General features: G+C 41.9%; 1 protein-coding gene across 1 annotated transcript; it reads right to left on the bottom strand.

Annotated features, from left to right (window-relative positions):
- Positions 1 to 23,288: 23,288 nt before the first annotated feature.
- LOC311204106 (chondroitin sulfate proteoglycan 4-like) lies at positions 23,289 to 61,202 on the bottom strand (the record flags this gene model as incomplete). Its single annotated transcript, XM_084278979.1, has 10 exons — positions 23,289 to 25,348; positions 25,796 to 25,979; positions 29,452 to 29,612; positions 34,127 to 34,258; positions 37,726 to 37,924; positions 42,269 to 42,445; positions 43,271 to 43,741; positions 45,974 to 49,540; positions 50,092 to 50,255; positions 61,115 to 61,202. 10 exons carry the CDS (start codon positions 61,200 to 61,202, stop codon positions 23,289 to 23,291), a joined length of 7,203 nt encoding a protein of 2,400 aa, XP_084135105.1.
- Positions 61,203 to 72,089: the final 10,887 nt, after the last annotated feature.

Here is a 72,089-nt window from a genome sequence, read left to right as displayed (position 1 = left end):
GCCAGTAAGAACTTCACTGGACTGTCATGACTTCTCAAATATGATGGATAGTAGCTTAGCCACTTTATCTGCCAGCTCCCTCAAATGCATCTCTGACGCGGCTGGATCTCAGCATGTCCCACAGGCTTGTACACCTTCTGAGTTCTTAGATATTCTTGACCATGATCTTCTACAGTAGGCAGTTTTTAATTCTCCCAGTCCTTGCCTTTGCCTTCTGTGAAGTTAGAGCCCTTGCTGATAAAGGCTGAGGCAAAAAAGGCATTGAGTACCTCAGCCTTCTCCATATCCTGGGTAACCTGGTCTTTCTGGATTGCCTGTGCCCTGCTGTGTTGTCTCTCCAATAGATATCAGGGTGGTTGAAGACCCCCCCACAAGACCTGGACTTGTGAACAGCTCCTTTCTGTCTACAGAGGACCTGCAGAGGAATCTTTCTCTCTGGCACCTGGAGCACATCCTGCCCCCTTCTTCACTGACTTTGGTGTCTGCAGTGCTTTTTACGTCTTCTCACTTCCTTCTCTGGTGGCAAAAAGTGACTGCTTGCATCTTTTTCCTCTTAAATGTGATTTCCAGAGGCACTGTGACCATTGCTGATAGGCTCGGCTTTGGTCAGCAGTGGGTGCGGCCTTACCCCAGCTGGTGTTTGTTTTGTCAGGCCTAAGGGAAGTCTCTAGCTGCTTCTTACAGAAGCCACTCTGCAGCCCCCCTCCTCCACCAGAACCCTGCCATGTAAAACCACAACACCCTGTCCTCTCTTTAATCCTGATCCATAAACTCTCCATTAGGTCCTCTTCCATCCCCAGGCAGAGGTCCCTGCACTCCAGCTGGTCACTGACATAGAGGTGACATCCCTTCTTGTCTCCCTTGCCTGTCCTTCCTGAAGAGCCTGTACCCTTTCATCCCAACTCTCTAGGCACAGGGACCATCCCACCATGTCTCCATGATGCCAATAAGATCACAGCCTTGCAGGTGTGTACGTCTCTAACTCCTCATGTTTGTTCCCCGTGCCACATGTGTTTGTTTAGAGGCATTTTGGTTGGGTCCCTGTTGAAGGTGACTGACTGGCTGGAGTCCCTTTGAGGAACTTCCCCAGTGTTTCCCTGTTGGCTCCCATTACCCCAGGAGCCCCTTTTTCATCTCCACAAAGCTTCAAGTCTGCCACGTGTCCAGCACATCTCTGATAAACAGGCTGAAGGCCCTGGCTGGCAGCCCATTCTGCTGACCGTGGCATGACATCCCACAGCTTGGTACAGGTAAGCCTAATGATGATGATGATGACAACACTAATAATAATTAATAATTATTAATTAATAAATAATAAACAATTTTTTTTTAATGCCTAAATTGCAGCTGCTTCTCAGTAGTTCATGGTATGACACCTAAAGGGGCTTTAGACCACCCAAGTTGCCATCAGGGTTGTTAGCTCCTTTCAGAAAGGAAAGCAAACTAGAATTATGTTCACATATCCCCAGCATTCAGCAATCAACACTCTGTAACAAGACAAGCCTGAAAAAACAGATCTGCCTTAATCTACTGCTTTGTGAATGCATTTTGAGAGAGACACAGAAGAATGCTTTATCTTAGAAAAAAAAGACACATAATTTTCAACCAGTGATCTGTGGAGTGTGCATGTTTGTATGGGAATGTTTGTGTGCTTCTCAGGGGTCCTGAAATGATGACCGAGATAGCAAACTCATATATGTTACATATTATATCTCCTTACACATCTATAAAATTTCAAAGGGGTCTGTACCCATTCAGGAAAAAAGAATCTAAAGCTCTGTGCATTGAAACAGGCTGAAATAAAGGGACTGGCTGACTTCCCATTAGGGGAAGGGTGATGAGCTGGACATGGTTTCAAATGCCATCCCATATTCATGTCTGTGCTGTGACTTAGAATTCCTGGGCTGTAATTGGGATTGAAACTGAAAAACTTAAATTCCTGTTGGCTTAACTATCTCAGAAAGTTCACAGTGCAGGAAAATGTCACTGAGTGAAAGTGGATGTCTGTTTGCTGTCCTTTGTTTTGTGGCTGGAACCAAAACCCCTGTTGGGAATTTTACCTTTGGACTCAGATCAATACTGAACAGGTACAAAGCACAGCCTGGGAAATGATTGCACCAGGTTAGGGCTCAACTATGTTAAAGATGTGCAAATAATCTCACTGCTTAGGACCTTTCTTTATTTTGTTCACTCCAGAGGTGGCCTGTCACTGGTACTACATCTAATGGAGAAGGCATGGTTGGTGTGCGTTGGTTTTGCAATTGGTTTAAAGGCATTTTGGCTTTAAAATTCTAGTCTTTACTTGTTTAAATTGAACCTTGTGTATTATTTTAATCTATATGGCACATCTTCATACCATGCAGGTAAGTTGAAAAATCATTGGCATGTTTTCAGACATATCACTATGAAATAACATCTTCTCAGGTGTTATCCGTTGCTTTTTAAATGACATTCATTCCCTTTCCCCAAAGCTTTGATCTGAAGACACATCTATGCAATTGGATGAATTTTTAGAGAATGTTTGATATCTATGCCAAGTCTCTTCTTTACTGAATGATCATTCATTGGAAGTGAATGATGCATGCATGGCATGTAATGTTAACCAAAATATTAACAACTATGCAGAAATTTTAGATAATGTTATTACCTACACTAGTTCAAAGAGCAACTTTTCTGGGCAGGAAGCTGAAGCTCAACAAATGTGCATGATAAATGAGGAAACATTTTGGTTTTAATTTTAGCATTCCAGACTGTAAATGTCTGGAGGAAGTTGTCAGGAATGGTGATCTAATCAAATGAAATGATGTGTGTTGTCTGTTCCCTGACTCAGTTTCCTCAGCATAAGACAGGAATATTCATTGTCTGCTTTCACATCCTACAGATTCTACTAGATAGTCCTAGTTCCTGAGCATGATGGCACACCAGTAGCCTCTAGCTTGTGGCAGGGTACAGTCATAAGGGTCAGCCAGAGATGATTTCTCTGCAGAACAGGGCCACATTTGCAAAGTCTTCAGCCAACCATCCTGACCTTACAACCTTTTTCATGTGAGAAAGAGCCACAGAATCAGATATACAAGATCACGAGTGACCATACCAGAGGAAAAGCATATCCTGGAGGGGTTCTCCAGCAGAAAGCACAGGCAGGGTCCACAGCTGCTCAGCTCCAGCCTGGGACAGAGTCAAGTTGTGCTGCACTGCTCAGGTACCTGGCAGTGCTGGGCTCACCACATTCCCAGCACCACCACATCCCTAGGCTTGGTTTGTCCCATTGCTGAGGACAGCAGCACAGCCTCATAGTCAGGTAATCAACTGAGCCCTGGGTGGGAATCTCACCTGAATTGGTTGAGAGGTGAAAATGGCTTAGGAGACAGCTGTGGGCCTCCCCCGTTCCAACAGAAGGGCTTCTATATTGGCTGCTCAGTACCAGAAATAGAAATGGCTGTTTATCTTAGATGTTAAAAATAGCAGATGCTGGGTTCACTGGGTCATAAATAGAGAAAAACCCACGAAGATGCACAAGTTAACGTGCAATGTGAACCAGATTTCCTTTCAGATTATATCTTCTTCGCATGGTCTGGGCTTTTAAGGTCATATGCACTGGGGACACTGGATAATTCAATTAGAAGATTCACTTTGACTCAAAAGATCATTTGTCTTTTGGAGGTAGTAGAATAAATCACAGCTTTGTGAGCTGCAGTACAAGACAGTTGCTCTGCCCTCCACCTTGCTCATTGATCAGACTGACAAGAGCACATCTGTCTCCAAGATCTGGAGTTGGTCTTTGTTCCCCTGGCAGTCTGGCTCCTGGAGTGTGAGCAAGAGCCAAGGAATTGAAGCAGAAACAACACCAAGAAGGAACCAAGTAATTTCCATGCCATTGGAAATGCATGTGCAGAGAGTAACCATGTGTAGCCTGAAACTGTGTTTGTGAATAAATATTTCAGAGTCTGAGTTTATTGCTGGCAGTGGTCCTGTGCTGAACAGTGCTGTTATTGAAGCTGATCTTATTATTCAGGCTCAGTTGAAAAATGGCAGCAACGCACGTTTTCTGCCAGTTTTACTGCAAGCTTAGCAGTTGAGCGTGGCATTCTATGCACATACTACACGTTGGGGGTGGAGGGATTGTTTTGCAGAGCAAGTCAGGCAAGCAGTATGCCAGCAAGGCATCTCTATCAGCAGATTCTCTCTTACAGGGACTCCCCAAAGGACAACCCATTTGAATTTGTGAGTTTGTGAATTGCTGTGTCTGCATTGTCTTGCCATGGCAAGGACTAGCATCTTTGAAGGTGGCACAGAATTCAACATTAATATATTAGACAAACACAGTAAATAAGATCCTGATTGGACTCAGAAGCCAGAAAGTACAGAACAATGCACACCGTGACTGGAAAGAGGCAGATCAGAAGAGATAGTACAGCCATTGGTAGACTCATGAATACCATGATGAGGTGTGGGGTTATACTGTTTTCTTCTCCATAATCCAAACTAAGTACTTTTAAGTTTTTGAATGTCAAAACATAGGAATTTATCAATGCAAAAACACTACATACATTCAAGAAGCAATGAAAGAAAATCACAACAGAAAAATCACAACAAAGCAAGCCACGACGGGCTATTGAAAAAAAACCAAACCAACAACCAAGCAACAAAACCACTCCTTCTTAAACTGGCTCTGGAATTATCCCACTCTTCATAGGTATGTACGTCATATATGAGCCCAGTGTTGAACAAGGCAGCTTAATGAATTGGTGCTGAAATGGAAGAAATGGCTGTCCTTTTATGCTATCAGTGGAAACTGTTCACACAAATATCTTAAAACTGTCACCCACGTGAGAATTTTTTAAAACATGTTCTGATACATTTTCTGCAAACAAGTCTGTTTACTCAGAAGTAAACAGGTCTAGACTAAGAAAGGCCTTGTCAATTTTAGAAATAATGTGACTTCAGAGGAATACTTACATTCAAATGTCATGCTCTGCTTTGTCAATTTGTGTAATGCTCTAAAATCAATACGCCACTTTGTCTTGATAAAGGCTAAGTGCAGATAATGTATTAATCAGATTATCAGCCTGTAATGAAAATGGTCCCAGGAGGGCACAGATGCCCACAGGTGCATGCAAGATTTGGGACTACACAGCGACCACTGAAAATACCTTGATCTGACTTCCTAACATAAGGGTCCAGCATACAGTTTATAGTTGAGTTTTGGAGGGACAATTTGTTGGTTTTTTGCTTGAATGACAAAGCAGATACAGAACTTTCTCCGCTATCATTCAGTGTATGAATATTTTGGCTTTCCTGGATTAGCACCTTAGCTTTACTGGTGACATGTGTGCCACAGTGAGCAGCCTTTTCCTCACTTTCAGTAATTCAGACATTGTATACTGCAGGTGAAATGTCAGAAGTAATTTTAAAGTATTTTCCAATGCTTTTTCCTCACTTTTTGTTTCTAATTTACATTCTGTGGACTGTTTCTGTGGGATTCACAAGCCGCAACAGAAAAGCAAGTAAACTATCAGCAGGCTTAATGAACTGCACTGGAAAAGACCAGAGAGACATGCAAATCGAAAAAATCACATAGGATCGATTGTCCCATCACAGATAGAACTACACATTTTCCTCAGAAGCAGCCCAAATTTTATGAAAGGGTCAAGAAAGTGATTTACCAATTAATTCCATACAACTCTAACTGCAGAGAAGCAGGAAAGCGTGCACTGTGCTTCTATTAAATAGGTATCTGCATACAGAAATTGATGCCTTCCCTGTGTTTTAACTGTTAATGTTTAAAACAGCACAAATGCTCATGACCTAAGGTTTGGATGAGGAACTTTCATTCTCTTTCATTTCTTTATTTTGGTTTGGAACTTGTGGGGAGTTTTGTTCAAACTACCTCAAAATATCATAAAAACAAAGAGAGGGGAAGAAAAATAAATTTAGGCAGCCAGTGTAGTCTAAAAGATCTTTTTTTCATACCTTTTGACAGGCCAAATATATGCAGGGCCAAATTCCAAGCCTTGTTAAACATACAGGCAGATTGAATAATAATTTTAATTTTTTAAAAAAATTATGAATTATTTATATGCAGAAAAATTTACAGATTGGGCAGATTAATTACTCATAATGAATAATTCATCCAGCTCCATTAAATAATTTTAAAACATTGAAACCTCTGTGCCAGGCTTCTCAGATATCTCTTCTAAGATCCTGATCACTCTAAAATGATGTAATCATCTGTGATACTAGTTCTGAATATTTAAAACATACATTTAAAATTTGGACCCTATTTAAAGACAGAATAGGCCAGTATGGAATAAAAAACTGTATGTGTATAAATGATGCTCTTTCCATTGAGATGAAATAATCTGAATTCCTCAGGAAGTGAAGAACTGTCTTAGGTTACTCCTCTTTAGATGTGGGTCCTCATCTGAATCACCAGAACTGACAGATTATAGTGTGCATTTACTTGGTCATTCAGTTCAGATGTGTGCAGCTGAAAGATGAACCTTTCCTTGTTTCTTCAGAGTGTGACCCTATCTATTTGCTCCTGCCTAAGCAAAATTACCCTGGGAAAAGTGTTTAATACACTGGCAGGTTAAGGGACATCTTGCTGAGAAGCTGAATTTAATGTGGACATCCACATAAGCACTAGCATCAGGCCTTTCTTTCTGTCTGGAGAGCAACCAACCCCAAAAATTACAATATTTAATTTTAAAATATATCACAGCTAAGCCATTAGATTAGTTTGCTAGCAAAGGAGTCTTTTCAAACTTACTCAGCAGTTTGTAACAGATGCTGAATGTCTGTGGTCATAATCTCAAATTCCTGTTTATTTTCTGTGAGTCAGCTGTTTTTCTTTTTGGTTGGTTTTTTTTTTTTTTTTCCACAGTAGTTTCCCTAAACCTTGTACTTCTCACAAGCAACAGGGCTTCTTGTCTTCCTCAATGCTGAGGTCATGAAAACCACTCTGACCACTCGTTTCTCCCCCATCTCCTTCACACTGAATGCCCTTGAGAGCATGCCTGGCTATTAATGGCTTACTTCAGAAATATAAAAAGTGCTAAAGCCCTTCCCTTCTTGTCTTGCAGTAGAATTCAGTTTGAAGGAAATCAGTAAGCCAAACAGTACATTGGAACACATGTATTTTGGAAAGGTTGGCTAGCACAGCTCATTGAAATAAGCTCTACATGACCGTGAAGCCACTGGGATGATATATTCTCCTATCATTCTCTATCAGTTTGAGCATTTTGTCTCTGCATTTTGCTGGTGAGAACAGTCTTTTCTCCTTTTTGACAATGAGCAGAGGAAACCTCCCTGGAGACGTTGTAGAAGATGGGGTTATTGTTTGCTGGGAGGTGACAATACCAGACCAGTGGAATAAACAGCTGCCAGCCACAGGGCACTGCCATTCCTCTGTTGCAATCTCCACTGGGTTTTAAAAAAAAAATTTTCAAAGAGGCCTAAGATTTTGGAGCTTATGTATTTATTGAAACATATGGCCTAAGAATTCAAACAGTGCCAGAAAAGTTATGTGAAGTGCTCCCATCCTATGCTTCAGCAGCTGTGTACTGAGGGTTAGCATTGTATTGAAGCACAAGGCATACAGGTCATGCTACGGAGACCGGTGCTAATGAATTAAATAGTGCTATGGGATGTGCCTAGGTGGTAGCACACGATGTTGTGAAATGGTTGGAATCATCCTCAACAAGGTGTTGGTCCAAAAGAAGAAACAGACTTCCAAAATTTCCTAGACATGGCAATTTCTAGTTGTGGTCATCATGTTTGGGAGCAAGTAGACTTAAAAGGCTATGGGGTCTCCTAAGAGAATTGGCTTCTGTGCCAGAAAAAGATCTCAGTTATGCTTAATTTATCAGCACAGATGTAATCACCAAGTTGAGCTCTTACCTCAATGATTTCTGTAATTGTGATCTTCAGGGGTTATAACTACGATAGCTGGCATCTACAAATGATATTGTGACCCCTAAATCTGCTTCAGAGGATGCACAGCACAGCAGGCTAGAAGCCTGAGCTGTAATGCCTTGCTGTCTGCAAATCTCCTGATTTAACATGGGCTTAAATCCAACTTTTCCATCTTCCTTCTGAGGTTGACGCAAACGACATTAGACCTTCTCTCTCTACCAGCACCTTCCAGTGGAATACCAGAACTGATAACTGCAGAGGTGGGACTTGGGAGCCCCAGCACACAGGTTTCTGGACAGCTAATACAGGAAAGCAAAAGTTTCCTTTGGAAAAAAATAGAAGCACTGACAAGTTCATGTGCTTTTGGAATGAAATTTAAAACTCATTTTTCCTGGATGGGAAGAGAGAATAAATGCAGTCAACACCAGTTCAATACAAGCCAACAGGAGTTTCGTTGTTGATATTTTTATGAGCAGACTGCATATATGAAGTGAAACACTCTTAAAAAAATTGGTTGAATGGTGGTTTTTTGAAAAATATTTTGCTCTTTCCATACAATTGTAACACTCTCTTAACTTGTCTTATGTCAGAATGCAGCAAAGGAGTGCAAGTTTCAGAAAAAGTGAGTAGCATGTAGGCAGTGCACTTTGAGAATGCCTTGTTATTTAAGCTTTTGGACAATGACGTTTCCCACTCTCATTTTTTTCCCTGTGTTTCCCTTCCAGTCTTTAACCCTACCTCAGACCATGGAAAAATAAATTTGAAAAGGAGAGGTTCCCGTGGAACAAAAGGGAAAACAAAACCCCATGGGTGTAGAGGACAGAGGGAATCTGCAACAGTGGATTCAGCTGTAATTTAGTGCAGTTTGTAGCCTCATCTTTCCAGACTGTCCAGCAAGAGCCCACATTGCCCAACGCGTCGTGTTTCAATGAAAGAGAACCCATGACTATTGCAACAGGAAATGTTGACATAATGGAGAAAACCTGAATGTCAGGCAGTCTCCACATTAGACACATTGCAGGCAAGGTCACACAACCTTTATTCACATTAATGCCACCAGTTTTTTTTTTTTGTCTTGACAGTGCCTATTACAACCAGGATAATGTTTGGTTGTTTATTTCTTTTGTCAGTGCATAAAATGAAACAGCATTTTCCACAAATTGAAAAGAAACATGCTGAGCCTGTAGCATGGTTGTATCCTGCAAATAGAGAACAGATAAGGAAGGGGACATCGCAGAGAATTGCCAGAAGGACAGATTCACACATGTGAGTATCTCCCTCCTCCAGTCACTGTCAATGTTGCATTCCTAATGCCCATGAAGATACATTAATCCCATATTAAAGAATTCTCTCTTAACAATGAAAAAATCTGGGCAATGAACTGTCTGTGACACTATATCAAAACTACACCACACTTTGAAAGAGTTGTTACAGGAAGTAGTAACTACTGAACCCAGATAAATTCTATTAAAGGGAGTTGTTATCTTAGGTGAGGGTTCAGTGGCAAGAACCAAGGTGGAGAGAGGCAGAGTCAAATGAAGGATGAACAAGCCAAGGAGAGGGGGATAGACAAAGCTACGAGCTGGTGTGGGACCTCATGCAATTGTGGTGGTATGGGTGGGTTCTTCCCCATGGTGGGACAGGAGGGGATGCCACTGGAGGCCACGGGACCACCTGCCTGCTGCACGCCAGGGAAGTGACAATATGAGTTACAAAAGCAGTAGAGCTTTTGCACCTGCCTGTGCACCTGCCTTTGCACCCCAGACTGCTGCGATGTCTCTTTCAGGGAACTTTGCTTTCAGACCACTTTTTATTACCACTCTTAACTTCTGTCCGCAGCAATTCACTTCCCACGATCTGTCACTTTCCCAAGACTGGAATATGGCTGAATTCCATTACTCAAAATAAGAACTCCAAAATACTTTTAAAAACTTTAATATATAAATTTTTATGTCAGCTCAGTGAAGATGAAGATTATTGCTCAGAGCCAAGAAATATCAGGCAAACAGAAGATAAGGTATTGATGTTTCTTTAGCTACTGTTTTTTGAGGCCCTAAAGATGTGTGCAAACAGCCCCCCACTAAAGCACTTCACCTACAAGCATTGACTAAATCAATGCCAATTAGGCTTAGAAGCCAGGATTTCTAGTTTCTTGATGTCCATTTTTAGCTACTGCTTATTATCTATTTCCTCCTTTTCAGAGGACTTCTCACAGATGAATCATCAAAGGACACATTTTGCAAATTATGTTTAAATTGTGAAAATATTTGGGTTTATATTGAATTGATATGTGAGGAGTGCAGACAAAATTTGAATTGTTTCTCTTAAAGTTTCTGCATGCTGCCAAGCTTTACTCCTTGAATACTCTGTGCTCTTACTTGATACTAGAATAAAGAATGTCCCTTTTGTTTAAAAAGTCACTGGTACATCAACTTCAACTGAAACAAGGGCAAATGAAACAGAAACTTGTATTTTCCTGTGAAATCAAAGGACCACCAGTAATTTCTGGGTAATGAAGTGGGTAGGTTTCTGGTCAGGGAGATCTCAGACAGAACTAACCACACGTATGTGTCATTCATTATTCACTGCAAAGTGGAGAGGGGAAAGTGTGCCTGCCTTTCAAACTTGAAAGCTAGGGGTCACATTCAAAATGTTTTCAAGTTTTAGTAAAACTAAGGTTCTTGCATCTGCCATGACCCCCACAAAATATATAAATACTTTGCTTTGAAAATGTACATTGAAATATACAGGTTTTGCCATTGCCAGTGTAATCCAAGTAATTCAGGGTGTTGCAAAACCACGCCATTTGGAGTCATTTAAACTGCCAACAGGTTTCTGCTGGGATGGTATTATCATCTAATGACACTAAAAGCATAAAACTACTAAATTATTGAATCTAATTTAAATTCCACATGGAGAAATGGTAGAAAACCCACTAAAAATCTTGCCCATAATTTTTTTTTGTTCTTAATTTGTGATTTAAAAGTTAAAGGAATTTTCTCAAACCTGATTTTATTTGTGTTGCTGACGAATCATGCTTATTACGACACCACATATTCCCATCCTGGGAAAGGCTTGCCTATTTTATGCAATCTAATAGTGCCTTTCCTCTGTTATTTCCCCTATTGCAATAATTTGCATTGTTATCACCCTAACAGTTTAACTATCACAAATCAAAGTAGTAGTGTGAGCTTTTTAAAAGAAATCAGCTTGCTTTTATTTGTATTTTGTCTCATTTAATTTGACAAGTGCTTTCATTTCTAGACTAAGAATCTTAGGACAGACACACAGCACCCATCACATGGGGCATAATATTAGAAATACAGCAATACTGAAAAACTTGACACTGAAGAGTCTCACAACACTTTTTTTGAAGTGGGGGGTGACGGATGGGATGGGACCGACAGGAGATGACCCACACCCAGAAACCTTCCACAGTTTAATGATCTAAAAAATTTAAATTAAGCCCATTCATTATGGAAAGGTTACTTAGACTGCATATCCCTGGAGATTCTGGCCTCTTTACCAATTACTTTGGTAATTTCCAATGATATGGACACCTGTTCCCTGGACACAGAGTTCAGACTACCATCCTTATTTCACTGAGGACACTGAACAGTGGCCACATGGCTGCTTATTACAAGCCTTTTAGGCATTTGAACATGAAGTGAGAAACAAAGCATGCTTTTCTCCATTTCCCATGAGTGAGACTGCCTACATACTGCGAAAATGCAGGACAAATTAGCTGTAACATTTTCCTCCAGCATCACAGCCATTTCCTTGCCTTACTCTTTAAGAAGAAGTTCATTCTGGAACAAATGCAAGAGTCATTTCCTTTTAAAAAGGAGTATTAATTTGTTCTGTTTAGAAATGGGGAAGCACCTAAAGCACCTCCACTTTTGTGCTGTCAGGGCATGGCACTGTGGGGACCACCCTTACTAGGCTGTGCACAGGCAACTGGCTGCAGTCAGACAGTCACTTGACTCTTCCAATAAAAGTATTAGCTAATAAAGGCCTAAGGAAGCCCAAGGAAACCCTTCCTGCTCTGTTCTTTCCTTCTATCCCAAACCAAAGGCTGCAGAAAAACAACAGCAATGACACAGACTGAGGGGCCAACAGGTATCTTCAGTGAGACTCCAAAATACCTGGCAGGATAGTTACACAGTAGCCTAATTCAAAGATGTAAAGAGTGTACTACAGCTATTTTGCTATTTTATGAGAACTTTAGGCACCAGCCTGCCTGTCAGGGCAAGGTGTGAGATAGTCAAAAGGTCAATGATTATCTCACCACCTCAGAAGTCCATGTATTCAGACAGGCAGTACCCACCACTGAGAGACTAGAGATTATTGGGATGGGAGAACATAGAGGCTTGGAAGGAGATACTCCATGTGCTGTGTGAAGGAGAATCTCTGCAGACATCAATGCAGACCAGACTATTTATATATCCTTCCCCATGGAGACAATGGTGGATAGGATCCCTTTGCTTGGCTGCTGACATTCCTCTTTTACCACATTCTTTCTCTGGGGCACTTCTTGTTTGACAAGGCTTGACTCAGTCCTTGAGTTCATAATTTTCCAGACTTTTAAGTCTGCTTAAACCTATTGGGTTACAATGGATATTTAAGAAAGATTTTCAGGCTTAATTTGAAGATTTCTAAATAAACAAAGGCACAATGATGTTCCCAAGTATGTTTTTGCAGTAGTAAAGCTGTGCTCTTAGAAATGTTTCTTCACAGTCAGCATCAAAGTTCGCTCTGCCTTTTTTTAGCCTGTGCTACCTGTTAACCTTCCATAGATAATCATTAATCTAGATCTTGGTCATTCTTTTTTAAAGCAAAATAATAATATCTTATTAGTCTTCTCATAAGAGGGAGAGATTTGATTTCTTCAAATATTTCTCCACAACAAATCACTCAGGTTTTGGTGCCTTTCATACTTCCATAGATGGACAACAATACTGAAAAATCTGCTGCCTTTTGGTCCCATCAGTGCAGTACTGCGGTAATACTTCCTTAAGACACTAGAGCCAAGGATGACCCTCTTAGATCTAAAGCACTGGACTGCAGGGCAGGCTGAACTGCTTTTTCTACTGTCATCTGCAGTCATTTGTAGTTCCTGTTCAGTGTCACTGCTTTCTAGGAGGAGGCAAGCTACATTTTGACCCTCTTGACTTACGGTCTTGTCCCTCAGATGTAGTTGGGTGTGAATGTGGTTGGAGGTTTTTCAGAAGCCCAGTATTCCATTACAAATGAAGCACAACAAGGGAAAAAGAGGCTCAAAAGAAAGGGGGGTGGGGGCGGGGAAAGCCCAATATCTAAGACTATCACCTACAAGGAAGAGGAAAGGGAGGAGAAACTGTAGCAGGGTGGTAGTAGCATTTACTTTTAACAGTCACAGAACATGTCTTAAAACATAATTCCTCATTCTTCCATTATCTACAAACCATCATTTTACCAGATTGCTTCTGTGTAGCCATTTCATGCATGTCAGCCTTTCAATATATGCAATACTGCAAGATCTTTGACCTCCAGATTGCTCTTCTTCTTTTCTATCCTGGTTTGCTGAGGGAGCAGCCCCTGTGCAACTATGCCATCTGCCTGTCTGCCTCCCAACTCCAACTCCTGTGCAACAGACAACCGGAGCCAACTTTGAAAGAGGTGTGAAGTTCTCAAAGATGCTGAGTTCTTAGAAGTTCATCAAAAATTGGCAGCCAAAATGAGGAAAGAAGCCCAATTTAGTATCACTTGGTGAGTAAAAGACAGGCCAGACTCAGCATCTTCTCTATTTGAAGAGGCAGCAGCCATCTGGCCAGTGTGTAGGTGCATTTTGGCTGGTTTGTCTGGAGACATGTAGCTCTGCATCAGCTACACGATGCACTGGAGGTTTTCTGTGTAAGATATGTGGGAAGGAGTTGAAGGTGAACTTGAGGAAGGGCAGGATGCACATGCAAGGGAAGCTAGACTTCATCCATCTTGCTGCTCCACATCTTCTTCTTTTAAAGAAATTATCACCTTGTTAATAAGAAAGAGGAAGGGAGAACCACTGATAACTTGTGGGCTCAGTGCCAGATCTTCAGTGGTGTTAAGGTATTTTATAACAACAAAGAGTATCAGCACAGCTGAGACTAGAAAACTCCATGAGATCCCACAAAACTCAATGAAGAGATGACACACCTTTTGTGCCATTTTGTGCTAATGCATAGTCATCACCTCACACCATCCTCACCAGAAGTAAAAGATGACTGTGCAGGCTGCAGGAAATATTTGAGCTGATAAAATTTTATACCAGCTTCCTATTAAATATCATTCATCTTTATATTTGATGAGGGGCCTTTCTTTGTGCTTAGCAATATTGTCCCTAACCCATCTGTGGCTTAGACAAGTGCAGCTATCTGCATCACTTTCTAAATACAGAACTAGATCTTTAAACGCCCTGAGAGACCTGATGGCAAATCACCAGGGATTTTGAAGTTGAACCCCACACCCTTGTGTTATTATTCCTACACTCTTAAAAGCAATCTTTAACAAAAGTTAGTTCTGTGGCAAGTTTGGGCAGTGTTCTGTGAAAGCAGTCTCCTGCGTTTTTAAAAAGAAGCCAAAATACCTTCTTGTAAAGTGGTTCCAAACCAGCATGGGTTGTGAGAGTGTGATTGTGTTTTACACATCTGAGGCAGAGACTCTGCCATGGTAGGTTCACATCTGCTGCCAACTGGGCTTTTTTATCAGATGTTAGATTAACAGTAGAAGCTAGAGGGGCAACAGGGAAACAACTTGTCAAGACAGAAGACATAGATGAATAAAACTCATCAAAACTTGCAAACAAAGTACCCATTGTTGCAAATGCAATGGGAAAATGTACTGCACAACAGTAAAATGTCAGAAAAATTGCTTTGCCTGAGACTGCAGAGAAAGACATGATATGATTTCTGTGACACTGGTTATCTGAGAAGAGAATACAAAACAAACAAACAGAAAGTTACAAAACAATAGGCAAAACCCCTTGTCATTAGCATCTAAGGGCAGCTCTCTGGAGAAGAAAATTTATGCAGTGCCTTTGTCCAAGAGGATTTGGACACTTAGGCAACACCACACTGGGAGTCAGTGACTTTATATAAAAATGTTTTTAAAAAAAATAGAAAACAAGTGAGTTAGACACAAAATCTCATCCACACAATACAAAGGAGCATTAGCTATCTGAAAAAGGTTTTTGTAGCAGCTAACAAAATGTGCCTGGAGCTGCTTTAGCTATCCAGAGGGAAAGGACAAAGCTGGATCACTAAAGGGAGGTTGGTTCCCAGCAGCAGGCTGCAGGACAGGGCCAGTCTCCGCGTAGCAGTGTCCCAGCACTCCCCAGTCCGTGTCTTGGGGAACAGCTAAACCATGCCAGCTCTTTTCCCCAGAAAGCCTGGAGGTTCCCCTGTAAGGGAACACACTTTTCCCTTCCTCTTTGCACACAGCAGTGGAGAGTGCAGAGCATTTGCCTTACGTACCACAGCGCTGACCCTACGCAACTACGGGTCACAGCTTCAGGCTCTCTCCTGGGAGTGGAGGAGGATACCCTTCTCAGTCAGAGAGGAAGGAAGGTTTAAACACAGATTTCCCCAATATTAGGTGGATGACCAATCACCATCCCTACCTGCCACCTAGACCATCTGGGGCTTGCAAACATAGGGGCAAAAGAATACGTAGTTTAGTCTTATTAACCCAACCAAGGTGTAGGCTGAAGCCAAACCATTTGCTACTCTGAACTGCCAGCCCTGGGCTCCATCACTGAGGAGAGCTTAAATCCAAGGAAACCCAAAAAACTGGCAGCCTTACTTGGCATCTCCTAGTCAAACCAGACACTGTCCAGACTCCAGCTACTTTAAGTGATCAAGGTTTCATGAATGCTGACCTATGTTATTGACTGAACAGGTGTAGTGATGTCTGTGTCCTTGTGTTTTACCTCAGAGTGAAGGAGCTCACTAGATGTTCTTCCTTTTCATCAGTGGCTGGGGCCAACACACTGGATTTCACAAGCTGAGCAACATCCAGGTGCCAACAGTGTTCGCTCCCATTACCGCCCCGTGAGAGATCCCTCTGAGCTAGGTTTGAAGGAGAGAATTGGTACAGACCAGACACTTCCAACCAGTCAGGCTACATACCCACTGTGCAACTGTCCATGCTTCCAATACTTGTGTTATTTTCAACAGATGTAGGAATCCAGTGTGTCTGCCCCCAAAGCAAGAGAGGCCATGCTGTTTCCTGTACCTGGGAATCAGGCACCTCCTCCTCATCACATGCTTTTGTGGAAGCTATTAGTCACCTGTGTTGTCCATTCTAGCATGGGACAAAAGGTTGATCTCAGTGGAGTACTTTGGAAATACAAATACCTCCTTATAGGGTTCCTCTATGGAAACTGTAAACAATAAAATAAAATACCTTCTCAAGATCCTCACTACATCCACCTTTGGTATTTCTTAAGCATGTGTTGTCAGTGTAACCAGTTGGATCATTTCCCCATACGGCATCCAAGCCACATTCCAGCTGCAGCTGCTCTTCACTTGCTAGAGAAAGGCATTCGTCGTCTCAGCGGACTCTGCACTGGCCGCACAAACTGCCAGCCTCATCATTTTTGCTGTCTTTCCTTTCTGATATTAACAGCTGAGAAAGAAACAGGTCTGTCTCTCATATCTTCAGAAAAGAGTGTGACGAAGGTAGGGTTATTTATTACCCATGTGTCGCAGGGTTGGTTTGCTTTTCCCCAAAGCAATAGAAGTTGAATTTGCAAACAGCACCCATGCTATTCCTTGAAATACACTTATGAACTCCAAGAGCTCGTGAGTTACAAAGACATTCAACCATCTGAAATACTAGAAACTTTCCATTCCAAGTTCTTTGTACTGGAACAGCTTCTCATCAAACTTTCCCATGCACTAAAGAGACACATACTGGTGGCTTGTGACCAGTGGGCATCAAACCATGTAAGAGTTCTGAAACAGAGGCAAATAAACCTCCTGGGCAGTCAGACTTGTTTAAGAAAATTACAACATCCACAACTGGCATCAGAAACTATCACTGAGGTAATGGTTCAGACAAGTATGTCTATCCTATATGGATTGCAGCTCTAATGCCTGGGAAGTGATTCACTGTTTACAACTAAACTATTACAATCACTCCTGGCAGAAGCTCCAATCTGTGTATGTGCTTACATATTCTTGTTCTGGATTTCTGTTTCTTAAAAAAGAAAAAAAATTCTTTTTTTTTTTTTTAAAGGAAGTTAAAGCTCTAAAGCAGAACATGGGTACATCTATGTTTCTTAGCAAAGCATTGCCCTCTGCTCACAGCTGCCAGACAGCCTGAGAACTCCCCAGAGGGGTGGAAGTGGGGAACTAATGAAAGTGGAGCAGAGCTCCAGCACATGGCAGCCCCTAAGAACTAGTTCTTTTGCAAGATGAAAGAGGGGACCCCTCCCTGACAGCTGAAGCAGCACAGAGAGGCTGAGCAGCATGAAGGTTCTGACCCTGTGTCTGTGAAACAGCCCATCATGACACACGATAGGATGCCAAATGGCCAATGCCTGCCAGGCACAGCACATGCTGCTGAGCTGCTGCTTCCCAAGCTCTGGCACCACTGAGGACCATCATTGGCTCACGATTTCAGAAACTTTCAGGCTTTCTGGGGAACCCATGAAATGGAAATGGGTATAATGTGTCTTTCAGTATCACTTGTGGGCTCAGATTAGAGTAGGCCACAGAACAGATCAAGGGTGATCAACTGTTACCAAGCCGTTTGCTCAAGCAGCATGCACAGAAGTACCTGGCTTCTGAGGGCAGATCCCGTCTCAGAACCAAGGACCATGAAAGGGACAGTCTCAGGAACCCAGACGTCAGCACAACAGGGAAGACTAAATGATCCTAAGTCCTACAGCCAGGAGCAAGATGATGTAGGGAAGGAAAATGGGCAGCTTGCCTCACTGATGGCTATGCTGTAGCATCTGTAGCAGCATGTAGGGCTTGCGGTGGGCAATTCACATTGCTAGGAGATGCTATTAAGTAGGCAGTTGTTTGTTCTTCTAGCTGATTCATCCAACTTCTACTTACATCTACACTTGGTCTAATCTTAGAGATGCTCTTCAACGATACTTCGTGCAGCCATGTGTGAGTGAGATCAGTCCTCAAGCTACTTTTATTTCCTTCAAGGGCCAAGCTTAGGTCCCTCTTTTCTCATATTAGCTCAGTGCAACAGACCTCTGTTGCCTTACTTACAACTAACTTTCAGGGTCTGCAGATGATCAGACTTACCATTAATCATTAATTGCAATTACAATCACTCAAAACCACAGGCAAGTTCACCCTGTTCCTTTCTGCACTTTGACCAAGCCACCAGGAACACTGCTGCTCTATTTTTAAGGCAGGGTTCATGCCAACAGGCTTTTACATCTGAATTACGCTCTAGGCAACTCTGCTCACCAGAACCAGTTATATAAAGAAGGCTTTTAGTGATCTGATCAGCTGAATCCCCACAACTGGACTTCATAACGGGCTGTTCCCCTGTAACTCAACATTCACAATGTTCACACTGTAGGTTTACTTGTACTAAATGTCCTGTCAGCTGCAGGGGGGAAGCAGAAATAAAAAGCAGACTGAGCTTCTAAGACTTGCCACCCCCAAGAAAAACTCTCCCCTCAAATAGGAACAGAACTCCTCATCTTGATTTTTGCTCTTCCTTTTGTGTGGCAGTGACGTGAGCACCCAAGCTGATGGATCATAACTCCCTCTGCCTTTCAAACAGATTGCGGGCCTGCTGCCAAATGACCTTCCCTTGTTTCTCAAAACTCCATCTGACCCCAGAGAACTGTTCCGTCCTTCCTTCCCCTGCCTCTCTAAGCGACCTCTTCCTCAGTACCCCCCACAAGCAAAGTGGCTTCCTTGGTGGTTTCACATGTCTCAAACCAACTTCTATGTGCCTCTCCCTTACAGATTCAATTTCATTTGTACGTACTTGGACTTTTAATATGAACTTTTGATTGCTCCCATTATTTTTTATTCTCTCCAGAATTTCCTCATCCACGTGCTCTCATGCACCACACATGAAAGCGCCTCTGCTAGATGAAGTTGGACAGCACATTAGCTGGAGCAAACCACTGTCATCAGTCACACACCATAAACTGCATGCATTCACTCTGAATTACTGCCTGCGTTCCTGCAGGATGCTCTGACACTCAGCACCACCCCATACCCATGCTCACTCTTCATTTTTCCACCCACAAACCTGGGAGACCTGATGCCCCTCTCACTGTGACACCACACAAGGGTTTCGCAGCTAAAACCTGTCAGTGAACAGCTTCATGTTTAAGTAGCGGTTACCAGCACATAAAAAAGCATTACCACAAAAATAACCACGCAGCAAAACTGGAAATGAGGAAGCAATCACACAACACAAGCATTTTACCATACAGTCTCCCTACAAACAGATGTGAAGCTATGGATTTCACGGGTTGCAATGAAAGAACATTTTGTTCTGGGACTGCATTTGGGAAATGCAAGCTCCGGCAGGAATTATTTAGCTTGAATCAAGGGAAGATAAATTAATAGAGTTTCCATTGAATACGCCAGGACAATTATTTTCAGCTCGTATAAAAATATTCACAGAATGTGCTTCAACATAACATCACAAGGACTAACTTGAAGGAAATCACGCGAGCAGGACAGCGGCCTGTAGCTCAAGACACGTAAGTAGAATCACTGCGGAACTTGGCCCTGCAGGTAGCAACAGGCTACGGCAGCCAAGGCTATAGCTGGCCCTTACCCCTACTTTAATACAAGGAAAAACATACAAGATTTATGACCATCCTGTCCCATTTCCTTGTTTTCCTCAAAATGACATTTTCTGAGTCGCAGGAGGGCTGGGGGAGGGGGACAGGGCCCCGAGATGGAGCACGGCTACTGCAGAAACAGACCTCTGCGAGCCACAGCGCAGGGGAAGCAGCTCCACCAGGCCACTGGTATTTCTGGTATCTCAAGTTACAGGAACAGCTACAATCCAGCTAAGTTCTGATGAGCAAAAAATCAAAATCAGGTCAAACAGAGCATTTGGTGTGAGGCTGGAGCAAGTGTGGGGGTTTGATTGAGAATAAAAGATAACCTGACAAACTTCAGACATGGGAAAAAACCCAAAGAAATTATTTTTTATGACAAAACAGAACTCGCATTAATGCTTAAGAATTTGATACTTTGAAATATTCTAAGCACAGGCAGTTAAGTAACAGAAAAGCTCACTGAAATAAACCCAGTGCAATCCTGTTTGATCCAAGTTCACATACTTTGATGTGACGTCCATCCAGATGCTGCACATGGCCAGGTAGAGGCATGACGAGGTGTCTCCACTCTTCCAGCCACCTGCCTTAGGTGAGAGGCACAACGGCAGGCACAGCACCACAGCCACCTCAGCACATGTGCAGTTTGAAAAATAAACACCAGAAAACCTGGAAGAATGCTGCTCCTGGCAACAGCATCCTGTTGTGTTTCTGCGCTGCCGGCGGTACTTCACAGGTCTTTAAAGAAGGCACAAGAACATGTGTGGATTACAAACAAAACAGTTTATTGATTTTATATATGTTTTCAAGGCACTTTTATGCTGTAGTTTAGAACTCCATTTGGTAAGAAAGGGAATCCTTCATAAAGCCATTTTCACCAAATAAAATACACAACTTTAAGGTTACATAAAACAATCAAAAAATTCCAATCAGATCCTGACCATAAATTATGCTTGTTCCTGGAATCACAAGAAACAAATCAATAAGAATAAAACTTTTTAATGGGGATTTTTTAGATTATTATTTAGGGAACCCAGGATGAGATTAGTCTCAGCAAGTTTTTCCCATCTCAAAGATAGACTCAAGCTAAGCCAGTGAACTCAGCTCATCCGGAGTTGACTCCTGCCACCTACAATAAATACTTATCTAAGAGCAAGAGTCTCTGTCAGAGACTCTTCTGTATTGTCCATGTGGAAAGCTTACATTAACACAACCAGATTTTTTTTTTTTACTCAGGATTCAGGGTAGGATATTAAAACAAAATCCATATGTAGTTATCAGTTACAGTACTACCTCTGCATTTTGTCTAAACCCAGTAATGGCTGATACAATACACTCACACCCATGTAAAAGTCTCATCAAAACATTCCATAATGTGGCAGACATTTTGGCATCGTTGTCTCACCAACAGAGGGAGAAAACTGGATGCTGGCACGCTTCACTGATGAACTAGGTATTTAGGCTGGTCTTACTTAAAAACAAAACCAAAGAAAAACCTCAGTGCTTTAAAAACTGAGCCCAGTATTCACAATACAATTCCATAATGCCCTGCGATGGCTGGCAGCATCACCTCTGTTGGTCAGTTTCTACAACAGTCCCAAAGATTCTCCTTGGAAAGGCAGAAAAGGTTTAGATGCACATCTGCAGCAGGACACCTGAACACCCCAGCCTGGCAGGCTAAGTGCACAGCTTGAATTCAAACCTGCTCATGCTGGCATCAAGGAGCTGGTGTTTATTTCTCTGCCATCACCGCTGCGCAACAAGGTTCCAATACATTTCAGTTTGCACATGTAAGGGTTCATGTCCTTACCCTGTAAGGACCAGCTGAAGATGTGCCTTGCACCTTTTCCACTGACACAGACTACTCTCCGTGAAGTGGGCTCTGAAAAAGGCATTGCTTCAAAACACACCAGTCAGAGCTGAGCACAGCAGTGGCAACACAGATGAGAAAGACTGCTCCTACTGCTCTTGTGTTTAGTTCCCAGAGCACAGCAGTACGTGGAGAATTAGTCTGTCTCTCCTCATGGGTGAATCCAACATTTGAAACACAAAAATGACAGGAAAATGGCTAAACATCAACAATAACAGCAACAAAAACAACAAAACCAGCAACAAAAACAACAAAAAAAATCGTCCACAGCAAAGTATCATGAAATTAATAGCACCAAGGATGTTGAGGGCCATACATCTGTTGTATGGAAGCAAAAACTGCACCACCTATACTCAAACAAAAATATTATTCCAGTGTTAACTGAGTGCAGTGCTGAGGCTGCACCCTGGCACTCAGCACGGTGTTTTCACAAAGATAACTGGGAGCTGTAACAGTACAAAACCACAACAAAGGATGAGAAGTTCAGTGGTAAGAGACTGGTTATCACCACAGAACCATTCCCTTGAAGTCAGTTCTCTAAAGTCAACAAGAATTTTGCTGTTGTCTTCAGTGGAAGACTGAACCTTAACTAGAGAGTGCACAATACTTTGGAAATTCAACTATTGAACTTGGATTTCCAAAAATACAATACTCCCTTTGCAAAGAAATTATTGCACATTTTAGCACCAGAGCAAAATTAGTGTAGGTAGTATGTGTCATACAGTGTGTAAGGCACGTGTTTGGTGTTCTGGGAGATGAAGGGTACATTGTGAAACTTCAGAAGGGGATACACACTTTCCCTGCAGGTCCGTTTCTGTCAGTACCTCCACCACACAGGACAGTTTGCAGCAAGAGGACTTGATCCTGTCATCTGCTTGAACACGCAGAATTTAGCCCTCTGTCAGGCACAGGACTTTGGCATGCACTTTCAGATGTAATCTAAGTCTAAAGACAATTCAGCAGACAGACTGAGAAACACAGTTTTTGCTACGTGGATTAGAGGTATTGCATTTTACCAGTCTGCAGACATTCAAGGCTAGAATTCAGTATCAAAATGAAGAAAAGTAAAACAACCAACATCTCACAGTAAAGAGTATTTTACTAGAATCCTTATATACTGTCACTGCTGCACTATTGTTGCTGACTTGAATTCTAGATTTCCAGTTCAGCAACCCAGATAAATGCCTGTCAAAATAATCACAGCTTGGTGTTTTTAGTACTGGCCTCTAAACAGCCTTCAGGTCAAAATGGCATTATTGAGATTAGCACCTTGGCAATTATTTATAGAAACAGCAGAAAGGTCTTCAAACAGAAGTGGTGGTTCAGGGAAGAATGCAAGACCTTTATAGCAAGCTTGGTTCTTCAAAAAGTAATTATGTATTTTAAATACACAGTCCATGACAGGAAAAAAACCGGTAAATAAAAAATACTGCATACACAGGGTGCACTCAAAACCCATGTGGTCAAATTCTGTACTGAATTAAGTGGGAATTTTGCTGAAGTACCAACTGGAAATCCTATTATATGGTCACTGTCATCAGCAAGATTTTTACTATCACTATGATTTCACAGGTATTTGGAATTCACCTAAAACAGTGCAGAATTCGATTTGTAATAAATAAGTGTATTAAAGAACAAATTGTGTGTTACCTGTGTACACTCCTTCCATACTACATCAGTTTGCATGACCACAACTGCCCAGCTCTATACCCAGTACTGGTTGCGTTTCAAAGTTGGGTTTGTTTTCCGACAATACTGGATCATGTCAGGATCGAGGTTTAACCAGCTGTTTTGCAGAGACCGTTCTACAGCTGGAGAACCCACTGCAGGGAGCAGCTGTTCATGTCTTACTGTACTGAAAGCTGAGGCCGTATTTCTCTCAACCCCCTTCAGCAGAGGAGTCACCGTAACGCTGGGTACAGTCAGGCTCCGTTCCAGACATCTGGAATGATCTGGACTAGTGATGACTGTATCTGTTTGATTTTTGACGAGTGGTTTTGTCTTCTTTTTCTTCTGACACATTAGCAAAATGCACACAGTAGAAACAGCAACAATAAGTACCACGGACACCAAGACCAGGGGGATAATGATGTACCAGGCGTTGCTGCTTTCAGCTGCTTGCTCTCTGGCACTCCTGCCATTAACCTGGGTTATGGCCTTAGTCCCCAGAGATCCACTTGTTCCCATTGCCAGATTTAGCAACGGACCTTCCTCGTGTAGATTTTCCCAGCCATTCCGCTCTGGCCACATGGTTGGCCCAGTCTTCTGTGGAGCTACTGTAGGGTCTTTATTCTGAGAGGTGGCTGGTGCCTCATCCTTTGAGGTGGAGTGAATCCTTGAAGTGGTGGTGCTGGTTACAGGAGGCACTTCCGTTGGAAAACCCTGGACCAGCGGAGGACTGTGTGGTGTCACGGAATACCGGAAGCAGCCTACAGCAGGCTGCACACCATCGGCCCGGAGTACAAAGGTGAACGAGTCATTTAACAGATCAAGGCCTGTCATATTCGTATCTACATCCAGAAACACACCACCACTATCAATGTCAGACTGGGTGAACGTCTGAACATCCTCAAACACTGCGTCACTCACAAAACCCCTCTTTACAATCCTTCCATGAGTCGGAGGCACTACCACTTCAAATCTGGGATTACTATTTGTCAAATTACCGAGCTCAGAAGCATCCAGATCACTGCTGCTGAGCTTATAAACTGCTTGATTTGGAAAATGCATGTCATCTGCAACTTGTACTAAAGGCTTCGCTGTGATGTTCAGCACTTGTCCTGTCAGATTGCCTTCTGCAGTGAAGAGCATGAACTCCAGCACTTCTTTGGACGCACTGAGATTTGTCAGGTGGTAAGAGAGCCTTCCAGAGTACAAATCTGCCTGCTCAAATTTAGTAACCTTCTCATTTCCAATCATCAAGTGCCCATATTTGAGTGGCTGAGTTACTTCATACATGATAGTAGTGCTTTTTCCATTTGTGACAGCTGAAAGCTGGACATTAGTAATAGTGACAGATGTCTGTCCTTGTGGAAGTACAACATTGGTAAGGTTCACCAGGACAAGAGAGATTGGTATGACTTCAAGACTGAATAGTTTGTATAAAGGGCGATGTTTGCCATCAGTCACACTGAAATAAAACACCCCAGAAGATGAACTCCCATCCTGTACAAACCAAATTTTATCACCATCAACATCAGCTTGCGTGAAATCCTTTACAGAGACACTAAGATTGCTTTTCATTGCTAAATAACCATTATTGGGCTTGCTAACAATGGTGTACTTGAGCTCATCTGGACTGTTATCTAGGTCTTCAACTTTCAGACTCTCTGACCCCAGCACTGACACGTCTCCCTGCAGAACTTTCAAGTGCAGCCTTTTAGTCTTCAATTCCGGAGGCTGGTCATTCACTGGAGCAACGGTGATATTAAACATCTCCTCTAAAACTTCACTATGGGGCTTTGTTGCAGACTTGCTCTTTGGGTTCAACCAAACAGCAAAAGTGAAATTGTCAATCAGCGACTCAGAATTATCATGTACATACAGAATTCCAAATTTGTTCAGTATGTATTGGGAAAAGTTGGGTTTTTCTTTGGTAACATTTCGTTCTCCAACAACAATCATGCCATGTTGAGGTAAAGACACAACTTGATACCAGACTTCATACATGGAACGCTGTATCTCAGGTAGCTTAAACAATAGATTTGAAGCATCTAAATTTGTTTTGTTGATTAATACTCTACCTCCTTCCTGGACTATGGCACCTAGGGGAAAGGAAAAAAAGAATCTTAGACATTTACTATTTTAATATTTCACAAATTAGATCTCAACACTGATGATGCTCAGGTAAGTTTCTCCTTCAGGGTATCTTTGATTTCCATATGTTATGGCTAAAAATATATTACCACTATTTTTAAAATACAGTCATATATACGAGACAAGAATTTTTTGTTGCTGTTCTTACTTGTGATTACAGCAAAAGAGAATACCCACTACAGCATGAAGAAGGATCAAACATAGGTAGTAAATCTTGGGTTTAATGATGCAGTGATACAGTTTTCCAAGCTACTATCTACATTACAGTCTGTGACAAAAGTACTCTGATGATTTGTTACTGAAGAGAAAGTAGCCTTTGTGTTTTTCACATTTGCCTATTTGGAATCCTGACAGAGCCAAGCCAATTTAGAGTGCAAACAGTGCAGAGTGTTCACCTGTATTTGCCAGGAGACGACTGTTCCGATCATGCCTGGTAACTCCATATGAAACAACAATACGGAACACCTGCAGGTCCAGAGCTGATGGTGGGGAGGAGACAGAGAACGTAAAGAAATCGTCCACACTCCAGCCAACCGATTCGGTTTGTAGGTGCTCGTATATGATCACACCTTCATCCACCTGTGTAGCATAAAGAAAAGTCATAGGTATAAGAATAACTTTAAACACAGAAGTATAAACAGAGATAAAAATACCTTAACAACAAAAGAGGCCTTTGTACTTCAGTTCATGCACAGCATAGATATAACTTAATTGAGATTATCTTGCATTTCTCTTTCTCTGAAGACAGTCTCTGTGTTGCCAGACAAGCATACCTAAAGGTAGGTGAAATATTACTGGGCATGAATGCTTAAGTAAAGGGCTTATGTGAGGAATAGAGATACAAAACACTACTTCAAACTAGCAATGGTAATGGTGACAGGAGCTCAGGTGGACTGTATCTTTAGAGAATCAGAGTATCCTATGTCTAGGGTTCCTTGCTTTGTAAGGTTACTCACAGGGTACTGCGCAAAATTGCAAATAAAAGACTGAAGGCTTGTAAAGAACTTTGGTAAGTTTCATGGTGAATGGCAGAAGATACCAGACCTTGTAAGAGACTATGGAAACCAGAAGGAGATGCAATGGCCACTTAAATATACTCCTGGTTTACAACCATTTATCTCTTTAGGTCCCAAAGCAAAAGGCAGTGTTTTCAGACTAGGATTCTCAGCAGTTTGAGCTACACCTGAATTTTAACATCAACACCATAATACACTGAAATGACAACAGGCTACCAAATAACCACAAGACTAGAACACTCACTAAATCTCATCTAGTAGATTCAGTGTCTGGTCTGTTTGATAATTCATTCACTGACCTGGAGAGAGGATAGCTATACCTAGCAAGTGCCTGGCAACTTCCCAGGCAACTCTGACCCAGCCTGCATTTGTTAGCTTATAACTGCCAAAGAGATCCCTATTGGAGATGATGCTGGTTCTAAGTTTACTGTTAGTAACACAGCCTACACAGCCTGTGAACACCCTGAAGGAACTTGTTAACACACGTTCCTATCACATATGCGTGAAAGGTGTGGAAAAAAGAGGAAACAAAAAAGTCTCTGCTGCTATCATGGTGAAGCATTTTATCACCAGAGAACCTGAGTGGTGACGACAGAGTGCACTAATCAAGCAACTACTTACTGGAACAGCCCCTACTGAGGTTACTAGGGAAACAGGCCTTTCAGGTCACCTTTTTCACCAATCTCAAAATCATTACATCCCGTTGCATAAAAAATTCAGACTGATGTGATAAAATCCTATATGCACATCTCCAGGTTTATGCTTTCTCTATATTGATTTAATTCTTAATGGCTATTATAAGACAAAGTAAAATCGATGATAAAAGGATATATTGGTTCAGGGTAACTTTACTGCTAGGACTTCCAAGCTGGAGAGAGCAAATTTTTCCAACAATAGCAGGCACAGTATGCATCCTTTAAATTAAACAGCATGTAGTATCAATCTACCTAGGATTATCTTTTTTTAATTGCCAGCCCATGCTAAAATCTGAATTAAGAAGATAATGGAATTGATGAGGACTTCTGCAATTACCTCTGCAGTGACTTTAAATATAATGAAGAAATTGTGGCTTGCTGCAAGGTGAAAATACTTCTAAGACACCACAGAAAGCACTTTCAGAGAAAAAAAACTAATGATCTTGAAAACTACTGTGTTATTCAAGTGTATTTAACACACACTTTTATTGGCTGAACAACTGTATATGAAAAAAATTCTTGGAATGCAACAGTGCTTTCAGTTCCTTTTTAATTGTTTTTTCCCTCTGGCAATGGAGCAACAAACCACAGGGTATAGAGAAGAGTTCAGCACCATAGCAAAAGTGCTAACTACTTTTATAAGCCAGCTGCATAGTACTTTTTTGGAAGCAAAATTTCAAGTTCCATAATACAGAATGAAGTCAATGAAAACCCAAAGAACTAAAATAACACAAAGTATTTAGAACTTCAAACAGATTTACAACTATTTTTATTAACAAATGGAAATTGAATGCTTTTTTCTCCACTACATGAAGCATATACAAAGTTTGTAATATCAATGTAATTTTCTTACTGATATTTTTCATGTGGCTAGAACACACTGGACAGTGCAAGTTTATTTAAGATCTCTTTTCTCTCCCCTGTACCTCACACCCTACCAGAACAAATACTGAGTTGGTTTGGATACTTCAGCTCTACCTGCAATAAGTCACTTAGCTCTACTTGTTTGAACTGAAAATGGCCAATACAAATATCTCTCACAGAGAAGAAAAGCGTATGTGCTATTACAGCTCAAATCCTTACATAATTTATGAAGTTCAAATGAATGTTAGCTATACATTACTAAGATCTAAAGCTATAGAGAGTAAGTGGCACGTTCTGACATGGCAATGTCTGATCCTATCCATTGGCAAAAAATCCTATCTACTGTCTGAAGATCCTATCCATTGGCAAAACCAGTAAAACTTCAAAACCTTAGCTGAAACATTTTCTGTCTGACGTGTAACTGTTTCATCTAATGCTCATGAAAGTCACAGGTGATAGGAATGGAAAGGAACAGGGTCATTATACAGTTCATCTCACACATAATGCAAGACAAAACTCGGGGACTGTTGCAACACCACTAATAACATACTGTGATTATGACAGTTTCACTAAGAGCAACGTTCTCTGTTCATCGTGATTTATAAAGTTGAAGTGGAGACTCACTCCACCACAGTCCTTAGTCCTGTTTCAAAGTTTGATGGTAGTTACTAAAAACGCCAACTTTTCTTACAGGTTCTATTGGTCAAGTTTTAATTTCTGGCCAGTAGATTTTGTCACTCCTCCATACGCCTAATCAAACACCCACTTTTAGAATCTGTAAATGTAGATTAAGATCCAATTATTTCTCAATTTTTCTTCCAGCAAAGTCAGGAGATTGAGCTCCCTTTTTCTGCTCCACTTAGATTTTTCTGAGAATAACTTACTGCATGCAGAGCATGCAGTTATACTCAGATTCTCCACGCAGACGTAAGTCATTTCAGTTGCAAAACAATGTTTTCCATCAAGTTACATGAACTGCCATGTTTTAGTCATTCAAGTATGAGACCCTGTGTCACAGTTAAGATTCTCTTAACGTTTAACATCACAGCCAGTCAAATCAATAGAAGTCCTCTTGGGGACACCCATGAGGACTGTGCACAGCTGAAATGAATCTCGATACTTGGACTTCTCACAGAGCAAAAGGCTGGTCCTTCTGCCAAAAACTAAAGGCTTCCAACCTCGGACTGCTGGTTAATGGCAGCAGAACAGCTCTTCTTGAAAAATACTGTTACAAGCAAAACAGTAGAAATTGCCAAGACCCTGCTAGTATGCAAACAGAGACGAACAAAGGCTCCTCTTGCATTCATTACTAGATGCCAGATACTCAGTGACACAGCAAATCTGGGTGATTGCACTGATGGGTCACATATGCCTGGTTACTTAACAGATACTAATAGGCAAGACAAAGACAAGCAACTGAGATACCCTTTGAAGTAACAATCTACCCAAACTACTTACTATGAGGTAAACACTTACCATAGACTGTGTAAAACTGAGGATTTCCTGAGTGGTATTATCAGAATTTACTCTGATCAGCCTTCCACGTTCTGGGGAAGTTACAATCATAAAAGTTATAGTTCTGTTTCCTGCATTGGTCACAGCTTTCAGATCATGTTGTGAAATAGGTTTCCTGGAACCTAAAAAATGTTGATTGTAAGTCACATAGATTTGCTACAGCACCTTTTCCCAAACAGTAAGCTTTGTACGCACAACTCACCCCCTCACCTTAGTACCTTAGTACTCTACTTAGCATTTTAACCATGTTTTAGAAAATCAGTAGGATGGACCTTTGTTTTTAAGTGCAGTTCCCACATGTAATGGCTAAAGACTAGCTCCTGCAAAAACAACCCAAAGTGAGGAGTAAAGCATGTATAATCTAGAACTGAAACCAAACTCTAACTGAAGCCACCACTGTTAATGCTTTTAGTAATCCTGGTGCCCACAGAAGGCAGGGTGACTTGGCAGGGAGAAACCTTAACACAGCAAAGTTTCTAGTCAACACACAAACCAAAATCAATTATTACCAGAAGCTTGAACCATTCATCAATATGAAAGCTGATTTTTCATTACAATAGATTTGAAAATAAATACTGAATCAAACAAATTAGGAGAAACTTCATACAACAGAAATGATGGCCTGAGTTGAAATAATGTATTATTAAGACAGATGGAGCCTGAGGGCTAACAAAATCATTTATACGTTATCACCAAACTACCCAGTACCTTCTGGCTCGAAGGTTATCAAAGCATCAGTCAAACCAAGAAAAAGTTTTACATAGCTGTGAGAAAACCAAACATCGTAATTTCCTAAGAGGAAAAAAAATCTTATTTGGCTTCTTTTGATGTGCTGTATCATGGTACACACTCAGCAAACAAAATCTCATGTTAAATGAGACTTTTGGAACAGCAATAGATTCCCTTACTCCTATTTCCCCCACTCCCACTTCTGCCTCCATCTTCACATATTCTATTTTTTGTTGAGCAACAAGCTTTTACAGGTACCAACAATCTAAATTTAGATGCTAGCCATATTTATCCTTGATTGTCTGAGTTACCAATCCATCTTCAATAAAGCATAATGCTTATACAGGAATAACACAAAATAGCATGTTCCTGCTCTAATATTCAGAAGAAAAGATATGGTAAGTAAACTGAAGAATGGGAATATTTTGCAAGCCATTAAGAATGTCAGGATTCTGCCTATTTATATGTAGCTGTACCCTGGTTCAAACCACATGAACTTGGAAACAGACTTGTTATAACTAGATCTCTGGTGCTGCCAGTTTTCCCCTTTTTACCTTCCCATGCTTGTCTGTCTCCATACTGCTTTGAAAAGTGAAGCAGTTCCCTCAGTTCTAGAAGAATTCTTCCAACTACATCTAATTCAAGAAGTCTCCCTATTCTTGCTCTCTCTTCCCTTTTTTGCATGACAGGGAGAGGGAAGCAGGACCTTCTGTTACGGATACAGCAGATGCAGTCAGGAATGTACAACTTGAGAGCTACAGTTAATCAGACCACATGTATCTGGAAACACAGTTATTTCTCAATAACCTCCTACTTATGCAAACCAGGCCCCACTGCACTGGCAAAGTAAGACACAGTAACTCTCTGTGGTGGTTTGACCCTGGCTGGAGGCCAGATGCCCACCAAAGTCACTCTGTCACTCCCCTTTTCAGCTGGACAAGGGAGAAAATACATATTGAGAAGCTCAGGAGTTGAGGTAAGGATAGGGAGAGATCTTTCCACAATCAGCATCACGGGCAGAACAGACTCCACAGGGAATAAAAAACCCATCTAATTTCGTACAACACACACACTGCAAACAGAGTAGGATAATGAAAAATAAAATCAAATTTTAAAACACCTATCCCCACCCATTCATCCTTTGTGGACTCAACTTTATTCATGATTTCTCTCCCTTCCTCCCCACAGGTGTCACAGGGGGGCGGGAAATGGGGGTTTTGGCCAGTTCTTCACAAGTTGTTTTCCTTCCAGGGGGAAGTGGGGGTGGGGAGGGCATTCCTCTCACCCTTCCCCTGCTCCAGCGTGGGGTCCCACCCATGGGAAACAGTCCTACATGGGGCTTCAGCTCTTCACCAACTGCCCCACTGACCGCATGGGTCACTTCTATGGGGGGCAGTCTCTCTAGGCCCAGATTGCTCCAGCCTAGTCCTCCACAGGCTGCAGGTGGGATCTCTGCTCACCATCATCTTCCATGGGCTGCAGCAGGACAACCTGCTTCACCATGGTCTCCCCCACTGGCTGAAAACCCACAACACTCTCAAACATGGTAACACCACAGTAATTGAAGTTACTGCTCCAATTTTTCATAAGCATACCAGGGTATCCCTCCACCACAGTGTGTGCCACAAAGACCCTGTTTTTTCCTAATAGAGCTCATCTCACTCACTAGAGCACACAGGTCGAAATACAGTCTAGAGCCACTAAGTCTCTCATGCTTTCCTGTAAAATGGGATCCTTCCCCAAACACAACCTGCTCCCTCACCTACTTCTGTCCTGAGACTTGAGAACCTTTTCCAGCACCCACAGTACTTCTGTTCTGGTCTGACACCTCAACAGAGAGAGGAAGGTTATCTGCCAGACAACACACTAGGATAAGGAAAGGGAAGTGAGAAAAGCTTGTACCCAAACATGGGAGCACAGAGATCGCACCCTAACACAAGCGTAAGGAACAGAGAGAGGGGAGGACACAACAAGGATGCGAAGTAGGACAAGCTGATGCATCAAAGTAGAATGCAACAGCCTAAGGCCATTATCAGTACCTGGTAATTTTGCTATCCATTTTTGCTGTCTACATGTAAGATTTGCAAAGTGCTTTAGCACAAGAATTCTGCCTGTTAAACAATCATGAACTGTCTCAACTACTGACTGCTTAGACATTTCTGCTTCCAAATACCTACAAGTCAGGCTGTCTCTCCTTCTCAAAGAGCAACTCAGCTCATTCTTTCTTAGAGGAGCTGCTTCCCTGAAGACAGCAAACCCTCCCCTTGTAGAAAACTAGCATACGTAAGAAAAAACTCATGTATCTAGAAGTCAATTTACTGAGCACACTGAATGAAACAATCTTCTGTTGAATAGAAAAAAATCCTTAAATTGTATAAACAAATTTGGTATATCCAGCACCAAAGAGACAGCAACACATTTTCTTACAAAACTGGAGAACAATATGTTTGAGAGAATAGTTTATACCCAGCAATGCACGTCAAATTCTTCACAATATATTCCATTTTTACTTCCCTAGAGAGAAGATTCTTGAAGCTGTCTCAAAATTAACTTTTCCTGCAGTGCTACAAAATATAAGAGAACACTGGCTGTTGTTTTTATGCGTATTAACCATTTGGCACCATCATTGTAATAGTCATTTCATGAAAAGCAAGTACAGCTGAAACACATACAGCTCTGGAACATCTTTAAAATTATCATGAAGAGAACAGGTGAAAAAACTAATAATACTCTTTAACACCAAAAAGGAGTTTTGCTAACGCAAAGAAAGTGAGAATTCAGGAAAAACTGTAGGCTTAGATTAACACAGCTTGCCATGCTGAAAGAAATACTGCGTTTTGCAATCTGGAGAACTGATAGACAGTCTAGAGACTTTGTCTTCTATGGAAATATCAGGCTTACTTTCCTTAGAATTTTGGCTTAAGATAGAATTCCTGTAAATCCCTGTGCCTGAGGCAACCTTACACCCAAAATCACAGATTAATAAGCTTTGTAAGTGGATTTATGTGAATCCCATTTATATCAACTGAATGAGAAGATCATGCTGCTGTAATCTTATTTTTTGTTGCCTGCATTTAAGTGGCCTTTGTTGCAAGCCTTTGCTTATGCAGCTCATATTCAGGAAGTTTAAGAAACTAAAGTGCTTCCCTTGTATCAAAATAATAAATCAATGAACAGATTAAGACCCATAGAGCTTTACTGATTCTCAGTCTCTCTCTGGTTGTGCAGATCATGTTCAGAGCATAATGAAGGTAGTACAAACAGAAGTGTGATGCAAGATGTTGTTGAGAGAAGACTGAACATTTCTCCTTTAATCCTCAAATTAGAGTTAGATTACTAACTCAATAAAGGATTACTATTGCCAATGCTAAACAGTATATGGCTCTGGTGAGACTCTTAACACATCAACTCCTCCTGCAGGAGTAGGATTTACAAAACACATGCCTCCAGATCCAACTAGTTACAAATGCATAGATACAAAAGTTTTTGTTTCTTCTGATTCATCAGAGTCTGTGCTGCTCTCCGAAACTCAGCCTAAACAATAACAATTGCTATCTGGTAAGCTTTCATCTGCTGTTCAGAATCCTATAGACACAAGCATCATTTTGCTTTTACCAGGTACAATAACAAACAGATAAGGCACCTCTAAGTATCTGAGTATAACCTGGAGTTTTTAAACAAATCTGAATGGTAAATGTTCAGAGCTCAGACAGAGTGTCTTTCACTGCCAGTTTCCATGACTGCAAGCACAGTCATGTGAGAAAACTTAACTGTTTTCATAAAAACCCCATAGATGTTTCCAGGTAGTTTACTACAGGTTATCCACCTAGCTATGTGACAACCAGCTATGCTTTTGCCCCCACCCCACCCTGAGTGGATTAAATCATGATGATCTTTAAAAACAGACCTGGAAAGACCCTGAGTCCTTTGTTCACCTCAAGGCTAATGACCAGCACCCGAGCAGTGACACTAAAAATCTGTCGAGGTGCAAAGTTCAAACCGTCTGTTACCTGGAAGTTGAAGCCTCCAGACATTGCTCCTGCAAAAAAATGAAAAGGTGAAGGTATTTTTCTGTTATTCTATTTGTCATCCAGCACATACAAACATACACTGGACACCTTTTAGCCTTGGTTACAGTGAAACATATCCAAAGTCATCCCGACACAATTTTTGATCAGTAATTTTGTATCTTATTTAGAATGAAATAAATTAATTATACAGAAAAAACCCTCCCAATGAAGAATTACCAGCTGCTGCTTGCACTGAAGGCCAGATATCCCTTAGGTGTAAATTAGCACAGTGCCCCTTCCTTTCCTTCTTCACTGACACCAGTGGAACTGAAGAAGATAAACTTGCAGAGACAATGACTCCCAAATTTCCTACTCCTTTTATCTTAGAAGGGACCAAAGCACTTAAGCAGTTACATTTTGGCAAGGAAGGCATTTTGGGAAAAAAACAACTAGAATGTTCTTTGATTCACACTTAAAGGACTGAATCAACTCTCGGGCTGTTTCTTTTCCCTCTTTGCTCCACTTCAGCAGCATATGTTGTCACAGCTTAAACTATTTCAGAAGTTATGTGTACTCATAATAAATGCATGTTTTTTTCTTTAATCTTAAGACCTGCATGTACTTTGGCACAAGTGATAGCAAAATACCTCCAGGAGTCTGAGTGGATTCCTGTAAAAATACATCTCTTGGAACTGTCTTGCTGAGGTGCACAGAGCTTCCTAAATCTAGCTTATACTATAGGGCTCTTCAGATTGTTTTATTACGTAGAAAGAAAACGAAAAAATGAAACATTAACTGTTGCAAATAGTTCTTTGCTCTTCTGTGTGCTTTTCTCAAATTAACCATGAGATCTTGCTGCATGAATACAAATCCTGAGAGGGTCCACGTTCACTTAAAAATCAGCATTCCCTACTGAACTATAAATTAACATATCTAAAATATTCTAAAATTATAGTTAACAACCACCCTAGGCAATACTCTTATACCCAGCCAGGCACCAAAGCAGCTCTACATCAGGTCATATTGTTTTTATTTTAAAAGGTTTTATTCTCTGATGTTTTCACTTTATAAAAACACACAATTAGCTGTACGTGTAAAAAACATACTGAGGAGTCTACCTCAGGCTGGGGAAAAAAAAAACCAAACTTATTTAGCCTCACTTGATTTTTTTGTTAATGCAGGTCAACTGCCGAACTGGAATAGACATTTTGTCATTGACAGAGTCAGGGACAGAACTAAATCCTGAGGTGCTGCTTGGGTGGAGCAGGTATTACTTTATCACCATTAATTTCTGAAGGAACAGGTGATAAGAAGGACACCAGGAAGAGGATTGTGAAAACTGCATTGAAAAGACACAGAGACTTCAGAAGCAAGAAAGAATTCAATTCAGTGCTGCCCCAAGGAGAATGCTAGAAGGGGGTAAGAGTAGACCACATACTGCGAAAGCGGGATGGGACCACCCTGTAGTGAAGTGAGGCTGGAAGAGGGAGGAAAGACATTCTCACACTGGAAAAGGAGTACAGAAAAGTGTGTTCTGGTTCTGTGCTTATGCTAGTGACAGAACAATTGGGAATTACAGAGGAAACAAACATAAAACTAACGGGAAAACTTGAGAATAAAGAGGGAGAGTTGCAACTCAGCACAGAGCAAGCAGCATAATGTATCTCGCAAGACTGAGCCAGGATGAAGGAGAAGCTTTGTGAAATCTAATGCTAGACACATAAAAGCAAAGTACAGCAGTATTTTTGTTGGGAGTAAAAAAGATCCTGAGGATGGAGAGTCACTGCCACGTGTAGATGTAAAAGACCTGTGCTGCCATGAGGAGCAGCCAGGGGATGAAGTGCTGCCCCAGTGAAGAAGATGCTGCTTTTCCACTTGGAAAGGGTTAGAGTAAGAAGAGTAAATGCCCAGCTGTGGAGAACATGAAGTGGGTGTACTTCCCAGGAGGATCCAAAGAAGCTAGCACAAACTACAAGACTGAAGAGGAGAGGTGGATCTGCTCAAGAGAGAAGGGGTAAGAAGCCAAATGACAGCAAACAGATAAAGAAAAGCCTCAAGACAAGACTGGGAGCAACAAGATGAGAGTAACAAGTACCCTCCTAGCAACAGTCCAAAATGAAGGAGGAAACACAATCACGGATTGAGAAAGGAAAAGCAGCAAAATGTCCAAAGTACTTTCTGAAACACTGGAGGCCATGAGGCTGAGCAGACGGCAGAGCCAGAGCAGCTGCGAGGCCTGATATGTGACCTGGACAATTTTACATTGAAAACTTATTGTACAACCCACAACTCACTGGAAAAATTAATTTGGTGTTCTTTCTACTTTCATTGACCAACATTCACTTCCCAAGGCTATAGATGTGCATTTGCCCTTTCTCAAACACAGTGTGGATTCATTTCCTCACACTGAGACTACCAGCATAGGGGTTTTTACATGTCAAAGTCTCCCTCAGAACAGTTTAAACAGGTTGGCCATGCTCTTGACCTTTCATTTCCTGCCCAAATTATTTCAGCAGGATACTTACAGCTCTCTAACAGCTGCCTGTAAAGCAATTTCAGCAACACATATGCACTCTGCAAGACAGTGCATCACAAGTCAAAGCACTTTAACCTCACCAAGCCTCATGAAGACACAGCACAGATCTGGAGTGACCGCTGCACCCAAAAGAGCCCTGGAAATAATTCTAGTCTGCCTCCACACTGGCAAGAGAGCACTGCACCTCTTCCATCTCCTTCACCAAAACTGGTTCATTTCTCCTTTAGCATCTCCTTTCAGCTGAGGTAACACAATAATACAGCTGGAACAAGAGGAAAGCAGCTATTGCACTGTACAAACCCCATCTCTGGCACTGCTGGAAGCCCGCTGGGATCTTCATTCCTGCACATTCCCAGCATTGCCACTCAAGGATGAATCAAGCTGCCCTGACTTCTTTTTTTTAATTGCCCACTTATTCTCTCTGTAGCAAACAACCCAACCTCTCACTCTGGCAGCTGGCAGAAAAGAGTCGGTGGTTAAAGCCGAATTCCTTCAGAGCCTGGAAGAGAGGCTGGTATCACCCAGATGACCCAGAGCTTCCTTGGCCAGAGCTGTTCACGAATACAACTACACTGTGGCAGTTATCTAAGAGACTGCTGATCCATGAATAGCTCTGCACTTTAACACAGAAAGGCTTCAGGAGATTTTCAATTACAGAGGTCAAAGAAAATGGATTTCAAAGCTCTGAAAGCTGGAAGGCAACGTGCCCTACTACAAACCTACATTCAGAAAGAAGGCTGCTACCAACTGAACTGCTAATACACCAAGGTTTCTTGTAAGCACATATTTAAGCAGTCATCAGACCCTTTCCTGTTTAGTTTGCGAGAGATCATGTATCCCATAACTGGTGCTCTGAGATTTTTGTGACATTACAGGGAGATCTTCAAAGGATTACAGACACAAATATACTGAATAGGAGCCTATTTTGGTAACAGAGGTGGTATTTTTGAAACCACATACCATTGTGTACAAAGACCAGTTGCCCTTCGATTATATGACCCTGGGTAAAACTAAGGATGCTCTGATTTAGAGAAGACTTCAGAGCCAAGTGCCCATTGCTGGGTGGAGTAATGGAATATATCAGTTCTGATGGTGAGGAGTCCTTGTCTTCTGCACAGAGGTCATCAACAGTTATTTCTGTGACTGAACCCACCCAGACCTAGAAAAGCAAAAAAAAAGAAAAAATAGTAATAATAAAGAAAATGAATACAGAAGAGAACTGGAGGAAGCAAAATTCAAAGAAAAAGAAAGAATAGAGAGTTGTGCTGTGCAATATTAGCAGCTATGACAGCTTTCCTTACTGTCTATCTAAATTTCTCATCATGGACTGGAATAGTTAATGTTGGCAAATGTTTTTTAAAAACAAGACCACAAAATAATATAAGCAAACACACCCTGCACCAGTTTGAGTTGTAGAGAGCTGCAGCGTGAGTGCTCTATTTGTCAGGCACTATCCAAATTCTTACAAACACAACAAAACTGTATTTTGATAACTGAGTCAAGGAGCTCCTTTCCAACACATACACATGAGTATTAGTGTCATGTACTTCACAGCAGGCAAGGCATTCAGTATGCTCTACTTTCACCAGCAGCAAATCAAAAACAAACCCATCCTGGAGACAGCATAATCTCTAACGAAGACAAATGGAACAGTTCTTGTAGCTGCATTGTTTCCTTCTAACAACAGGCACCAAAGGCCCTTTTGCTAGTGCAGCAAACAACCCGCAGAGGTGCTCAGTCCAGTGGGAGATGAAGGAATCAACACCTCCAGCAGCTGCTTAGCACTTCACAAGGTCCTGCTTCCAGACAACACAGATAATTACTATTTGGAAACCTGTTACAAACCCCATTACATAAGTCTAGTAAATCTAAATGCTTTTGGGTTTGGGGAGAGGGGGGGAGGGTTGGGTTTTTTAAAATAGCAGAAAGGACTATTATCAGAGCTTCATTCACTGCACCAGATAATTTCTTGTTTGGAAACATGCAACAGCCCATTTTACTCTTCACCTCTGCTATATTTATTCAGAATTAAGGACAAAAGTACTAACAAAGAACTATATATGTATCACCTCAACATAGAGCTGAATTCCTAAATATTCAATGCATCAATATCAATTCTTTCCAAGCAGAGTTTATTTTATGTAGTACAGAATCTTAATGGCCTGAGCCTTTAAAACCTTCAAAACACAAACTGCATTAGCTCTTCCTGTCCTCCTAGGGTCCTGGTACACTTAACAAATATCTGGCAAGAACATCACACCAAATGGTTGAAAAGGAAACATGGTCCTTGACAAAGGGCATTTTACCTCTGCCACAACAAAAGGTCAACAATCACAGACTTTTCCCTGAGTATTAGGGCACTGAGTATTATTTATTTTTAAATAAAAAAAGATGGAAGAAAATCTTTTAAAGCCACTTGGAATTTTGGTGTGACAAACAGAGGAAAGTTTTCTGACTACACTGTCTTACAAAATATGTGCCATGGGAAAAATGGTACTAAAATGAAATTATATGTATTTTCTAATTAGAAAAAAAGTTTGAAAAAGAAATTGTGCTAAACTTTATAACAGAAAAGTCCAAAAGTTTAACTTTCCTCTCTTACTAAAGGAAAAAAAAAAGCTTTTTTTCCTATAAAGCCAGTATTTATTCCTCTTGTCCCAGCACACTAACAGACAATGCTTTTTAAAGTGCTGGACATGCCAAGGTGCTCCATAACCTGCAACATGACCCCTGAGAAATGAAAGATCCAAGAGCTGAGAAGGGCCATTGGGAAGCACACACTCAGAACAGTGAAAATACCATACAAGTGGCTTATTTTCCACATCTGGGATCAAGTCCTCCTTGTAGAGCACCATGAAAACTGTATCTGAACTTCCATGATGTAGCTTTACACAGATTTTTCATGTGCCTGACACATTCCACAGCCATGGTCTAGAAAAACATTCATGACCCTGCCTGCTGGGAAATAATCCACCCTGTTCTACTTACAACATTCACCTTATCAGTATGTCCTTGCAAGCTACATATCCTAACAGATACTCTATATTCATGGCTATTTTAGTACTCTGGTGAGTGAGTGATTCAAAGAAAAAAAAACTTAATGTAATTTGGTTTTAAAAAAATCTAATTCTAGGAAAATACGGCCCTCTAGTGACAACAGTAGGATACAGCCACTTCACAGTATCCCATTTTAATGCACGTAAATGCAGCAAATAATGTCAGGATAGTGTGTTTCTCAAAAGTATCCTATTTTCCTTCCCCATCCTCACCCCAGAAAAGAAAATTACCACAGAACCTGTGGAAATTAAGGAAATCATACCCAAAATGCTGTATGATTTCTAAATAAACATATCCCTCATGCAAGGACTACTAGCACACATTACAGAAGCTTCTAGGACAGTAGAATTTTCTGTATCTCATACATCATGTTAAAGCTTAAGCATGTCATAAATTTGCAGCAAAGAGAAAGCACAAAAAACCACATAAATCCCTAACAACTTCCCTTACTTTAACTTCCTAGTTAAAAATCAGAAACAATACTTGATTGTCCTCCTGAAACTCCTCACATAGTGCTCATAACCTTGATAACAACAGTCAAGGTTGTTTGAAGAAAAGATGTTACAGAATCCTCAATGGATGCCTCAGAAGTGAGGCAGACAGAGTTGGACAGTTTCTTGCATGGGGCCAGAAGCCACATGCCAAAGGACAAAGTTAACTTTCATGTATCCACACCAACATCACCGGTCACATAATGCAGCTCTTCACAGACACTACTTATCAACAGCAGCTGCCAAAAAGTTAACCTACTTCTTAAGTGTTCATCAGTTCTTCCTAACTCTTAATACTGAGATATGTAAAATTTCTGAGGTGCTAAACTTCACTCAATTCAAATGGTCCTACTGGCCATCAGTTTTCACAGTACTCTTCCCTCATGTTATACTTCTGTAGATGTTGTACTTTTCAAACCTTTCAAAATTCATAAAATAGCCACTGCCTTTTTAAAAGCAACACAAAGTTCATTTCTCAGCATTCACCACTATCAATGTCCTTAAGGAGTACAGACTGCTTGGCTAGAACATGGGGCCAGCGAGCACCACCCTACACAGCAATGCCCAGCTCATATCAATACTCAGTGAGACTAAGAAAACTCCCTTTTCTCCCACCTACTTAGATATGTGAGTTTGCTTTGAAGACAGTTTGCTTTGAAGACAGATCATCTCAGCATATTCCTCCCAGTAAACAACTCAACTTCCAGCTTTGTTTAGTCTGCACATTAGTGCCCACTCAGGACAGAAATAAAGGTTATTTCTCAGCAGCAGCTTATACATGACCACCAAAATCACTGTCACAAAAGCAGCATCTTGATTTTGGATATGCAAACTGCCTCCCCAGCAAAAAGGAACAACTCTTGTCTAGCTTAAGCTGTCTCATCATTGTTCTTGGGAAGCCTATGCTTACAGGTATTTTTAGAACAATCTATATGCTGCACTGCCGTGCACTGCATGGGCTCAGCTCTGCAATTCAATACCAGCAATGCACCAGAAGGGAGACACTGAAAAATTTCTGACTAGATCTATCTCCCTCCCGCCTGCAAGCAAACATTACTGCATGCTCTCCTCATGTCTGTAGAGTACCACTGTAACTTCTTGAATCAGGGAAGGTTTTACTCTGTACTGCTCAAATGCTTATTAAATGAGTCTGCCCTTCCTGCCAGCTGGCTCTGTACAGGGCAGGGTGTGTCCTATGTTGGGGGCATCTGCAGATTATCACAGACTACCTCCTGTCACTGCCAAAAGATACAGTACTACCACTATCACTTTTCAAAAATGATGCCTTTGTCTCACATGAAAAGGCTAAACACACAACACTGGGTTATGATCATCTTTACAGTAAACCATTCTACCTCTGCAACACACAACTAAGTACGTAAAATTAAATGCATGGTTTAGGTACCACCCATTTGTTAACTATGCTGTATAGCACCATAGACTATGTAGCCTCAAAATACCCTGCTTAGCTTCTTTTCTAACCTATACCTTCCCTGATGCTTCTCAGCCGGTTTACTGTGACCACAAGTTCATTACGAGACCCACGTCCGTTTCATTCTGCTTTTCAGTCTCACAGGGTTTGGTTTTACTCATCAGATCTCAGACCAGAAACCTTTACATGGGGGGGGAGGGGGAGGTGGTTTACATGGGCGCAGTGTCTGTAATAAAGTGGTTTATTAAGCTACCCCTCCACCACATAAGCCCTGTGTCAGTCTCAGAGAATGCATGTATCTTTAAGATTAAAAGAAAGCTGAGTCAGCCTGTTAGATAACTTTACAACAGCAGAAAATGTTCTTCATGACTAGAATCTGCCTAATATCCAGATACTACCTCCCTTAACACTAATTTGTTTAAATCCCAGGACCACTATTTATTGACTATCCCACCGGATACAAACGTAACACGCTGTTAATCACAATGCATAAAGAGTATCAGGTTAGAAATAACTAACATACCTGAAGAATTCTGTTAACTTTTATAACAGGAGGTTCATCATTTACTGCCATAACTGTTATAAATACTGTTTGAGGCAAGCTTTGTTTCCATAATTCTGTGTTATTTACTATCACAGTAAAGTTGTCCATCAGTTCCTCGCTGTCATCATGGACATAGTAGATTAATTCTTGTTCCACCTGAAAAATATAAGAACTGGAAAAATCAGAGAGGCCAAAAGAAAAGAATGCCACATTAAAAACATTAAAATATTCAGGTCTAGTCATGCCCCCATTTATCTCAATTTTTTATGACTTCTAAAACTTATTTATGCCCACATCTGATCTATACCTCTATCTTTGTTCTGTCAACAGCAGCAAATTTTACAGCTCATCTGTCCTTTCCTGTAGCCAGAGAACTTCAACTTGCCAGTTTTGGCATTCCTCCTTCCCCCTGAAGGGAAAATGGAAAATCCAATCGCACTGTATTTACCACAATGTTTCCTGGAATCCATAAACTGAACATAGTATTAGTAGATGGTGATTTATGACTAAATCTTGCTTCATAGAGCTAAAATACTGAATATTAGTTTATTATGCATATACTGGCTCTCTGTAAGCAAAGACAGGACCTAAAAAAATTTTTTTTCCACCTCTCTCCTTGTTCAATCTCCACACCATTTTCTATGGTCTGTACCCACAGTCTGTCTTAGTTTTCCAGAGTATCAACTGCTCTGCCTGCGTATGACTGGCCCATCAGTCCACTGTGATTACAGCACACTTGTCTCTGTGTGACCAGTAGCTCACATGAAAGTGATGTGGTTCATCATAGTAAGGCACTCTCTCTCCCCAGCCCAAATGACCACCCTGCAACCACAGAAGGATCTTCAGTACAAGGTCAGAATCAAGCTAAAACTCATGCATCTCACCACCTCCCACCAAATCATTCCACTGCAGCAACAATTATCTTTCAGCAATACAGAAGTTTTAATCATGACTACAATACAGCAAATCTAAATGCATTACCTGTTTTCTGGTAAACGTGGTTAACTTCATTCCAGGAACATGAGAGTTTTCAATATACCCATGTTTTGGCTGTTCAATTAAAATAAATTCACAGCTGAGTCCTGCGAAGTGTCTACTAGAAATTTTTAGATAGTCTTCCACCAGGGCTTTTGAGCCTCCTTCAATTACTGTGAAGTTCTGTACTTCCAGAGGAATCATTCTGGGGATGATGTCTACAGAGATCTCTATTCCATTCACTGTTTGGACACCGTTGGTCACATCCAGAGAAAAATGGTCATCTAGTTGGTCAGAAACTGTCTGCATATACTGAACTTTGCCTTCATCAACATCTTGCTGTGTGAAGCTCAAAACTGGACTTTGGTCAGCACCAAGATAATCTTCATCTGAGGAAAACTTCCGAATGTATCCATGTACTGGAAGCTGTCTTATTGTGAACACAATCTCAGATGGAGAACTGTTCTCATGAACAACCTTAAATTTAAAAACATATCCCACAATTATTTAACAGAAATGAGAGAAAATCTTTAGCTCCTCTGTGAATTTCTCAGTTTTAATCCCTGGATTATCTGACGAATTAACTGGCATTCCTTGTTGGGTTAAAAGGTGTATCTGCAAATTCTGTAACAGTAGGCACTTTGCAAGAGGTGTTTCATCCTTCCTATATATGTGTATAGGCTCTTGCACATTGAGGAACAGATGTAAAACAAACTTTTTTTAATAATTATGTCCTCCGCTTCTTTACTGTTTTTTAAATTTGTATTTGTAGGAGGCAAATAAACCACTAGATGGCAAACATTTTCAGCAAGATAATACACAGGCATTCACACAATCTTTCCTCAGCTTTATCATTTAGACCATGCAGTGCAGTCCCATGGCAATTTATGGAAATCTGGGGTGAAGCTAATATGGTCCCTTCTCCTCACAGAATCATAGCGGTTGGAATGGACCTCGAGAGATCATCAGGTCCAACCCCCCTGCCAAAGCAGCTCCCTAGGACATATCACTCAGACAGGCGTCCAGACGGGTCTTGAATATCTCCAGAGAAGGAGACTCCACCACCTCCCTGGGCAGCCTGTCCCAGGGCTCTGTCACCCTCACTGTGTAAGAGTTCTTCCACATGTTGGTGCGGAACTTCCTGTGCTCCAACTTGAAGCCATTGCCCCTTGTCCTGTCTTTTACTGCTATAGTGTCCATGAGCCAAGTGAGGAGTGGATTCAGAGAGGTGATCTTGTAAAAAGTAACCTGGGGAAAAAAAAAAAAAAAAAAAAGAAAAAAAAAAAAAAAAGGAAAAGGAGGAAGGAAAAAGAGAGCAGAGCAGCAGGGCCCGGTCTTTCGTTTTGGCACTCTTCATGTGACTGAGTCGTCATGTGAGCTGCTGACAGAACATTTCTCTATATTTGTTCCTCCAAACCTTCATCTCTTCAACCTGATTTTTCTAATTGTAAGACCATGTAAGTCATAGGATCATGGAATCAGAATGGTTAGGGCTGGTAGGGACCTCAAAGATCATCAAGTTTCATCCGCTCTGCCATGGACAGGGACACCTCTCACTAGCCCAGGCTGCTCAAGGCCCCATCCAACCTGGCCTTCAACACTGCCAGGGAGGGGGCAGCCACAGCTTCTCTGTACAACCCATGCCAGTTCCTCACCACCTTCAGAGTGAAGGATTTCTTCCTCATATCTAATCTATATCTCCCCTCCTTCAGTGTAAATCCATTGTCCCTTCTAAAAAGTCTCTCCCCAGCTTTCCTGTAGGTCCCTTTCAGGTACTGGCAAGCTGCTATAAGGTCTCCCCAGAGCCTTCTCTTCTCCAGGCTGAACAAGCCCAACTCTCTCAGCCTGTCTTCATAGTAGAGGTGCTCCAGCTCTCTAATCATCTCCGTGGCCCTCCTCTGGATGCAATCCAATATGTGCCTGTGCTGGGGACTCCAGAACTGGACGCAGCAATCCAGGTGAGGTCTCACCAGAGCAAAGAAGAGAGGCAGAATCACCCCCCTCCACCTGCTGGCCCAATACAATGCAGTAGTATTTAACAAGTCCACTTAAACTAATGTGGCATGGGAGTGTTTTGTAAAATTTGAAAAGGAATACAGTGAAGAATTAACTAATAGCCTAAGCACTGCAGACCTCTGCCTGAAACAAGGACTTCAGGCAACACAGACAGAGCTGCCAGAGTACCTTCGTGATGATTACTGAAAGGCTACACACAAACAATGGGGAGGAAAAGATTAACCAAAGAGAAAGGACCTCAGGTTTCTGGCTTGTTTTAAAATTTTTGGATGCAATAATCCAAAAATACAATTGGGCTACCCCCCAACTGAAGGAAACAAACCCTTTTCTTCCTTGGCATTTTCCATCTGCTCAACTAAGAATGATAGCTGAACGATAAGTACAAAACAATAGTCACAACAACAAAACAACACAGAAGTGCAGTATCTCACCTCCAAATCTTTACATTCTCAAGCACCAATATGTAATGCAGTCAGACCATGGGCTGTCACCTTTAACATGGCCCATTATCTTTCTAGAAATGGAAGCATGCTAGTGCTAGCACCTCCAGAACCAATCATCCACAAAGCAGTCATGTTAGTGAAAACAAAAAGGACTTGGAGAAGACAGAGACTAAAGACATTGCAATGGTTGAAAACAGTGAAGAAAATTTGCTACAAGACTGAGAAGAAATTGACAACAACATTAACTTACTTGCAGTTTTCCTTTACTGATTTTAACTGGTTTTCCTTCTTCAACTAAGAGATTGTTTTTGTTCACAACCCTTGGTGGCCACTGATGACTTTCCAAATATATACGAACTTGCACTGCAGCATCCAGACAAGTATCTCTAGCACGGACGGTAAAGTTAAAAGTGTCTATAATGTTGTTGCTGTCATCATGTCTGTATGTCACAGACCCCCTTATCAGATCAAGCTGAGTGAAGGAATCCATCAGCAGACTGTTTACATATATTCCTCCGAATTTGGGAAAAGAGAGTATCTCATATGTAATCTCATGATCACTTCTGATGTCTTGGTTTGTAATGGCACTTAGGTTAGCTGTTGTAACAGTTTCTTCTTTTCCTTTTAGAATCAACAAACCTGTATTATTTGCCAACCTAACATAAGGATCAGTGGCATTAACTTCTAGAAGCAAAGAGGTATAGTGCTTGCCATCTGTCACAAAGAGTACAAAACGCCCAAAATCTGCACCATGGTGTATAAACAGGACTTGCTTCTGCTCCAGGTCTGCTTGTTTGAATTGGTAGAGTCTGTGTGAAGTATCATTTGCTAGCACCAAGTCCCCATTGGAAATGCCACGTCTAGTATATAGCAACTGTCCATCATCAAAATCAGAATCAGGATCATGATAGCAAAGATCTGCCAAAGTTAATAATCGCTGCCCATTTCTCACTATGTTAAATATCTTATCAATTACACGTACTGGTTTCTCATCATTCTTCAACTGGACAGAAATGTTGAATCTAATTTCTACTGACAAAGGCTCTACTTCCGGATCAAAGTTTTCCCACTTTCTTGACTCTTCACTGGAGGCTCTGACAAGAAAGTCATCAAATGCTGTCTCAGAGTCATCATGCACATACATAAGTCGCTTATCAGTTATATCTTTGTTAGTGAAAGTGGTGAGATTGTCATTACTTTCGAATGAGCCTGAAAAATTGATGAGTTTTAATTTTCCATGTTTAGGAAACTGTATAACTTTATATTGGAAGGTTTTATCATCCGGTGTTTGCACAAACAGTTTTGTTCTTGTTATTAACTCTCCTTCACCTTCAGTAACAGTTAGGCCATTGTTAGTCAAAATAAGGTTTCTGAAATCTGATTTGATATACACTTTAAAGTCATATAAATTTGATTCTAAGTACTTTGTAGAAATGAGGAATCTAAAAGAATCATGGTTGTCTTCATGGTATCTGCTGATTAATTCATATGCCACTTTTTGATCAGTAATATCTTTCTGGCTAAAGACTGAATGTATTGTCAAAGGCTGGTCATTAAGCAGTATTTGTCCATACTTAGGTAGGGACAGCAAGTTAAAATGAAGCTCATCTTCCGGTATCTCTACATCCACTATCACAGCAAAAAGATTATCTGAAGTCAAATACTTCTTTTTTGATTTTTCAATCTCTAGAGGAGCATGTTTCAATAAACTGTACTTCAACCATTTCACTTTGATTGGAAATGTGTGCTCTTCGCTGATTCTGTTTCCTATGCTAACTCTGAATTTAAATTGGTCAGTAACATTTTCCAGCTGAATTTCTTTAAAAGTGCTACAGTATCTCACACGGCTACGCTGAACAGAGCGTTGAGAAAAAGAGGTGACTTGCTTCCATTCCCCCTTTGAATGTTGCCTCTGAATTTCCCCAAACTGGGGAGGCTCAGTGATCTCATACCGTAACTCCAGCTCCTGGAGTTTGGCACTTGTTTCAACTGTCAGATGCCCAGGTGTGATCAGAGCTGTAACACCTTGGAACAGTTCTACTCCTGAGTTTTTAACAACTCTGAAATCCAAAGGAACTGCCATGACACGTAGCACAACAGTGTTGCTCACTTTCTCACCATCACTTGCCCTCAAAACAATCCTTGAGTTCTTGACACCTGTGTGAACAAAGAAAACAGTGCCTTCCCTTAAATCCTCGTTAGAAAAAGTAGTAATAGTTTTTCCAGGATGCTTTGAATTTTCTAAAAATCCTGCATCTGCATTCAGATTTCCAAGCACTGAAAGACTGAGATCCCCAGGATCCGTATCCTTATCCAGAACTTTTATCAGATCACTAGTCAAACGTTTCTTTGAGTTCTCAAAGAGAAGCAACACGTTTCCCATGGGAAGTGTGATCTCAGGTGCATCATTTACTGGAGTGACAGTAATGCTAAACATATGCTGCTCATTTCCTTGCAAATATGGAGGCACAATCTCACTGCTGGTAGAAATGGAGAAATTAAAATAATCGTAAGTGTCCTCAGAGCCATCATGGGCGTAAAGAATCTTCCCTTGCAACACATCCTGCATAGTAAAAGTATTTACCTCCTGCTCTGGTTCCACATCCAGTTTCAAGTCTCCATGAGAGGGTGGTCGCTTTATTTCAAAAAGAATTTGTGATTGATTAATACCTAATTTCTGAAAGTCTAAGTTGACCTTAATATGTTTAGATTGAAGCACAGCTTTTCCACCCTCAAGCACAATCAAGTTACTCAGAACTAAAAGGTGGCTTCTGTCTTCCTTGCCCAGAGAGACAGAGCTTTCAGGGAAAATGGCATATGTTGGGGCAGCTTTCACAGTAGGGTTCTTTACAGTTACCTCTGAAGTGAGATTTGTATTGAAAGCAGTCTCCGTTTCACATCCAGCTGAAATGTCCTTTGTTACCAGAACATTCTTCAGCGATTTCTTTTCTGAATTGACTTTCAGATCTCTTAAGCAACCTTTGAAGGACCCTCCTCTGGCATACTTCCCAGACACTGAAGCAAGCTCTAACTTAATCACTTCTGATCGTGTGCTATCATCTACACCACCTACAAAGAAAGGCCCCTTCAGAAGTGGCAGCTTGCTCTGGGAAGGCAATGATGTTCTTACAGTTTCTTCATCCAATGTCAGCTTCAAATATTCTGCAGTAAATTTCAGTTCAATATAGTGCCAATGACTGTCATTGATGGACCTATGAGAGGACAGCTGGGTTTTACTTTTATGGTTTCCAATACAAGCTTTAAGTAATCCATCTTCTATTTCCATTGCAATGAAATCTCCTGATTGCCCAGGATGGAAAAGCAGTAAGCCACGTGCAGCTGAGGTTTGCAATGTATACTCCAAGATTCCCTCATCATCAACATTCCACGATGGGAAAGAAACATAAGATCTGGAGCTGAAGAAACTAATGGATTCATCTTCACTTGCAAAGAATTCATCGCTGCATCCCACTGAAACTTCATGGATGTTTTTAAAGCCAGGAGAAGGTCTCAGAGGCATCAGAATGTCTAGCTGATTGAATGACACATCATCAATACACCCTCGGAAACCGGGCAGTGGTCCAAGAAGGTAGGGAGCGTCAAGTTTATTAGTACCACCTATGTAGAATCCATAATCAATATTTAATTCATAGAGAATTCCAGGCATTTTTGCACTACTTCTATCATGTTTATCAATTACCAATGTGACATTATCATGGTCATGATGTAGTTCAACCAGGTGCCAAGCTAAATCATTCAGCTGAGATCTTTGCTGAGAATGCAGTACTTGTTCCCCCACACCAAAGTTGATTCGCAGCTGCAAAAGATGGAATTTTAACTATGAAAATCCAAAGTGGTATTCTGCACAATCATCTATTCAATATATTAACATAGAAATTTTCATATTAAGTATGCAATTTACAAAATACAATTGAAAAAATAAAATCCCACTAAAATTTCATGCCATCACAAATATGATTCGAATAACTGCAGAAGAGGAAACAGACTCCTCTGCATTTCTGCTAGGACCAACCAGCCCTGAGAACCCAAGTGAACCAATCTTTCAGGAACTTACCTTGCAGAAAAGCTATTTTTTGGATCCAAACATATCCTGTAATGCTAACATCCTCAAATCTCAAATTTTGCCTATACTGAACCTCATGCTTTGAGCACAATGATCTTAAGATCTAGATCTCAAAGGCTTTTAGAGGTAGATTTTAATAACTATCATTGTAGAAATAAACATATTTTTAAATTATCAGTTTTACATGATTTTCCATTTTCTTTAAACTTTGAGAATTGTTACAAACCTGATAAAAAAACTAAACAAAACAAGCTACACTTATTAGCTGTAGATAGAAACCATACCTGCAAATTCCCTGAGCGTAGCTCTATTAAACAATAATCCTTCTTCCCAGCTGCAAGAAACAGCAGTCCCTGTGGCTTGCTTGTTCGAAACCGCAACCGTAAGGATGTCTGAGAGGATGCTTTCACCTTGTTCAATTCCACAAAGCTATCACCATAAAATGATACTGAAAGAAAGGAAAACAAACAGAAGATTTAGCCACACACCAAATAATCTTTTTCTTATCTACAGCTAAATATATATATTAAAAAACAGTTTTGACGATGCCTTCGAAAACATCTTCATCTACAGTATGCTTTTACAACTCTATCAGAAACAGCCACTGTCATCTCTGATGAGAAGACCCACAGGTGTCCTGCCTGCCATGTGTGACTCTTTCATGTGTTCTCATCCACCTCTTTTCCAGGATCAAGGGTCCTTGTTTCACGTCTACAGCCTCCAAATATGCCGGCTGCCCTGTTGCTCAGCCACTCAGTTCTGCACAGCGCCACTGCAATCCTTCACTCTCTCTCCCCTCTTTACTGCCAGTCAACAGTAACACCAGCAAATGCACTGCTTTTACCATTCCTGTTATTACTATACTGAATACAACAGATCCCAAGACCTCAAAAACTCTTCTAGTAACTTCCCTGCTACACAAAAAGAGAAAAAAAGAAAGAAAAATTTCTAAAACTAAAAAATAAAAAAGAAGCACAACCATTAACCCATCCTCCAATCTTTTGATCTATTATTACTTTATACACATTCCTAGCCAATGGCTGCTCAAAAGCATCTCATGTCAAACTTTACCAAAAGCCTTTTGGTAATCTAAATCTTAGCCAACTTTCTCAAGAAAACTCCAAGAGGTCTGTAAAGCAGAACTGATCTTTAATGAAACGTTACTCACTCTTCACAAGTTGATGCTACTTACTTCTGTGACTTTCATCCTTTGCTACATTATCTATAAATTTGAATGGTAAGGCTATCAGGCTTAATGCCCTCTGGTGGTATTTGTTTTAAACACTGGCATTAACTTCCCAGCCTCCAGGCTTCAGGTACCCAGGGAGTTTAAAGCATGAGACCAGATATTACCCTAAGCAAGTAAGTCATTTGGTCCCTGAGAGATTTTTAGGTTAATTTCTCTCACTCCCTGCACCCACTCACCCATAGAAAAAAGGAGTTTCACTTTGTGAATCTTCACAATTAGCAGTAAACATAATTTAGTTTTCTCTGCAATGGCCATGCCCTTTCTGAGTGCTTCTTTTATAGTGATAACTTAATCAACTGGTTCACTGGCCCTCTGCAGTGGTTTTGATCTTGATGTATTTAGAAAGGATTCAGTGGAAGCTTTGATTCCTTCAGACAGCTGATCCTTGACTTCCCTGCTCGATCAGGCCTATTTCCACATTACATCTGCCAAGGTTTATGATGCTTTCTGCTCAGCTGTGTTTGGATAGAACTCTTTAAGGACACAACCAATTAAATATTTATTTTGCAGCTTTTAGCTGCACTCTGTGACACCTTGCTCACTTTAACACAGTCTGTTTCAAAATTATGCATCCCCACAAAGGCCTTCTGAGGCTTAGTTGTCTGCTGACTGTCACATTCTGACAACCCTTACAAAGTGTGGCTTTAACTCAGACTCTGAACTGGATTCTGCACATTAGAGAATACCACATCAAAGATCTTCTTACCCAACTGTTTCATGAAACAATCACTAAGAGTACCTAAAACTTTATTATATTGTACATAAAAATTCTACATGGTTTTCCCAAGAATAAGATTTCATTAAACCCCCCACTCAAAAGCTGCCTAATAGTGTCACAGTAAGTACCTAGAGAAATGCAGGAAACAATTCTAGATTACAGAGTATATATATATTTCTTGCAAAGGAAGTCACCACTGTATAAGGCAAAAATGATTCCAAGCTGAGCAAAGAGGAATTCTTCCCCACCAGTTCATTTCTAGTACAGAAGCTTTCACCAGATCCTTCCAGTACCTGAAGGAGCCTACAGAAAAGCTGGAGAGGGACTGTTTAGGAGGGACTGTAGCGACAGGACATGGGGTAATGGGTTTACATTGAAAGAGGGTAGGATTTAGATTAGCCATTAGGCAGAAATTCTTCCCTGTGAGGGCGGTGAGGCCCTGCCACAGGCTGCCCAGAGCAGCTGTGGCTGCCCCCTCCCTGGCAGTGTTCAAGGGGGAGGCTTTTGGGCAGCCTGGGCTAGTGGAGGGTGTCCCTGTCCATGGCAGGTCCCTTCCAACCCAAACTAGTCTGTGATTGTGATAGCTCTAATATACCTTACAGGTATGCCATAAAATCTACACAGTAAGATAACCAAAACCACTTGTTGTATGTAGAAATGTTATTACTGTGGGGTTAATAAAGACTGACCTCCCTTTTAAAGTAAGTATTGGAACAACAGAACTAGAGACAAACCTCCAACGTGAGGACTAAATTTTACTAATAAGCCAGGAACAGTTTAAATTTTTATATTATAGTAAGTTCATATTATGGCACTGGCTAGGACTGTCACTGTTCTATCTACAATACAGATCAACCACAGAGGATTGTACTAATCCTACGGTGTTTTGGACACAGTAACACAGGTAAGTGAGAGGAGTCCCCTGACCTTCATCTCAGCAATGAGGCACTGAGATATCACCTTCCAGAAGATCTCAGGAAGTATAACCTAGATGTCTGAGATGTCTTCATCAAAGATGACTCCACTTCCTTCCACCATTGTAGAAATATCAGAATATCAGTATACAGTTATGGGTGCAAGGAGGTTCCACCTCAAGAAGACAGACCCTTCTCCTCACTCTGCTGAGACTTCATGAAGCAATTCCTTCTCTTTTGCTACATTACTGCTTAGAACACCTACAGAACTGGCAAGTAAGAGATTTCATTATCATTTTATCAGTGAAGTTATTCAGAAATTAACAAATGAAATCCAAAGCTTTCACAGACACTAATGTCCTGAAAGCTTCATTATCATCAGTGTAACACAGTCCCCAAATTTCACTGGTGAATTTCTGAATCAAAACTAGTGATGAAACCTGAAAGTAACTTTCAGCTTGGCAGGAAGCTACAACTACCACAAAGTCTTGCTCGCTCCCACCCTTGCAGTGGGATGCATGAGAGAATCAGGGGAAAAAAATAAAAAGTAAAATTGTGTGTTGAAATAAAGATAGTTTAATAAATCAGAAGAGATTAATAATAATGATATGAGAATATATGAAACAAGTGATGCACAGCACAACTGCTCACCACCTGAAGCCTATGCTCAGCTAGATCTCCAGCCAAACCCCCTCCAGGCCAACACCCAATTATATATGGACCAAGACATCATATGGTATGGAATATCCCTTTGGCCAGCGAGTCAGCTGTCCCAGCTTCTTGGGTGCCCCCACCTTCTCACTGGCAGGCCAGTATGAGAAGCTGGGAAGTCTCTGATTGCTTGGCAACAACTAAAACCATCAATGTGTTATCAACATTCTTCTCATCCCAAATGCAAAACTCAGCACTATACAAGCTGCCAGAAATTAAATTAACTCTATCTCAACTGAAACCAGGATATCAAGACATCAGATTCTCATTAGACTCAAGTATGTGGGGGAAAAAACACTGGATTTTAGGTAAGCAATTGAACTGAAAGGTAAACATATCCATGGATTACTAAGAGCAACCTAGAATAACTAGAAATGAAGTTGCAGAGTCAATATTTTGTGGTATGCCACTGGGAAAGTTTGGTGTTTATACTAAATATTAATTTCCTGGAAAAAAGAAATGTAAGTTAAATCTTTCACCTTCTGTAAAACACTTCAGAGTCAAAATCCATCACTGAAAGTGGGGCAGGAAAATCAACATCAGCCTAGGCACTGATCCAGCACTAAAAGAGATCTTGGGCCAAGACCACCAACAGTGCCTTGGCATGATTTCTGCTTCAGTACCCACCAAGCCAAGAAGTATGTTATTGTAACATAGGAATCAAGTTGTTCTAGAGCAGACACTTTTAGAATGATTTCTGGCTGACATTGTGTCATGAGTGACCTCAAAATTAATCTGTTGCCACCATTTCTGAAAAAATGGACATTTTATCCTGGACCACCTGATGGCAATCAAACCATTATATATAAGTAAGTGGGGTTCAGCAAACAGTATCAGCCTTTAAGCTTCCTTGCTACTGGAACAGGTGAAGTCAGCATATCACAGAATGGTCTTGGTTATAAGGGACCCTTTAGATGACCAAGTTCAACCATCACTCTAACATGCATCTACTACTAAACCATGTCCCTCAGCACCACATCTAATCATCTCCTTAATTCCTTCTGGTCTCCACTGTAGACAGGAAACAGCCAAAGATCCACGTCTTCACCCTTCCCTTTTACAGCTTTGTGCTCAAAGGACGTCACATGGAAAAGCTTTTGCTGCTGTACCTGAACCAGTAACCTGGATTTTTAAAATCATGTAATCCATATAAGTTTTTGCATTTACGACACATGAAAAAGAATAGCATTCACTTCCCTGCCCCTAAAGTCCATCCTTTTATATAAAAACATCTAAATACATATTTTGACCTTCAAGCAGAAATAAAAAATTATATAGTTCACATGTAAGAGAGTATTTCAAGTGTTTTATAGCAGTGTTTTATAGCAGCCTTACAGTACATATAGGGGGACTACAGGAGAGCTGGAGAGGGACTGTTTTAAAGGACATGCAGTAACAGGACAAGGAGTAAAGACTTTAAAACTAAAAGAGGATAGATTTAGGTCAGACATAATGGAAAAATTCTTCCCTGTGAGGGCAGTGAGGCCCTGGCACAGGCTGCCCAGAGCAGCTGTGGCTGCCCCCTCCCTGGCAGTGTTCAAGGCCAGGCTGGATGGGGCTTTGGGCACCCTGGGCTAGTGCAGGGTGTCCCTGTCCATGGCAGTGCTCTGGAACTAGATGTGCTTTGAGGTCCCTTCCAACTCAAACCATTCTATGAATGCCTTTAAAATAGTTAAGAGGTATCAGTGCCAGGGCCCTTTAGAGACAAAACTTTGGCCAAAAGCCTATGGTATAAGGAAAAACTAGGTAGATAACATTTAAAAGCATAGTCAGACATCCCAAATCCTTCAGATTATTTCCTTTTATAGGGAAAGGCTGAAAGCTGGGTCTGCTTAGCCTAGAGAAGACTGAAGGGGAATCTCATCAACCCTTATAAATACCTAAAGATCAGGTGTCAAGAGGCTGGGGCCAGTCTCTTTTCAGTGGTGCCCAGTGACGGGACAAGGGGCACAAACTGGAAGAGGATGAGGAAGCTCTATCTCAATATGAGGAAAAACTTCTTCACTTTAAGGGTGGCAAAGCACTGGGACAGGCTCCCCAGAGAGGTTGTGGAGTTTCCTTCTGGAGAGATTCAAGACCTGCCTGGACATAATCCTCTGCAACCTGCTACAGGTGATCCTCCTCCAGTAGGGTGGTTGGACTACAAGATTTTCAGAGGTCCCTTCCAACCCCTAACATACTGTGAATCTGTGATGTAGACGAAAAATATTTGTCTACTTTTACTACCTAAGATATTGATCTACTGTTTTCAATACCACCATACATGTCACAATTAGACCACAAAATTACTGTTGCTCACAGTGTTTCCATGTAGCCTACTAATTTTCTGTGAAAACAACTATATATGACTTTTTATGTGAGCAAGGGCAAGGGGGGAAGTCATGCAATCTATTACACTACCTAGTCATTAAAGATACAATCAAGACTAGCATCAACCACGTATTTTCAGTCAGGATCCTGTCCATACTCTAGAACTGCCACACCGGATGGTGTCTTTGACTTGTTTGCTGTCTCCTGCAAAGAGAAGAGTTGCTTCTGTGCCACAGTAACTACTCTGCTCAGACCACAGTCCTTGCAGCAGCCTCACAAAGCATGTCCTTATCTGCTCTATGTTTGAATCACATACCTCCCAGGATGCTCCAACTATACAATGTCCCTTCAAGAAAATAGTTATTTATATTTCTATGTGAAAAGGCTCAAGCATTTGTCCTAAAGTGCAGAAAGCACATGAAGCATGGGTTGTAACTGGCCCATCACTTGCTATCATCACCTCAAGTACCTCTAAAGGCAACACCCATTTTAATTATTTGCATGAGTAACTTTCCTGTTGTCCAGCTGAGATTTGCACCTTGAAGATCTCCTGCCACTCATTCACAAAAGTGTAACATGAACAGAATTCAGCTGGCACAGGTAGCTCAGATAAAAAATAATCTCCCAGATTACAGCAGTTTTCTACCTGTCAATTGACAAATTCAGGTCTGGTTTTAACTCTCCACTATTTAGGATGTTCAAGTAGAAGCTCTGCCTAAGAGGCAGCCTGTTTCTCCCTGTGGTTAGTGAAAAAGGTGTGACCTCTCCCTGTTGCAGACCAAGACTTCTCACACAAATACAAGACTACCAAGCACATTCTGTGAGTTCTTACTTCAGGGCTGAATGGAAACCAAAATGATCTAACTTAGTGCCCCTCTGTTTCTCTCCACCCTCAAAACAGACAAGTTGTTTTTCATTCTGATACATTCCTTCTGCACTTTTGAGTCTTTTAAGGTCCTCCAGTAAAAGATGGAGGGTAGAGATGAAAGCAGGTTTCCACACACTAAAACTACTTCAGGTTACATGAAAGTACAGCTTGGAGACTCATGAAGTGCCTTCATGCACTAGATTCTAGGCAAACAATGAGAGATGCCTTGAGTCCCAAACAGCTTCTGCTGCAACTAAGATAAAATATGCAGGGCCCAACATTTGAAGATACAGGTTCCAACTCTGCTCCCCTAAACCACAGGAAAAACAGCACACAACCTCCAACATGACAGGTATACTCTCCCTTGGGATAGGATCTGAGTGACAGAAACAAGTGTTCAGAGCCTATTAATACTAAATATAAGTAAGCTGTTGTGATACTACTAACTCCTGAACGCCTGGATTACTCTGGTTGTGCAGTACAAGCAGAGATGGATTAGAAGGGAGAGAACATTTATGCAAGAGTACCAAATTGCAGGTACTCAATGCAACAAGCTTTTAACAGCCCTCTATCAGAAAAAGGCAGAATGGGCAATTAAAGAATACATTTGCAATTATCACAGGCTCACGTCCTGAACTATGAACATGCTTAGAGCTGCCCTCCAGAACCAAGCCATTTCTCTAGCTCCTTCCAGCTAACAGAGCTTGGCAGTCAGGCTCAAGACTTCACCAAGCTCACGTGAAGAGCTGACAGTCCTCTACAAAGTAAAGTTCCTACTGTGCTCTACCTCTAAAAACAGACTCCATGTCTACAAAAGTTTGTAGCTTTAGCATGTTTCAGTTTTGTGCTGAGGAACTTACCTGGAACCATTTATCTGAACTGCACCACAGTGAGTCTTCCACATGCTGCATGTATCTGTTCCAAAATGTTTTGATTTGTATGTTTCTTTCATTATCTAATTGCTCCTTCCTTTAATCTGTCAGTAATATGGCAGTTTGAAATTTCTGTGACTACAGGAGAATCCTAACTTTAGAGCATATAAAAATATTCTGGATAAATAGATACTGGGTCCTAGCACTCAAACTGAATTACTTTAGAAGTCAGCTTCTGAAATAACTTCTCCAACTTGTGTGAAAAAGATGCTATGAAGATAGGATTGGAAGAAGAATTCATTATGTGAAGCCAGCCTAACTGAAAAAAATTCCTGTCAGGCAAAGTATCTTACATGGCTAACATTTTGTCTGAACTTTGGAATGATCTGCCCACGTATATGCACTGATGCAGCACATCAACAATAAAAATCACTGGGGTTTAAATTATAACAAAAGTAGTAAAAAAAAATTGCCATAGGCTTCATGGAGTTGTCAAGAGCTGCATATTCCAGACATAAAAATGATCAGTTCTGATGATTAAAAAAAAAAGAAAAAAATTGACGGCAACTACTTTCTTAGAGCGATTTCATATTCCCCTTTGTGCTTGTGGTCAGCCATGAAAAATCAGATTGGAAGTTGATTTTTTGAGTTGATAATTTGATCTCATGTTAGAAAACCTTAGTTTGCATGACTGCCCATTAAAAGTAGACTGAATGGACTTTAAAGTACTACCTAGAACTTCATTAGCATGACGAAATGAAGACTGCTCTTTCACAGGTGTAAGCTGATGCTGGTGACCTTCCTGCCTTTTACAGTTTATCTCAGTGCCTCTGGATTATGCTGGGGGGGGGATGGGGAGGGGGCGGGGAAGAGGCACGGTGTGGGGGTGTGGAAATGGGCCTCCTTCCAGTCTGATTCAGCAGCAATAACTCAATCCCCTGGAGAGAAAAATCCTTCAGAAAACTTTATTTGTAAATAAACACGCACTCATGCTTTTCTCTTAGAGTTTTATGGTATCTTTTTTGTTCTAAGTACTTGCTGCATCCCAGCTATCATTACATCCACCTGCCAAGACTGTGAAGCACTACCAATACCACAGAGTATCTTAGGTAATATGGTTTTCTTACCACTCATACAGTCAAAAAACAGAGTCCTGAAACTTCACAGAACAGAGAGTTTGGTTAATGAAACTTTGCTACCAGGACAAAGGGCAGAAAGAATGCAACAGAGTAACAGAAGGAAAATGAAGAACCAAAATAGGACACTTCATAATGAAAAAAGTACTACTTCCATCTTTGTCTTCTTATCTAAGCTGGCAGCAGATGACATTAACAGCACAGGAAAAAATGGAAAAGCAAAAGGAAGTTGCCAGACTCACTGGGAATGCCCATTAGGGCTCATGTTAATCATTATACAAAAGTGTAATGAACTCTCAGGGTTGATAAATACTTTCTCACTGTAGGACTTACGGTGAGATTCTGTGGGTAAATCAAATACTTTAAAGAGTCTACAAGTCTTTTACACTCACCTGAAATGTACACAGTGAGAAATATCCTTGTGTTGCATCTACAAATACTTTACACACCAGGTCAGATGATGTTTTTAACTGTCCCTTCCAACCCAAAATATTCTATGATTCTATGACTTCCAGATAAAAGGTAGTCCTGTAGTTAAAGCATTGAATATGACATGAACAGGGCTGGTGTTAATTTCTGGTTCTATCACAGAAATACACTGAAAAGCTGGGAAAACCACTTAAAGCCTGATTTCAGTTCACTGCCTACAAGAAACTGTTAGTGCTTTTTTTTTCCTTTCAGCCTTTGGCTGGTTTTCCATTTCACTCTTAAGATTTTTTTTTGAGCAGGAACTGTATTTCTGGGTACAGTTATAGCATCGCAGAAGCTGGAGTAAGAGGAGAGCTGGAATTTAGTGAGCTCACCTGGCAGTGATACTTCTTGACATGGCCCAGCAATGTTCAGCTTGAAGGCAGCTCACCTGGAGCATCCTCCACTGTTACATCTGGACAGCACAAGCAGCAGGCTGCACTGCTGATGCCCCTACCTACTGTTTGGAAATGTACCCTAGAGCTCTATCTTTGCCTTGCACTACCTGCTACACCAGGGATGGAGGATGCCATTGCAATGAAAGTAGTACAGGCTGGCCTGAACTACTGCCCACAAAATCAATGACAAAATCCTCCGTCATGAGATTTAAGACAATGCCACACTAGAGAAACTTCAGGGGCAGTCAGATATCCCTGACATCCTTGATAGCCCTGAGACATCTCTATGAGCAATACAAAAAATCTCCTCCTGCCCCACACACTGTTTTCTTGTTCACAGAATGGTTAACACCACCACTTAGAGCTTCACAGATTGGAATTCTCTCCTTGAAAGTCACAGAGGTGCATTTCATTGAAATATGTGAAATTAATCCTGTAAGGAAAACTACCAATTTGATCTTCATTAATCTCTGAAAAACTCAAAATTATTTTTTTAATTACAATATTTAGAGTTCATTTCTAACTAGTCTTCTGATCTAGTGAAAACAACCTACAATCACAGTAACTGACAAGACATTTCTAAAGGAGTGGCAATTGTTTTGTGTCGCATGGGACTGCCGAGTACAAGAAAAGCACACTTCATCTGCCTGCTGGCCCATTATTTTAAAAATGTATTTAAATAAGAAATTTGCAGTCTTTAATGTTCTAATTGAAGATACATCACAAAAAGAAAAACTAATCTTCACCTCAAGGTTTTGGCTACTCCCATGGTTTTGTGGACTGCCCAAGACATGCACCTTAACATGCAGGAGTGGCAGGCCCCTGGCACATCCGAAAAGCCAGATGTTAAGACTGCTAAATGTAGATGCTAAAGATGCCCCAAAAAAGACGCCAAAAAGTAGACACCCAAAGTCAGGACTGCTAGTTCACATACACAGCAAAGCGGGGAAAGGAATCAGGGGCAATATTCTTGTACCTGCCGTAGGGCTTTCCTCGTGTATGATTGTGAAAAAAAGAGAGAGAATGGAGGGGGTAGTTCTTCCCCACTGCTTGGGCTTTGTTTTTATTACAGTCGAGCTTTGCCAAGTCCCAGGACCTCTGCTGTAGGAGGGAAATCGGGGATCACCACAGCCTCAAACCCGAGCTAACAGACTCGGCCTTCACTCCAAAGGAAGGGATCACCTACCCCTTCACTGAAACGCCCGCCGTCCCCAACACCTGTGCGGCGGCTGGCAGCGGCCAAACCGCAAAGCGCCAACCGCGCGCTGCCCGCCACCCGCCCCGCTCCACCGCGCAGCCCGGCGGCTCCCGCCCCACGCCGAGGGGCCGCGGCCACTACCCGGCCTCACCCGCCGGGGACCGGGCCTAGGGGCTGCCCCGCCACACCGACCTCCGCTGGGCCGGAGCAGCGGGGCACCCTCGGGCCGGCTGCTAACTCTCGCGGGGCCGCTGGCGAAGAGCTCGCTCCAGCGCTCAAGCAAGCGCCACCGGGCCGCGGCAGCGAGAGCCCCGGGCCGGGGCTCCTCTCCTCACCGTGCTGAGGGCTGCCGGCCAGTCAACGCCAGGCCGCCCCTTCCCCCGCCCGGCGCAGGTGCCTTCCGGCCGCCCGGTCCCCAGGCCAGCGCCGTCTCCCGCCATGGCGGCGCCCCGCGGGCAGCCCTACCTGCGACAGCCGGCCGGCCGGCGGGCAGCAGCAGCGCCAGCAGCAGCAGCAGAGCGGTGGGCGCGCTGGCCCCCCGCCTGCCCGCCATGCCGCTGCCACGACGGGGCCGGAGCCGCCACCCGACCGGGCACCACTGCCACAGGCGGCGGGGCCGGGCCGGGGGGCGTCCCTGGGAACCGGCAGGAGCGGGTCACCGCCCCGGACCCGCCGCCAACTCCCGGAGGGGCCCCGACCCAGCGCTCCTTGCCGCCGCCCCGGGACGGCCTCTTCCCTCCCTTCCTCCTCACGGCGCAGCTGTTCCCGCGTCCCGCCCCCCACTCCCGAAACAGCGGGCTGGGGCGAGAGACGGGGCAGCGCGCCGCCCCACAGCCCCGGGCCGCCGCTCCGTCGCCGGTCCCTTCGGGGCCCCAGGCGCCGTACACAGCGGTTGGTCACGCCAGCAGTCAGGGACGCGGTGCGGCCAGCCGGGCTGCTCGGCGCCAGTTGCTCACGTCTGAAAAGCCCGCCGGGGGCTCCGGGGAGGCTGTGGGCCACCTGCCCCAGGGACAGGTTGACTTTCCTCGCGGCCCTGGTTTCGTCTTTGCTCCAGGGCCCCAATGCCGTTGATAGCTGCTGTCGGTGGTTCGCACGATGTACCCCTCTCCGCATCCTGCCAGTCAGCAGGAGGGGGCTGCCGCGAGGTGCCCCCAAAGCCTCCGGTTCTCCTGGCTGCGGCAGACCTGTCCCTCGTCGTGTTTGCATACTGTGCGTAAAGAAATACATCGTGCAGCTTTATGTATGACATACGTAACAGGTAGGCAACGCCTTAGGAGCAGAATCGGCTGATTGTAACCAGTAGGGGACAAAGTTTAGGCAAAGTTCTGCATTTCACATCTCATCAATGGTGTCCTGTGCTCCAAAGCGCAAGGTTTCTGTTTAGTAAATGTTTTAAAGAGCACACTTGAACTACGTGTGTATAAGCCGCTACCGTACTTGATTCAAATATGCAGACATGCCTTTGGGTTACATGCATCCTCTGTGCCAGGAATAGCCTTGCAGCCATAAAATTTTCTCTGATGTTATCAGCTGGCAAGGGTGCATTGCAATGTGTCTCAACAGGTCGGTTATTATTCTTAACTTGTTACTCCCTTACACACAGGACTGGAATTTGTGACCTGAAATCTGAGGAAGCAGAGTAAGTAATGAAGATAATATTCCAAAACTGCAGAAAGAAGAAAAATGGTGATGGCATGGATCTCTTTTCTGGGTCAGCCGTCTGGTTCTTCTCTTCCTTTGAGGTTTCCAGTCATCATTTAGTCTACATTTTCCTTAGCATTTTTTGGCAGACTTTGCTGTCTTTGGGGTTTTAGAATAACGTATATGCTAGGAGGATCTGTGCCCAAAGGGAAATTACAGGGTGTAATCTTCACCCAAATAACACTTAACAGCTTTATTAAAGATGGCAGAGGCCTAATAAATTTAACTCTCTTCAGACTGGCACTCAAAGATTTGAGAAAACCTAGAGAAGGGACTGGAAAAAAGCATCAGTCAAAGGGTTGAACAGGAAGGGCAAAAAGAGGATTTAGAGTGGAATAATGATCAATAACATGACTGAGGCAGGAAAAGGAGACCTACAGGCATGCAGCAATGGAACTGCTGTAGCAAAGAAACATGGAGAAAAATGTTGCCTTTGTACCATCCATGTGTTGTACAAGTCTGACTTAACCTAGGAGTATTTGGCTTCCCTAACCCTGTGCAGAGAAGTTTGCCTTGAGAGATCTTGGATATTCTTCAAAAGGGACAGCATCACTTGCACTGTAGGTCTTGGGAAGTGATATTTAAAGTCACATTAGGAGAAAAAATAGTGTAGCAAGATGCTTGGATAAGAGGCAAGAGGTAGGTAAGTGTGAGTGCCCCATGTATATGAGGTGTTCTGGGGGTAAATGCAGAGGTAGGGGGACAGGGAGCTGAGGAGCCCCAGTATCACATGCAGGGTTGGTGAGGCCCCATGTCGAACACTGTGCAATGCAGGGGCACCTCCATGCTGTACCAGATCACTGGCTGGAGGTCTGAGTTCAAATGAGTGATGCAGTTGGGGGTATCAGACTGGATACACAGCTACCAAATTTTGTGAAAAAGACTTCTTTTTTTGTTGTTTTAAATACCTTGTGAATCATGGTAGAGGATGAAATATGGGAATATGATGCATATCTAGCCCCTATGATTCTATGATATGTATATATGTGAAACTTAAAATCTGTTCCATATTGGAGCTACACTGATAGAGCCACAAAAATTTAATCAGTCAATTAATATGTTATGTGAAACCCTAGTGAGCAACTCAGCAGTCACTGAACTACTATTTTCCTTAAACAACGTAATCTTTCTTTTAGTAGGCTTATTTCAAAATTGCCTCACATCCAAAGAAAGGCAACCCCCTTTGACAGATGGGAAGGGATGTAGAATTCTAACTGGGATTATTCAGCCTAGGGAAGAGAAGGCTAAGGCGAAGTCATCAGTGAGAACATGTAAGGAAGAGCAAGCAGGACTTACTAGAGGTACCCAGTGAAAGGGCAAGAGCTAATGGGCACAAACTCAAATACAGGAAATTTAATTTAAGCCCAGAAATCTTCACATTGGGAATGGTAAGGCACTGGAACAGGTTCCCAGGCAGACTTTGGGGTCTTCATCCTTGTTAATATTAAAAACTTGACAGCACACAGCCCTGAGCAACCTGCTGTAGGTGACCCTACTTTGAGCTGAGGGATTGGACTGGGCAATCCCCAGAGGTGCCTTCCACCTCAACTATTCTATGATGCTGTGGCTCAGACACACCAAGGTCCACTCCAAGGTCATTTAAAACAAACAAACATTCTGAGAAGAGAAAGGACACATCTTGAGAAAGGCCTTAATGGCCTGTAGCTTTAAGCCACATTTTCATAAATCATTCAGGACTTTCCAACCCTGAGTCCTACTTTCTTTCAGCAGAATTTGTGTTTCTTAAGAAATATAAATCTGACTTTTAATTTGTTTCTGCAGTTCCTGGGGGTTGAGATTTTTTTATCATCATTGACTTTTATTACTCAAGGATATCTTACGTCTTGAAAGCATGACAGGACTTGTTTCCTGAACAAAAAATCCTGGTTATGTGGTGAGACAGGCAGAAATCCAGTATGTAAAATGTGGTTTGAGTTCTTTCTTCCTCCCTCCCCAGTTCCTCTATGTTAGCTGTGTATCCAGTAGTCAGCCTCAGTGCTGAGAACTTTTGTGCAAATGTGAAAAATCATTTAGCTAGTTGACAGCTTCTTTCCTATTAATGATGGAGATCTGCTTGTTTGCATCTGACAGCCTATCAGTCTGTCAGTTAAAGCAGAATGCATTATGTTACAGACCACTAGACATCAGTTTCTTTTTATTGAATTTAGTTGGAGAGCAGTTCCACTGAGAAGAAACGACTTTCATGTGGTACCAGAAATCACTTTAGAGATCAGATTCTATTCAGATTTCAACCAACATGCTCTTTGCAAACTGCTGTTGCAGCCGTGACTTCCTTAGGGTTCCCATAGGCTTGAAGTGAATTTTAAAAAAACAAAACTCTCCACATATTTTGAAACAACTTCTATCAGATTTCTTTGGTTTTGGTTAAACTATGCTGAAATTATTGTTGTGGATAAGTAACAAACACTCAGAAGACATGCCTGGATAAGTCTGGTGGGAAAGATTGAATGCTGGCTGCAAGCACTCATGAGAGGTCCTCTGCTAATAATGTAAAGACCTCCTGCCAAGTAGAGGAAATTAAAAATCTTTAGATAAAACAGTATTAACCTGGCATTTATTGCATTAAGATGACATTTTAATTTGACATCTCAATTTTAATTTAATGCTGTATCAGATAGCAAATACTAAACTCGGATTTCCTAAGTGGAGAGGCAGCATAGAGGACTAAAGCTTCTTAACATTCCAAAAGCAAATAAAAGGTTGTGGATGCATGCACTTTAGTGCTCATGGTGCAGTAGCCCATGCAGATTCCCAAAGAGCTTGGTTGTGACAACACTAGAGGGAGTCCTGATGCTGCAGGAAAATTTTTTTCCTGTAACAATTTCGTAACTAAATAGTGCTTTATAAATGAAAATGTTGAATAGAGCTTCTGAGGAAAATGAAGGAGCCATTCAATTCAGATGGGATCAAACAGTATTCGAGTTATAAATTACAACTTTTTGAACGATTCATTAAACAAGCCAAGGTCATTGTTAATCAAGGACTTTTTTCAGTAAAGTGGATATTTAAAATCAGCATTCAAAATGGGATAAAATAATTTCATAGATTATTATTCTGTTAATTTAAATTACAAGTGCCCTGTTCTATCAAAATCTGTGCTCTTCTTGTGATCCCTCACCAAGGATTAAAGGTAGACCATGTGGTCCTGAGTTTTCAAGTTAGACAACTGAATTTTTACTGAAGGCAGTGGCAGCTTGAAGTTCAGGCTACACATTTTCAATAAAAATAGGTTTCCCAAAAGTTACTGTGGGATGCTGATCCATACATGTCCCTAAACCACTTCAACAAATTTGAAGATTGTAGGTATCTGAAAAGGAAATCCATGCCCACCCAGGACTGGCAGTCCTCAGTATCTCAGCATGATAGTTTGTACTGTGCCAGTGGGATTGGGAATGCAGCTTGTGCTGTGGGAGGTCATGACATGCAAGTCTAAAGCAAGGCATGGCTCTCTGCTCTGAGTGGAGAAGGCCAGCATACACACGGTCACTAGGGATATGGAGGCTGCCTTTCTTCCCCTTGGCAGCCCATGCTTCAAAACAAGATTTCTTAGCCTGCTTGAGGTGTTTGCCACAGAAGCCCTGTCCCTTCCAAGACATCACAGACTGACTGTTCAGGTCTTCCTCCTCTCCTGATGCCAGGTAAGCTCTATCAGAGAGCTCTGAGATTGCATTCAGGAACAGGTCATCCAGAAAACTAAAGTCTTGCTCTTTTTCTGCCATAGTGTCACAGTCAGAAAGAGCACAGGAGGCTGCAGCTGCTACTAGGAGGAAGAGTTTTGACTGTTGAAGGCCGCAGAGAAGAAATTAGTGCAATGATGCTGGTGAATAGTGGTGCCCTTTACCTGCACAGCAATAGAGAAGCCTTTGAGAAGCAGCTGCTCAGTGACAGTTCTTGCTGGGCCACTCACGTGCCCAGCCCAGCGGAGATACCAAGCATTGTGACCAGGGCGAGAGGAAATCCACACAGCTGCATTTTCTCCCTGCAGCTACCCAAGGCTTAGGCATGCTCTTCCTCCTCTTTAATTCCCTGTGGGTGGTAAGGCCCATTACATCAGTTTGTTGCTGTGCACTTGTATCTGCAAGCTGTGTGGTGACCTGCTGTCATTGGTCACTCTCCTTATGTTCATGACTGAATTATCAGGGCTGACAATTACACTGATAAAGGCTGCTCTTTCTGCTGAAGTGATACAGTTTCAGAAAACACATGCCATGAAGAAGCATGAGTGTGTATTTTTATGCTGCCGTGGTGTAACCTGTGCCTTATTCCCTGTGGGATACATGCTAGCAAATACAGGATGCTCTCCACGTGGTCTCTCTTAGTCACAGATCAATGTCATTTCTTAACAAAACAATTCCTTAATTTACAGAATATGAGTATATTAGTTTGCATAGCATGTGTTGTTGAAGTCAAGCTATGATTAAATTAAAACAAATGGAGGAAGTGCACTGAACAATGCAGTAGCCCTAGCTTGTATTATGTTTCCTTGTTGTTTCGGTATTTGGAGATGTGTTTCTTTATATCAGGTATTTACTGATATATGTATGTATGTGTGTGTGTGTGTGTGTGCAGGACTCTGAACTGTCACGCTGGCCTTAGAGGAAATATTAATTTGCCTCAAGTTCAGTGTTAAGTGCTGCAGTTTAATGTCCTCTCTTCCGCAAATCCTTATGCAAGTCTCAGGGCACTTCTTTCAAGGGAACCTATTTAAAGCTTCGAGATCCAGAAGCTTCCTCAGAGATAATCTGTCAGAAGTGGGGGTCTTGAACAAGATCTTCACCTCTATCTGCCTAAGCAAAATACCTCTCAGCCAGAAAAGTCAAAAAAACTAAAAACAGAAACACAACTACAGCAAAACTACACAAGTAAGTTTTGGTTTTAGATGGCAGGCAGCTAAAACAACCACACAGCCATTTGCTCACTACCCCAACCCCAGTGGGATGGGGGAGGGAATGAGAAAAAAAAAGTAAAAATCATGGGTTGAGATAAATATAGAAATTCTGTTCTATATGTTTAATAGAACAGAAAAGGAAAAGAATAATGGTAATGATAATAATAATGGTAAAAGTCTATACAAAACAAGTGAAGCACAGCACAATTACTCACCACCCACTGACCGATGTCCAGATAGTTCCTGAGCCACAGCGCTTCCTGGCCAACCCTGTCAAATCACATACTGGGCATGACATCATATAGTATGGAATATCACTTTGGCCAGTTTGGCTTGCCTGTCCTGGCCATGCCCCCCACCCCCACCAGCCTCTCGTGCACCCCCTGAGGAAGGCTCATGCCTCCTCGGTAGCAGTGCCTGAGAAGCTGAAAACTACTTGACTTAATTTTAAACGCTGTTTAGCAACAACTAAACGTGAGTTATCAACATTGTCTTCATCCTAAATCCAAACCACAGCTACTCAGAAGAAAACTAACTCTGTCCCAGAGAAAGCCAGAACAAAGTTATCTCTGCACAGGGAGGAGAATAGAATTCCTCTTTTGTACAGGTCAGAGCAGGCACAGGAACTCAAAGGTAATTTGCTCAAGAAGATGCCCTCATGGCCTTGGCTTCAGTGTCCTGAAACAGAAGAAGCAGCTCTCCAGAGAAGGTTTCACTTCCAGGGCAATGGAAAACGTGGTGTCCCTCAAGACATTTGCAGAATTTAATTTCCAAGATTTTACTGAAAAATATCATCTCATTCCATGACATGGCTGATTTAGAGACTGTCTAGAGATTGGACACTGCAGCAGCATATTTACAAGCAATGTATGTCAGAATACTGAATAAAAATAGAGAAATAGAAAAAAAAGCCCCTTTATGCAGTTTTGAGGCTTGTTTTTCTGATGCACTTTGCTTCTCTGATCTGTGCAGTTTTACTAATCCTTCTTGGCTTCAGCAGGCTTTTCATGCCATTCCTGCTGACCAGCAACTTTGTGATTGTTGTTTGTAACCCAGTCCCCTTTGGTTAGACCCTTACTCTCTAGGAAGACCATTAATATTCATCCACACTGATGTGTTTTTCTGATTTGTTCAGTTTCTTACAATAATGGTAATACTTTTATACTTCCTTTTTTTTTTCCCCACCAAGTAAATCCTGGATTAGTGAGAGCTGTCCTCAGCATCACTGCTATTATTCTGGTGGAGCATCTGGTGGTTTTTCAGGGTCTAGCATTGACACCACTGGAAAGCAAGTGATGTCTTCACAGCCCCCTTGCTCTCAGACTCATATGGGTCCCAATCCTGCTGCCTGTATTAAAAGGTGTGTTTTCAAATGCATTTTGTACGGCTTTGCTTTTGAGATTACTTATCAGATTGCAGCGTAGTACATTCACACCATCGCTATGCAGAAAGCTGCCTCTTCCTGTAAATCAATACCCTCTGTTGATCCCTGTTTTAACATCTGTATTGGACTCCTGTCTGACATGCTCGCTGTTCTCACAGCCTTCGCGATCTTGACTGTTTTGCTCTTATTAAAGCACATGCATTAAAGTACTGGGAACCTCTCTTTTTTTCTGTTGGCCACTGCTACAGAGTATCGTTGGCTGCAGGTGCATAATAATGTAGGATGGAAGGGACCACCTGAATCATTAAATTCCCCTTCCCAACTACTACAGACATTACCTCATATAGTAATTACTGTTACTCATTTATTGAAGTCTGTCTTAAAAACACACAGACAGCTTGGTCTCATCCCTGCCCTGTACCTGATTCCTTCTTTGCAAAACTGCCACTGGATGTGATTATTCAAATGGTTTGGAAACTTCTGATTTTCATCTGAAGTTCCTTATGGGCTGCTGATACCTCATTTGTGCCGACATTGCTTTTTAATCTAAACAGTTACCAGACCCTTGGTGCTGAGCGTTTTCCTCAAAGTGTTTGTAGGCTACACACTTTCTTCCCTTCTGCCATGGCTGAGCGAGTCTAGCCTCCTCTTACAAATTAGGTTCTCAGTATCCTCACTGTTCTTTTCAGCCTTTTCTTGCCCCTTTATGGTTTGAAAGCATCTTTCAGAAATATAAGTGATCAGAATAATATGCAGCCATCCCGACACGTTCACAGAGATCCTTTGTGTAACACCTTCCCCTTCTTCCTTCAGAAGGTCTGTCTCTGCCTTAGTCCATGCACCAGATTGTCCAATTTAGAGGAGATGTTTACCTAAAGCTTAGCAAAGGGGAAGACAGCTACGTGAGCTACTACACAAGATTGCCATCATCGTGCTGCTTGCCAGAACCCCCAGCTTTTTCACTTTGTGGTGTCTGATAAGGACTTCTCAGCAGTGCACAGACCAGCAGGAACTGCTAGACTAGCACCTACACTTTCCCACACCAGATGTGTGGAGCACAGATGGAATTAGTGTGGGTCTTGTGCCTCAGCAGGATTTACCACACCTTTTATGGTAACCTACAGCCTCTGGGGTATGCCATATATTATGATTATTGTTTAGAATTTGGACATTATTGATCCCATACACCCTTTAGGAGCTATGTTTTTTGTCTTTCTCGTATCTAAATAAGTTATTTGATTGCAGCATTTTCTTGAGGACTTTCTGCCAGTCCTCTGGTGTGTCACCTTTATAATTTATTTGCCTGGGGTAACAGAAGTGTTGTGCTTCTCACTGCATAGGCAGTTTAGAAACAGTGGGATAGAAAATAGATCTGATGACATTGAGGAGAGTAGGCTGAGGTGAGGTGTGGTGAGCTGGGCTGCAAGAGGGACATTATGTAGAACTGCCTGTAGGTTTTGAATACTTTGCTGCTATGTTTCTACAGTGGTTAGCAAGGTCTATATTTTATGTATTGTGCAGGGTTTTTTTGAGGAATGGGATTTGAAGACTGGGCTGTTGGTTTGGTGCTCAGGTGCTTGGGAGCATTGCATTGGGTTAGAGGACCTGGGAAAGTACAGGAGGGATTTTGGGTGAAGAGAACATCAAAAAGGCCATCAAAGCTAGTGTCCGTGATGAAACAGGTATCACAGACTCAATAATACATGGTCTTGAATGGAAAGGCAAAAATAATACTAAGGTAAATGCCTGCTGACACTAGCAAAAGCATTTGTATTGAGCATGACAGTGCTGGGATTCAATCAAAAACATGACCAGCAGTTGGAGGGAGGTGATTCTGCCCCTCTACTCTGCTCTCGTGAGACCCCACCTGGAGTACTGCATTGAGCTCTGGCATCTTCAGAGAAAAGAAAGACATGGAGCCATAGAAGTGAGCTCAGAGGAGGGCCACAAACATGATCAGAGTGATGGAGCAACTCTCCTGTGATGAAAGGCTGATAAATTTGGGCTTCAGCCTGGGGAAGAGAAGGCTCCAGGGAGACTTTATTGCAGCCTTACAGTGCCTGAAGGAGCCTACAGGAAAGATGGAGAAGGACAGTTTACAAGGGCAGGTAGTGATAGGACAAAGGGGTAGTGGCCTTAAGTTGAAGGAGGGTAGACTTACATACTAGGAAGAAATTCTTTACTGTGAGGGTGGTAGGGCACTGGAACAGACCCTGGAAGTGTTAAAGGCCATGTTGGGTAAGGGTGTGAAGGAGTGGGAACTAGATGGGCTTTGAGGTCCATTCCAACCCAAACCAGTCAGTGATTCTATGCAAAAATTTTCAATTTAGTGTGCCTAGAACCATGGAGGCATGTCACATCTCAAGCTGACATGGTCAGTGGTAACAGCTGGTTCCTAATCACTACAGTTGTTGCAGGCTGGGGGGACAAGTCCTCATATAGCTTCAGTTTTAGTAGCTGTGTGGCTATCTTGTCATCCAGCCAGGTTTCCTGATGTTTCTCAGCCAGGACAGTTCCTTATACGAAGAAGTGCAAGACTGTTTTAATTTTTAATCCATTAATTTCCTTAAGAAAGAGGTTGTCAGTTTGAAAAGCTGCTTTTTAACACTTCAGGCATGTTTGACTCATCCTGTCTGGCAGATCCCTCAGTGCACTAATAAACCCGGTGTGAACACTTTGTTCTGGTGTGTGGTATTTCAACCCTGAGATTACATTTTGGAAGCTTCCTGGTTATTGTATCTCACTCTACTGTCCAGACCAGCTGAATGGGAGCCAGTTCACTCTGCACTGTTACCACCAAGGAATGTTTCAGTGGTTTGAGTGGCCCCATGAGAGCTGAGAGAGGGGAAGACATACTCTGAAACCAACATGAGCTACAGACTTCTCCATCTGTAAATGCTGTCAATGATACCTACTCCATTTTATGGAGTGTCTTCACTACTCCAGGTGGTATGCCTGTAGACTGCTATGTGGGAGGTACTTCCCCGCCTTGTGCATAAGTGATTCATAAACCCAACCGTTGCCCACCCACTGGCAGTGCATGTGATCCCACATTTCATTATACATCTGCACAGCCACCCAATCAAATAGGGGCTCCAAAATCAGTGACACTGTAGCTCTGTGTTTATTTCAAACAGCCTTATGGCTACTAGTCCTGTGTATCTTTTTTAAACTGATCATGGATAGAAGCTTGTTTCCTTGCTGTTATATCAGGGAATGTAGTGCTCGGACAAGGGATAATGGCTTCAAACTGAAAGAGGGCAAGTTTAGATTTGATATTAGGAAGAAATTCCTCACTCTGAGGGTGGTGAGGTGCTGGCACAGGCTGCCCAGAAAGGTTGTGAAAGCCCATCGCTGACAATGTTCATGGCCAGGTTGGATGGGGCTTTGGGTGTCCCTCCCCATGGAAGAGGGGTTGGAACTAGATGAGCTTTGAGGTCCCTTCC

Source organism: Gallinula chloropus (assembly GCF_964237585.1).
Source record: "Gallinula chloropus genome assembly, chromosome: Z".
NCBI lineage: Eukaryota > Metazoa > Chordata > Aves > Gruiformes > Rallidae > Gallinula > Gallinula chloropus.
This window is presented reverse-complemented; position numbering and strand designations above follow the sequence as displayed.